The sequence below is a fragment of the Phyllostomus discolor genome, chromosome 13, assembly GCF_004126475.2.
Source record: "Phyllostomus discolor isolate MPI-MPIP mPhyDis1 chromosome 13, mPhyDis1.pri.v3, whole genome shotgun sequence".
In the NCBI taxonomy this organism is placed as follows: Eukaryota; Metazoa; Chordata; class Mammalia; order Chiroptera; family Phyllostomidae; genus Phyllostomus; species Phyllostomus discolor.
The window spans coordinates 7,913,412-7,983,716 of NC_040915.2; the positions used below are offsets into that span (position 1 = coordinate 7,913,412).

Consider the following 70,305-nt stretch of genomic DNA (forward strand, 5'->3'; position numbering starts at 1 on the left):
ACATACAAGTCCAGGAAGCACAGAGAGTCCCAAACAAGGTGGACCCAAAGAGGACCATACCAAGACACATCATAATTAAAATGCCAAAGGTTAAATATAAAGAGAGAATCTTAAAGCAGCAAGAGAAAAGGAGACAATTACCTACAAAAGAGCTCCCATAAGCCTGTCGGTTGATTTCTCAAAAGAGACCCTGCAGGCAATAAGGGCCTGGAAAGAAGTATTTCAAGTCATGAAAAACAAGAACCTACATCCAAGATTACTCTATCCAGCAAAGCTATCATTTAGAATGGAAGGGCAGATAAAGTGCTTCCCAGATAAGGTAAAGTTAAAGGAGTTCATCATCACAAAGCCCTTATCATATGAAATGTTAAAGGGACTTATCTAAGATCAAAACTACTAACAGTAAAATGACAACCAACTCACAACTATCAACAACTGGATCAAAAAAAAACAAAAACAAACTGAACAACTAGAACAGGAACAGAATCACAGAAATGGAGATCACATGAAGGGTTACCAGCAGGGAGGGTGAACGAGGAAGATGGGGAAAAGGTACAGGTAGTAAGAAGCATAAACGGTAGGTACAAAATAGACAGGGTGAGGGTAAGAATAGTATTGGAAATGGAGAAGCCAACGAACTTACATGCATGGTCCATGACTTTATGAGCTAAGCACGGGTTGGGGGAGAGACTGCTGGAGGGAAGGGGAGTACCAGGTGAAGGAGGGCAAAGGGTAAAAAAATTGGGACAACTGTAATGACATAATCAATAAAATATACTTTTTTTAAAAAAAAAAAAGGAAACCGAGGAGCAGGGTACCTGGGTCCAGCTAAAGCGCCGGTCTGCTCCCCGCAACGGAGCGCACTGTGTGAGAAGCGGTGGAGAGAAGCCTGAGCTGCTGGGACCCACTCCCTGTGAAATCACGGCAGGATAAGTGTGTGGGGGCGGGGGGGGCTCTGGAATGATAAAATTCTTTTTTAATTCTGTATGAGATCAAATTCATTTAAAAATTATAAACATACATGTCTGGATGTTTAATCAATGCACGAACTGGTTTTTCAACGTCAGAAGCTACTCGATTTCAGCACTGGGCCTGGAGCGGCAGGGACGGTGCCTCAGGAAGAACCCGAGAGCCCTGGATGCACCGTGGGGGATGACCCCAGGACCGGGAGGCTTTGGCAGGCAGACAGCAGGGGCCGGGATGCTAGAGAGCACGCACTGATTTAGCTGCTGTACTTTTCTTTGCAATCCTACTTTGCACCAGTTTCCAACCTCAGCACTTAGCGGTAAACTGAACCTGAAGGAGGATGTAGAAACTAAGTGGAATTCGTAGAGGCAGGGTCCTACGGCTAAAAGGGACAGAAGCAAGCTAGTCAGCTCAGCATCCCCCCAACATGGCACTAACCCTGTGACCACCCAGATAAAGGACCCCATGCCATCATTAAAATAAAACATTCTCATGAAATCATGGATTGATATATGTTTGCCATTTATTTTTTGAAATCTTATTCAAAATATTAAATAATACAATTTCAGATATAAAAAAAATGACTGCAATAAAACAGTGCAGGCGTATTTCCGCTGTGCTCCCCTTTCGTGTTAGGACAGTAAGCTGTCCACAGCGAGAAAGGACAGACCGCCCCGCCGCCCCCACCTCTGCGCGGAGCACGTGCCTCCTCGCTCGCCGGGCTTCGTGAGTGGGTGTTTGACGCACATCAGGGGTTACGTTTTCCAAAGGCTATAGTGACACTTGTACGTCGACCACGGATCAAATCACGTATTTACACACTGATCAATTCTTTATGATAGACAGGCCAAACTAAAATGCAGTAAGTGATTTCCCATCGCGGTTTAAATAAAAAGGGAGACAAGTACAGCGGGAGAAGACGTCGGTGTGCACATACAGTCTCTACGCACACACCTCCGTTCAGGCTCAATTCTAATTTGAAAGCCCTAAACATAATATTACTTAAGTAACAATGGCCCCCAAAATTTATTCAAAATTACTAAAAAAAATAAACAAAGTGAAAAATTCTGATATAATTCTAAACTCTGCCCCCTGCCTGAAAGCTTGGAGGAACCCGTGCTATAATCAATTGCTAACTAAAAGCAATTGTACATGTATTAATATTTTACCACAATTTCTATCTCTAAATTTAATTCAGTAATTCAAACCAAAAAATAATATCTCTATAACATTTTACCCATGTCCACTGCAAACTGCAGTCTCTAGTGCCAGAATTTCTAGAAACGTTTATTAATTGACCTAAAATTGTGATCAGATTGAATATTATCATTATCTAAAATTATGTTTATCTTAAATTATGTTTAAATTATCCAAAAATATCCAAAGCAATTTTTCTGGAGAACAAAAATGTTACTTATATGCAAAATATTATTACATACATCCTTGTAGTAACAGTTTGGGAGAAAAAAGTGTCCTTAAAAACAGGATTTGGATGGCAGGAAAAAAATCTGAGTCAGCAGTACCAGGTATGCTAGAATTTAGTCACAAGTTTGGGATCTCTTAAAAGTAGCGTTACTAATACTTCCAGAAGTAAAATAAAGACATCTAAAACAATGAAAACTAACAGGAAATGCTTAGCTCCACACTTTGGACACCTGATTGAATTCACCTCTGAAAGTGTGCAGAAAAAATTATACACTCCTTGTTTGTGACATTTAATTTCCAAAGCACCAAGGCAAAATAAAGAGAGACCCACCTCTCATTTAATACCAATTGCCTATGGCATACCTCTGCACAGTATATTATAAAAAGTCAAGCAAATAAAATTACATAAGCAAACTCAAATCACACAGCTTTAAAAAATATAATCATTGGTAATCTTCAGAGAAGGCATTGCCTCGTTAACGTTCTGGTCTAGGCGATGATACTCCACTGTTTTGGAACAAAGGCCATCACGCCATTTCCTGCTCTGAACCAGGAGGAAAATCTGGAATGAAACAAAATAAATCAGATATGCACAAGAAAACGGAAGAGACGCTAAAAGTCTTTATAACAACTGAAATAGCCCCCTTCTCTCTTCAAACACAAAAAGTAAAAGACCACCAACAACAAAAGGGCTATTTTTTTTCCCATCTTGTAAACAAGCCGAGACGGTGTTTCTCAAGTTCTAGTGGACATGGACTGCTTGTTAGAGACTGATTCCCGGGCAGTGTCTTCAGAGGTGAGTCAGTCAGGAGTCTGTGCTGGAGTCCAGAAACCTACTGTCTGACCAGCCCCTGAGGTGTTCAGAGACGGCCCAACACTAAACACTGGGAAGAACATCCCTGGCACTCCAAACTGTGTCCACCTACAAATTTACAAAGCTAGTGACAGGCACTAAGCCACAAGTGACCAACAGGACTTCAGAATCACTGATTCTCAAAGCTGGAAGGCCCTTTGAAATTACTTGGTCAATTCTGTCATCTCTTATATGAGAAAACCCAGGCCCCTAAGGCAAAGGTGGCTTTCCAGGGATCACAAAGCAAGTAAGAATACAATCAAAAACAGAGATTTCCTAGTCAGGACATATTACAAAGGACGTTCTGTGTTTGATTTTCCCTTTCAGTATCTGAAAAGCTGAACCCTTCGGCTGGCTGCCAAGATGCCCCCTCACACTGAATTACCCATCCAGTCCTCCATAAGCCTCCTTTGCCTCATGGAATCCAACAAACCAATTCTAGTACAGAAATGTTCATCACAACATCATTTCTGAACCAAAAACTGAAAATCTTCTAAATATTCAACTAGAAAACAGCTAAATAAACCATGTAGCTGTTAAATCATGTTTTTAAAGAATATTAATGTAAAATGCTCATGATTTGTTAGGTAAAAAGATACAAAACTCTACATGAGATTAAATGCATTTAAAAATCATCACATGCATATATATGTCTGAATTATATACATATTTGCAGACCAGAAATATGCCAAACATTAATAATGCTCAGCTTTGGGTGGTAGCCTACATTTTCATTTCTATACTTTTCTATGTTTTCTGAATTCCCTAAAATAAGCATGTAATACTTTTACAACCAGGAAAAAAGTTATTAAAATATCACTAAGTTCAATGGTTAATTAAAAGTACTAAATTAATGATCTTTCTCCACAAGTATTCCCACTGAAATAGCAGTGCAAAATTAAGATATAAAAACTTTTTTTTTAAAAAATCACTGGGTTTGGAGTTTTCTCATTAAAAAATAATTTTATTTCCTTTCTTAGAAGCACATGTAGTAAACCATTCTGTCCATAATTTGTTAAAATACACTAGATTTATGAACTGAATAGGCATCTCAATGTTTTACCATTTTAAACTTCACTAAAGAAAAAACCCTGGTGTGGCTCAGTGGATTGAGTGCCAGCCTGCAAACCGAAAGGTCACTGGTCAGTTCCCAGTCAGGGCACATGCCCGGACTGCTGGCCATGTTCCCAGCTGGGGGCTGTGTGAGATGCAACCTATCGACACATCTCTCGTTCATCAATGTTTCTCTCCCTCTCTTTCTCCCTCCCTTCCCCTCTAAAAATAAAGTAAATAAAATCTTAAAAGACAAAAGAAATATGACTGAGATATTAAAGGGCAAATGAGGGGCTAAAAATCCCCAAACTTACCTTCCTTTTGTTGTGATATGTAATATAAATAATAGCAATGCAAAAAGCAAAAATAAGAAGATGAAAAAAGAAATGGCTGTCTTCCTCCTCTATATCTGAGGATGGGGTCTTGAAAGACCTCACAGACTGTTCAATCTCCACGTAGCCCCTGTTTTCCGCCAACGCCTCACTGGGCTCGTCGTCCCTGGGGCTGGTGGTCCAGTCGTAGTCTGTCTCTCCGTAATCCCCGTTGTCCAGAGTGTCTCTGGCGGTGGATGGAGAGCTATTCAGCGCGAGAAGATCCTCCTCTTCTATGCTAGGGTCTTCATTGCGATCAGCTTCCTCTTGGGACAGGGAAGTGGTTGGTGAGGGATGAGGGGAGACAGATGCCCCCCCACTCTTCTCCGGACTGGTGGTGGGAGGGAGAGTGGTGCTGATCTGGGGAAGAGGAGGTTCGGTTTGTTTTTCAGGTGTTAAAACTGCACTCGCATTTGCAGTGGAAATGTCTTCCTTGAATTCAGTCTGGCTTGATGACTGAATCGGCACCACAGCTAAAAAAAAGTGAATAAAGAACATTAAGCTGAAATCTCTAATTTTATATCCATTAAGCTAGGAGCTCGTTTACCTAAATTTTCCACTAAGCATTTCTCTTTGCTGAATTCACATACCTTGCTCTTGAGAATTAGTTAATGAGTCTCAATAGGCAGCAGTTATTGTCTTAAGTTGATTATCCACCAGATAACAGCTACCCTACCAAGCAGCAACAGCCTAAGCAGCAGGGAAGACCCAGCCAGCACCGAAAGAGAAAGAGAAAAAAACAAAGAGGGTCTGACTGTAGGTCCCAGGGCCACGCCCACACAGCATGCTCCTGCACCCCGAGGTTTTCATTTCACAGGGGTGGGCTTCAGCAATCCTCCCCCCGCCAGGCTCCAGCCCTCGCCCGGAATGGAAAGACCGTGGCTGACGCTTACAAGCAGGCCACACACTAGATATGAAATTTGAACTTAAGTACTTTCAACACAATACAACAAATTCACGAATAGCTAATGTACACAGCATTTCTAAATGACACCAGAACTGAAAGACGCCCCCCACATCTTCCAAATTTTTTTTTAAAAAAGCATTCTTACAAAGAAGAAAGGAAAAACTCCTAAAGGGAAAGAATTGGAAACGAGCTTAAAACCAAAACACTGGGGAAGGCAACCTAGGTGTGGGACACCAAACACGCACAAGCTCTCTCCCTGTGCCGCACCCACTCAGCGCAGTGTCCAAAGTAAGAGTTAAATCAGCTACCGCAGCCCCCGCTGGGGTGCTCAGTGGACTGGGCGCCGGCCTGCAAACGAAGTCTGTGGTTTGATTCCCAGGCAGGACACAAGCCTGGGTTGCAGGCCAGATCCCTAGTGGGGGGCTTGCAAGAGGCAACTGATTGATGTACCTCTCGCACTGATGTTTCTCTGCCTTCTCTTTCTCCCTACCCTTCCCCTCTCTCCAAAAATAAATAAATAAAATCTTTTTTAAAAAGTAAAATTAAAAAAATAAATAAATTAGTTTCAGCAGTAACTCTATATACCTGAAGTTCAGAGGCATGTCAGCTGAAATTTAAGTGTTTCTCATTTACAATCTAATGTAGCATCTGTTGGACAGCTTCAAGAATAGCCAGTATACTTAAAAAACTGTCATGTGAGATTTAAAAATACTCGGATAATATTTTTAAATCTACCACAGTAAAAGAAAACACTTATAGGGCCAAGATTAAACCAAATCATTCCTGGGCTTTCAAAAACGTGCGTGCGGGCACACAAATGAACAGTCTCACAGTCTCAGACAACTCTTTCTCCGCGAATCCTCTCTGGTGTGCTCGTCCCAGCTGGCATCTATTTCATACAGAAGAAATAAACAGCTAGTCTCGACTGGACTGAATAGAACCTCAGAACAAATATTTTAGTAAATTAGTAAAAAGTTTAGTAATTTAGTAGAATTCTCTTAAAACAGCTGTAACAGTTGGTTCCTTGAAATTTTTCACTAGAAGAAAAAAAATAAGCAGGGCTACAACTGAGTACATTATTCAGAAAACTATTAACAGGAATTTCCTTTTTTATTTCATTTATTATTTTTTAGAGAGAGGGGAAGGGAGGGAAAAAGAAAAGGACAGAAACATTGATGTGCAAGAGACATATTGATCAGTGGCCTCTCACACACCCCCAGCTGGGGACCTGGCCAGCAACCCAGGCATGTGCCCTGACTGGGAATCGAACTAGTGACCTTTCAGTTCAGAGGCCGGTTCTCAATCCACTCACTGAGCCACACCAGCCAGGACTAACAGGAATTTCTCACAAGAATTTTTACACATTTATCACTTCAATTTAATTATGATTCAGGCAAGCATTCACAAATTGCTATTTCTCTGATATTTTTTTATGATTATTTCTAATCATAATTTCTCTTTGTCAGAGAAATTATGATTAATTTCTCTGTTAATTATGATTAATTTCGTGTTAGGAAATACGTTTTAAAGTAAAATTTTAAAGTTGGGAGCCAACAAGCAAACTTTGACTTTTTAAAAAATTATTTTTCTAGACTTGACTTTTAGAATAGTCATGTATATTTCAAGAGCACAAGCTGACAGGGATGGGAATGATCATGATTTGTCCCCAACTCCCATCGCTCCCCACACCCACAAACCCCTCCCTCCAGTGCACTCCAGAATTCAGTCACTCACCAGCAGACCCCTTCTTTCATCCTTCACTTTCTTGTTATAACTGAAACCTGAAACCCCCTTAAAGACACTTCCCCTGCAGCCCTTTCAATGAATAGCTTTTTCCTCCCACATCCTTGTAGCCCAATGGAGTGTGGAGAAGGGGGAACTGTTCTACTACAGAAGGGGTAGAGCCTCTTCCACACTGCCCCCTTGCCCCCAGCCTTACTCTCCTGTCATCAGCTTTCACCCACTAACCTTTGTCCTTGAACTCCCTGTCTGGGTCCCTAACTTTCCACCAGTGTAGCTTCTGGCTAGAGCTCACTCTACCCAAGGGCTCTGTCCTGATTTCAACATCCTTGACCCCCTGTATCTATTCTGATGAGCCAGCCCTCCCCTTCACCTTAACTTCTCACTCCCATGGTCATTACCACTACAGGACTTCCAGAACCTCAATTTCATGTGTCCCACTCACTGACCTGCCTTCCGGTCCTTCAAGTTCATTCCCTGGTATTCTGAATCCATCAAAACTGTGATTCCCCGATCACTCCACCTATTCAGTCCCTCAGGGATACCACCCCACCCTCACCCAATACACTCTCGTCCCTCTTGACCCAGATTCCATTCTGTGTTCACCAGTGTCCCTCTCTTGCATTCAATTCCCTTCACTCTTGCTCACTCTGTCCCAGACACTCAGTGAGGCTGCATCCCGAGCTAAAGCAAACTCTGACTCCGTCTGCACCACACAGCTGAGCATGGCTGAAAATATACAACCATGCCACTGCTTTTATTTCATTTTAAATGCAATGCCAAAATGCTGTTGGCAATTATACTGTATTTTCCTAGTCCGTCCACCCTACTGCTCTCTTAGGAGACCATTCATATTTTCCCCTGTCCTCAAACTTCCATACCACCTCTGTTGTCCTCACTTTCAACTGCTGACTCCACTCCCTAACTTCTCTGGGAAAATGGAACGATCAGAAGAGAACTCCCCTAACTACCCAAACTCTACAGGCTCATAAACCCAACTGCCTACTTGGAATCTCCTCTTACATGGTGGACATCCAAATTAACATGTCCAAAATAAATTCTGCTTCTGGCCACCAGGAAAATGGAGTAAACATACATTTTCCTATTCTTCCCACCAAACACAATTAAAGTCCTCCATGACACATCCTGGGTTGGCCAAAAAGTCCATTACATTTTTTCTGTAAAATAAAAGACACATTTTTTCATTTTCACCAATAACTTTATTGATTTGGATATTTTGACTGTGTCGGCTATCTCCTGCTATTGGCTGTAGTGGGCAGAGGCCAGGGGTGCTGCTAAACATCTTCCAGTGCATAGGACAGCCCCACAGCAAAGGGTTATTTGGCCAAAATGTCAACAGTACCAAGAAAGTTCGCAAATCACTTTTGACACGTTCGATCAGTCACAGCACCTTCCCCATACACTGCACTAATCTGTTTTGCATTTCTGTTGCATTTTAACCTTTCCTGAAATAATAAAACATAATATGCCAAAAATGTTGTGTATCTTCTTCCATCATCAATATTAAAATGGCTGCACAAAAATTTACCGATTTTGATAAGGTCTTTTTTTTAATGCAAGCTGATATGAGAGCTGCCACAATACAGTCTAACAAAATTGTTTCAAATGAAGTTAAAGACAAGGAAGCACTACTAGAGCCATTATGGGAAAGAAACAAATGAACTTTTTGGCCAACCCAGTGCAGCATACCACATGCAGACTCTGGAAGGTGGAGACTAACTCAGCAGAGCGGCTATAGACCTTTGGACCTGAGAAATGACCAATGGTGGACTTCCTAGATTTTCTTTTTGCCTCAGGTACTGGATACCTGGAGCTGAACAAGGCAGCGACCTGGAAACACTGAGGGGTACAGACAGAAAGCGCCCCACCAGAAGCCTGCTCTCTCTAGCCCGATCAGGAGCGAGACATCTTGGCAAGAAAGAAAACGTTCACACAATGACTGCTGCGCCCATCCCCACCAGGGGAGGCCAAGTGGGTGCCTAGATCCCCACCCCCCAGACTGTGACAAGGCGTCCCTCCCCTTCACAAGGGGGTGGGGCCAAGAGGCCCAGTAAAGAGTCAAGACTGGCCCATCGCCCAGCAGCAAGGCCACCCCCCCATTACGTGGACGGAGACCATGAGGGGGACCCAAACTCCCACCCTCGCCCAGAGGTAACATGCAAATGGGGATTCCTACCTCCCTCTGTCAGTGCTGTGCGGCAACCCCTCCTTCTCTCCCCTCCCCTGCCAGAGCAACGTCATAAAAAGCCAAGTAGAAGAAAAAGTTTAAATAAAACCAAAGTCTGAAAACACAAACTACCACAGCTCACCCAATATGAAATACATTATTTAAGTAGTCCTATAACTACTAAGGAAATTAAATTCTTAATTTTAAAACTCCCCCCAAAGAAAGCTCTTGACCCAAATGGTTCACTAGAGAATTGTTTAAAGAAGAATTAACACCAATTCTATATAATCTCCTCCAGGCAACAGAAAAAGAGGGAACACTCCTCAACTCATTTTATGAACCTAACATTAGCATCTTGATACCAAAACTAAAGGTACTGCAGAAAAAGAAAACTAAAGACTGATACCTTTTATAGCATGGATATAAACATTAACAAAATACTAGCATACAGAAATCAGCAATATATAGAAAGAATGATGTTCTATGAACAGTAAGGTTTATTCCAGGGATACAAGACTGGTTCAGCCCTGGCTGGCGTAGCTCAGTGGATTGAGAGTGGGCCTACAAACCAAAGTGTCGCAGATTCGATTCCCAGTCAGGGTACATGCCTGGGTTGCAGGCCATGACCCCCAGCAACCGCACATTGATGTTTCTGTTTCTGTTTCTCTCTCTCTCTATCTATCTCTCTCTCTCTCTCTATCTCCCTCCCTTCCCTCTCTAAAAATAAATAAATAAATAAAATCTTTTAAACAATAGACTGGTTCAATACTCAAAATTAATCAATGTAATCAATCATATCAACAAGCTAAGTGAACCTTGACCTAAGTTCTCATAATTATATAAAAATAAAAAATGGGTCACAAACTTAAATGTAAAAGGGAAAACTACAAAGTTTTTAGAAAAAGACAGGGGAAAATCTTTGGAATCCAGCACTAGGGAACTAGGGAAGTTCTTAGACCTGACACCAAAGACAAAATACATAAGAGGAAAAATTCATAACTGGGTTTCATCAAAATTAAAAACTTTTGCTCCATGAAGGACCTTCCCGTAAGGATGAAAAGACAAGCTACAGAGTGGGAGAAATATTATTAAGCCCCATATCCAACAAAGGACTAGTACCTAATATACATAAATAACTCTGAAACTCAAAAGGGAAGAAAACCACCCAATTAGAACACAGGCAAAAGTCTCAAAGAGACATTTCACCTAAGAGAATACACTAACTCCTCATCCCCACTCATCAGTTACCAATAGGTTTTGCAACCTTAAGTGAAACAAAGTGTAACTAAACCAAATTCACCACAGGCTGTATGATATAAACAAGAGTTAAGTTCCTACAACATTACAATGATAAACAAAACCTTATTCCAGGACCTGCTGTGTACAGATGGCAAATAAGCACATGAAAAGGCATGAGCCATTAGGGAAATGCAAAATAAAACCACAATGAGATATCACTGCTCAGCTATCAGAATGACTAAAATAAAAAATAATGACAATACCAAATGCTGGTGAGGATGCAAAGAAACTAGATCACTCATATATTACTAGTGGTAATGTAAAATAGGAAAGCCATGCCAGAAAAGTTTGGTGATTTCTCAAAAAACTAAATATGCAACTACCATATGACCCAGCAATTGCTCTCCCGGGCATTTATCCCAGAGAACTCAAAACCTGTGTTCACACAAAAATCTGAATGTTTACAGCAGCTTTATGCATAATAGCCAGAAACTGGAAACAACACAGATGTCCCTCAACAGATGAATGGTTAAACCCAGTGTAGTGCCCATCCATCCCATGGAATGTTATTCAGCAATAAAATGAAACAAACTATTGACACGTGAAACAACTTGGATGACTCTCCGGAGAATTACACTAGGTGAAAAAAGCAATCCCAACAAGTTATATACCATCTGATTCCATTTATATCACATTCTCAAAATGACAAAATTATGAACCTAAAAAACAGAGTAGTGGCTCCCAGGCTTTCAGGAGGGGTGTGACTAGGAGGGAAGTGGGGGTGACCAAAAAGGGCAACTAGAGGTCCTCAGGGTGATGGCAATGCTCTCTCTCCACCAGACCGACATCGGCATGCGGACTGTGATACTTCCCTGCAGCTTTGCAAGATGCTGGGGAAAACTGGGTAGAGGATACACAGTACCTCTTTATTATTTCTGGCAACTACAAGTGAATCTACAATTAAAATAAAAAGTTTCATTTTATTTTTTAAAAGATTTTTTATTTATTTATTTTTAGAGAAAGTGGAAGGGAGCGAGAAAGAGAGGAAGAGAAACATTAATGTGTGGTTGCCTCTCACATGCCCCCATACTAGGGACCTGGCCTGCAACCCAGGCATGCACCCTGACTGGGAATCAAACTAGCGACCCTTTGGTTTGCAGGCCCATGCTCAATCCACTGAGCCACACGAGCCAGGGCAAAAGTTTCATTTGAAAATGCATTTTTAGCCCTGGCTGGCGTAGCTCAGTGGATGGAGCGCGGGCTGGGAACCAAAGTGTCCCAGGTTCGATTCCCAGCCAGGGTACATTCCTGGGTTGCAGGCCATAACCTCCAGCAACCGCACACTGATCTCTCTCTCTCTCTCTCTCCCTCCCTTCCCTCTCTAAAAATAAATAAATAAAATATTTAAAAAAAAAAAAAAAAGAAACTCCATTTTTCTAACTACTCAAGCCAAAAACCTTGTAATCATCCTTTTCTTAATACCCCACATCCAATCCGTGACTCTACCTTGGAAATGCATGCAGAATTTGAAGGCTTTCCACCCTCCACCGCCACTGCCTCGCCCCAGCCATCATCATCATACCCGCATATCACAGGAGCCTTCTCAACGATCCATCCGCCTGCTCCCACCCTAAGCCCCACTGTCCACTCTCCACAACAGCCAGAGTCCAGCCAGAGTCGTCATGTAAAAACTAAGTTAGACGACGTTCCTCCTCTGCTTAAACCCCCTGGGAGCTCTCGGAGTACGGCAGAGGGCAGTCAACAACAGTGTGGTAATCAGGCAGGGCACTGCGTGGGCGCTGGAACTATCAGGGGGACGCTCTGTAAAGTATAGGACTGTCCTACCACTGTGCTGTACACCTGACACGAACACAAAGTAATACGGAATGTCAACTGTATTTGAACAACATTAAACCCTCCAGGAGTTCCCCATTTCTCTCAGAAACGAAATGCCAAGTCCTCGTAACAGCCCACAAGACCCTGCCTGGCCCAACCTACGTGACTTCAGTCCCGTCACCTCTTACTCGCCTCCGACACTCTGCCCCACCGCCAACTCAATGCACAGCAGGCATTCACTGTGCAGTGCCCCTGTTCCTGACCCACTCCCGCTGCACCAGTGCCCGAGCTGCAGAGCTGCACTGTCGCACCTACTGCGCCCTCTGAAAAGCCCATCCCAAAGCTCTCCACCCGACAAAACCCCACTCCTTCTCCTAAGACATCCCATTGTCACTCTGTGTGTTGTGGCAACTCCAATAGGTAGCACCAAGTAGGAGGAGAACTAGTTAGTACTGTCCAAAAACTGAAACCTGGAAGTAATACACAGGAAGACAAACTAAGAATTCATCTAAAACATTTGATGCAAATTAGATCAACCTCCTGGACCCCCACCCCTTCAAAACAGAGAAGTGGACCCAGTCAGATAAGAACAAAGTGATAACTCTAACTTGATAGATTTAATTGCTGAGCTTCTAAAAAATATATTACTTTACACTTTTAAATGTTCCATTTCTACCCTTTCTTAGTTGGTATTACCTTTCTACTTAAACTTTAACATTTAAAAAATAAAACTTCCCAATTTTAATTATCTTCTATTAGTCTCTTTAAAAAAAAAAAAAAAAAAAAAGCACTGCCTTAAACCCTGGCTGGTGTGGCTCAGTGGACTGAGTGCCAGACTGCAAATCAAAGGGTCGCAGATTCCATCCCATCTGTGGTGCATGCCTGAGTTGCGGGCCAGGTCCCCAGTAGGGGGCGCACAAAAAACAAACACACATGGGTGTTTCCCTCTCTAAAAATAAATAAAATCTTTTTCTTTTAAAAAAAAAAAATAAATAAACACTGCCTTAACATAACTACATCATAGCTACATCTCTAACAAGAATGCAGAGGACCCTAAGAATTCACTCACACACTGGACTGGAAAGCATTACCTTAGGAAATTAAACACATTACACATTAAATTAGGTGACCGCTTTGGAGCAAATATGAGGGCAAATGTGAAAAAGCAGACACCTTTGACATGACATGGCAAGATTTGGTCATAAGGTGATCATCCAGTGATACAAAATAATGCTTATATTAATTTTTTTAGACCTTATAAAAACAAAAACATAAAACTTAAAAATTCTTACAGATTGCCAAGAATATACCCAAGCACTGAAATTTTAAGAAACCTAATAAGGAATAAGTTTAAATAAATCTGAGGGGGTAACTTTCTAACTTCCTGTGCTTACTGAAGTTTGGAACTCAGTACAGTCTATCTAGACTTTAATTTTCTGATTACAGGAGTGATACTCTGAGACCCTAAGGCGTGCTTATAAAAACATTAATATTAGCCAATGCTTTATAAATGCTACACTATATTGCAATTAAGTTGTTTCCCTATTAAAAGTATATATTTAGTTTTAAGTTCTTTTCAGTAGGGAATGATATGAATTTTATATATATATATGATAAAAAAAGAAAAAGAATCCCTGAGATGCCCCACTCTAGTTGAGCAATATTTCTGGGGTTCTAATAAATAAAAAGCTACATAAGAGGACACCTTAACACTCCACACTCCCTCTCACTTACCCACCCCCAATCAAAAGATTTTCAACCATCTCTTAGGGGGAAGTTACTTCTGAAACTACAGTTACTAGACATATATCCCCCAAACTATATATCTTACACATTCCAGCAAGAAATGTGAATGTATAAATGTCAGTTTTGTCTTGAATGATTAAATGACCAAAACAATCATGCCACTTAAGTGCTTTAGGAACACGACTAGCTGCATCAGCCGGGGAAATCCTCCTTATATTTTATTAATGAGGAAAGGGCCTTGGGAAAATGGACCACAGTCCTTCCCCACAGACTTGCAAACACTTCCAGAGTAGGGTGGGGGGAGGGCAGTTGCCCCACCCTCAGCAACCACAGCACTTTCATAGGAGAATGTCCGTCTAGACAGCCCACTGGCAATAAGAGAACACTACCCCTTTCACACTGTTTTTCACCTGAAAACTCAAAAAAGGGGGAAAAGCAGGACTGTGTCTTGGCCTGAAGGAAAAAAGGGACTACTATGCCCTGGCTGGCATAGCTCAGTGGATTGAGCGTGGGCTGCGAACCCACGAATCACAGGTTCAATTCCCAGTCAGGGCACATGCCTGGGTTGCAGGCCAGGTCCCCAGTGAGGGCCACATGAGAAGCAACCACACATTGATGTTTCTCTCTCTCTCTTTCTCCCTCCCTTCCCAACTCTAAAAATAAATAAATAAAATCTTTTTAAAAAAGGGACTACTAAATAAAATACTGCTTAATCATTGTATGTTCTTATTAGTAGATTTGTTTCCCCTAAGCCTCAGACCCTGGTTTATAGATTTCCTCATTTCTCAATGAAGGCTTCAATGTCTTGATTCACAATGTAACATTTCTAAGCAAAGTGAAACTTAACCATGCAGCATTGTTTACAATACTCAAGATATGGAAATGACCCAAGTGCCCATCAATGGACGAATGACTAAGGAAGATGTTACATATATATACATGTGGAACATTACTCAGCCATAAAAAAAAAAAGAATGGAATCTGGCCATTTGGGACAACGTGGATGGACTCTGAGGGCATTATGCAGAGCAAGATAAATACCATTCACTTATATGTGCAATCTTAAAAAACAAACAAATCAATACAAGACAAACAAAAAAGGCCAAGCTCATAGATACAGAGAACAGAGTGGTGGTTTGTGAATGGGGTGGAGAGGAGTATTGGTAAAGAGAGTCAGAAAGTACAAACGTTCCGTTATAAAATAAGTCGGGGGGTGGGGAGTGTAAGGTGCCGCATGGTGACTACAGTTAATAATGGTGTATTGCATCTTTGAAAGCTATGTGAGAAAATCTTAAAAGTTCTCATTACGAGAAAATACCTGTAACTACATATGAGAATATATGGTAAGTAGACTTACTCCGGTGATCAGTCTGCCGTGTGTACAAATATCGTATCATTATGTTGTACACCTGAAACTAATATAAAGTTCTATGTCAATGATGCCCCAATTAAAAAATTATAAATATTTTAAAGAGGAAATACTTAAATCCTATACAGCCATTAAAATGAAGCAGGATTGCCCCCAGCGGGGTGGCTCTGTTGGTTAGACCATCATCCCCATACACCAAGGCTATTGGTTCGATCCCAGGTCAGGGCACATACAAGAAACAACCAATACAACTATAAATAAGTAAAACAACAACTCTCTCTACCCGCCCCCCCAAAAAATCAATAAATAAAAATTTTAAAGAAGGAAATGGAGCAGGACCGTCCGGTTCACCCGGGACACAGAGAAGGGGGACCACGTCCACAAGGAACCTCCCTCATCCTGGAACTCCTCTCCTCCCCCGAGCCCCTGAAGTCTGGCTCTTCCCCGAACACCAGATCCAGAGCTCAGCGATGCCAGGACCCGAAGAAAGCTTTTTCCCTTCACTTCTGCTTTCCAAAGTACTCCAGGGCTCAGCCTGGCCACCGCTCCTGCCCACCGAGGTCCTGCCGGGCCCGAGTGCGCTCCCTTTGGGACCCTCTGCCGACACCACGACCTCTAACCTCGGCCCGCGCCTCAGCACCTGCCTCCTGCGCCTCCCCTTCTACACCGTCCACACTACCGCCTCCAAGAGCTCTGGAGACGCCCCCTAGCACCTCTCCCCGCCGCTGCCCACCCAGGAGCCCAAACCACACCCCCCGCCCGCCTCCCCGCCCCTCTGCACGCCGCGCTCACCGCTCCCAGCGTCCCTGCCCCTCTCGGCCCCTCTCCTCCGGCCTCTCAGAGTCTCATGTCCTCAGACCCGTTCAGACAGCCTCCTCTCCCTCCCCGGGCAGGCAGCGACCCGGCCCCGCCTAGACGACGCGGTCCGCTCGGGACACTCGGAGGCGCCCCTTCCCCGGCTCTGCGCGTCTCCGGGTCCGCGCCCCGGTCCTCGAGGCTCCCCGTAGCCGCCCCGCCGCCGCAGCCCCTTTACCGCTGGACACGGTGGCGGACGCGAGCAGGAGCGCCAGGACCAGCGGCCGCTCCAAGCCCCCGGGGACCTGGGTGCCTGGCCTGGGCGGCAGCTTCGCTCGCACGGCCCCACTCATCCTCCTCACAGCGACAGCGGCCATAACGGACTCTGCCCGGAACCTGCGCTGTTGCTAGGCTCTACGTCGTGACGTCAGGCACTGCGTAAGGCTTCTCGTCCCTTACGTTTGGGCGTGATGACGTTGACCCTGGAGCGGGGCTCCCGGAAGGGAAATACGGAGGAAGGATGCGGGGGTGGGGTCGAGGGGGGCTGCGCAGGTCTGCTGCGGGTTAAGGATGTACCGTGCTCGGTGTGAAGAGGGTCAGAGCGAGGCCCTCCCTGCCTCCCGCACGATGGGGTACCTCGCAGCCTACAAAAGTGCCCTCAAACGTCTTTGAACGGAAGAGCTGACTATTTAATACCCCGATCCCTAAGGGACCCCTTCCCTGTGTCCTCGGGGAAACGAATGTTAACAGTGGCGATGGCCAGGTGGTGGGGTTATAAGCAAATGTTTTATTTATTTTTTATCTTTACCCATACTCTTCAGCAAATATTTAGCACCTCTCCATGTTTCGGTGTACAGCAGTGAACGAAAGGAACCCCTACTTGTGTGGAGTTTACTTTCCTGGGAGGGACTCGATCGTGTGAAATGAACACTATATACAGTAGAAAGCGTGTTGAGGAAGAAAAGCCGGGAAGCTGGCTAGGAAATAGAGGTGCAGAGCTTCCGCGTTTTCTGCAATTTCTATTACTTTTTAAATTATGTAACTTTTAAAAGTCCCCGAATATGAAAATTCAAATTTAGAAACGTTCAGGGAGTTCCCCCTATTAAGGCCCCGGCACAGAGCTTTGGTCTGTATGTTCTGTAAATGTTTCCTTAATAAACATCTGTAGGCTTCAAATAATAAAAGTTCCATTGGATCAATTTGCAGGAAAATGAGCACGTTCACAAAGTAAAACGTTTTCTGCGCCAACAGCTTCACCACTCTGGGCTCCCGAGCCCCTCGAAAGATTGCTGCCATCCCCCCAGACACAGCTGAGCAGCCTCTGAAGAGGCCTGTGTTCTCCTGAATTTGGTTTCCCTTAACATTCGTCTGGCCCAGGTGACAGCTCTGAAACACACAAATTCCACGTTGTTAAGAAAACTGAGAAGCCATTCATCTGTTCATTCCCCTCAGCCCACCACAAGCCTAGACAGGCTGAATGGTGCCCTTATTGCAAAGTTGCCAGGGTAGCCAGGGCACCACGGGTCCCTTCTGTGAGCACAGAAACCACCACTCAGCTTAATGAATTGGCTTCTCAATTCTAGCTTCTGCTCCTTGGGAGACTCAGGTTTAAACAGACCTTTTTCTGTAATAAACACACCTTCAATCCTCTCCTTGGTCCCCAGATTGTTTCAGTTCTCTTTCGGTGAGCTATCGTGAACTCAAGGCATTTTACACGATATTCTGGCATGCTGTGTGCAACAAGCAGGTATTTGTACCTGGCATGTGACTGGAAGCGCCCAGTACCCAGCGTGTGCCAAAATCTCAAGACCAATTCAACAAAGTTCACTTCGAAATAGCTGCACATCATTCATTATGAACCTGATAAAGACAGTATGACAAATACTGAGGCCAGCAGATCTAGGGTGATCAGTTACACAAAATACTAGACATAAATCTGATACCTGTTTGGAATTGTCACTTCCAGATATCCATAAAAAGGAGTGCTGCCTAAAAATGTATCATTGAATAGAAAAAAAAGGTTCATATTTGCTGAAACTGGGTAATGTAGATGCAGATACTATTCTACCTTGTGAATGTTTGAAATTTAATCTTTACCCAAGGACATGTTTATTGATTTTGAGAAGGGAGAAACATTGATTGGTTGTTTCCCATATGCTCCAACCTGGGATCCAACCAACAACCTAGGTATGTACCCTGAGAACCAAACCCACAACCTTTTGATGTATGAGATACTCCGACCAAGCCACCCCGCCAGGCTTCACCATGTTATTTTTTAGTTATAAATATATGGCAGAATTCTAAAACCCCCAATGATCCATGCCTTCATAGGACCTCCTGCTCTTGAGTGTGGGAGGGACGTGTAAATACATCACTCCTGTGATTAGGCTGCTATATGGCACAGGTGACTTTGAGAGATCATCTTCAGTGGGCCTCACCTAATCAGGTGAGTCCTTGAAAGGGTTGGGGCAAGTTATAGGGGTGTAATATACAACATGGTAACTATAATTAATGAGGCTGTGTCGTATATTTGAAAATTGCTGAGAATAGATCTTAAAAGTTCTTATAAGAAAAAATTGTAACTGTATATGGTGATAGATGTTAACTAGACTCTTACTGTGATTATTTTGCAATATATACAAACATTGAGTCATTATGCTGTATACCTAAAACTAAGGTAATGTGAATTACATATCAATAAAAATAAATAACCTTTACAAGGGGGTGGGGCTATTCCTGAAGATTTTAAGTGTGAGAGGGATTTGACCGTGAGTTTTTCTGTTGTAGCTTTGAGGATCGGGGGGACCGTGTGGCAAGTGTGCAGGCAGCCTCCTTTGATGAGAGAGGCCCCTTGCTGATGGCCAGCAAGGAAACAGGGGCCACTATTCTACAACCAACAGGAGCCGAATTCTGCCATGACCTTGGGAACCTGGAAGAAGACCCCAAGCTCCAGATGAGAACACAGCCTGGCTGACATCCTAATTTCCACATTGTGACAAACTTAACAGAGAGCCCAGCCACACCGGGCTTGGATTTCTGACCTGTGGACCTGTGAGATGAGTGTTGTTTGTAAGCCACTAAATCGGTGGTAATTTCTTATGCAACAATAGAAACTAAAAATATCACACACACAGAGAACAAAGGGTCAAAGAAAAAGACCAAATGCCTGTTTACTTACACTTTTATTAATAAAGACAACAGAAGAAGGATGAGGTTTCAATATTTTATTCAAGTTTTATTTTAAGTGATGTTAATTACAGCATTTGAAAGGGGTGATCTAATTCCACACAATGGAAGACTCTACCATGTACCCATTAAACTGCTAAAAAATAAACTGAGTGGTGAGGATCCAACAGAAGTCTAATTTAGGTTCCGAGTGTTTTTACCATGTGATTACAGTCATAGAGACTCTTCCCAGCTCGCAGCTGGAGCTCTTAGAAGCTATTTCATACTCTGGTGCACGGGCAAAAAAAAACCACAATGGGAGAGGGAGTAAGTCCTGAATTATTGGCTTCATCACATCCACCTTCTCCGCCCCAAAATGGCACAAAAGAAACAACTACCACACCCTGCAGACTACTTTTGGTGTAAAAGAGGTGACGGACCAGGGTGGAAACAGGTCATGAAGATCTAAGAAAGTCCCTTCGGATGAGTTTGTACACACCACCGAACAGGGAGCCTCTCTCACTTGGGGCAGGAAATCAAGGTCAATTCTCTGGAAGTCACAAGTTCATTCACTGAAGCAATACAAATTTACAAAGTGCTAACGAACCATCGGCTTCCACTTGCAGCCACTTCTAGATGAAAAAGAAACCTGACATCTCTAGAGGGGCTGCCAAGTCCCCCCAAGTCTACAGCTGAAAGGACCTTTTTTGGAATTGGGTTTCTTCTGTACCTCTGAAAGGGTAACACCTTAAAGCTGAATCATCTGCAAACCTGGAGGTCTAACATGATACTTAGCAATACTTGCAATCCCAGACATACAACATTAAAAGGTACACTAAATTCTGAAGGTAGCTATGCTGCAAAATAGTTTAAAATTAAACGATTGTACAGTCTTCATTTATGCTTGAAATTCCAGTCCTAGACCAAGCTTGTGGCCACCTGCGTTGACATTCTTGCCATCCAGCAGCGCTGACAGCGTCAGTTTGATACCTGCAGGGAGAGAAATGGGGGAGAGGAAAGGGGGAGGTATGAAGAAAAGAGAAGAGAAGTTAACACACAGAGGAACGCTGGAGCACACTGACAAAACCACGCCGAATCCAAAACCGGCTCCAGCCGTGTGACCAGGGGCAAAACCACAGGGCCCTTCACGCCCTGCTACTCACTGCTGTCTGACTACTTCATAGGAAGCCTAGACTGAGTTTACACAACAATCGGCGTTACTCCACCACCCACCCAAACCCACTCCAGGGACTCCGCATTCCTTTTCCCTTTCGTCGTCTGCTGCTACCACTAATCTCTCCACCAGAGGCAGCTCGCAGTGAGCTTCTTCAGCAATAGCCCCTTGAAATGAAACCCCAGTCATGAATGAGACACCGACGTCTTACATTCACATTCGCAGCGCACACATGCACCCACACGCCGCTGATATTCTCCCTAGAATCACTTGAATCTGACATCGTGTACTCTTAGATTTCCAGGTTCAAAGGCCCAGCTTATCCGAAGTAACCCCAAGGTGGCATCAGCTCCTGTGGCTCTAACACACCAAGGACTGGCCTGGCCAACTGTGCAGGGGAAACCTACAAACCAGTTTCACCACAAGGGTGACTCACCCGGCTGGTTTTAAGAACCTGCTGGACATTAGTTACAAGCATTATGCACACTGGGGGAAAGAAAAGAACCAAAAATGTAACAGGTTAGCTTTGCTCTTCTTCTTTCCTACTTACTGCTTCTCCTACTCTCTGAATGTTTTATAATGACTGCACACCTTTATAGACACTTCATTATAAAACTTAATAGACATTTATGATGTACTACATAGGCATTTTTTAAGCAGTAACATAAAGCAGCAAACAAGAACTACAATTTTTTTTTAAGACAAAGAACTAGCCCTGACTGGTGTAGCTCAGTGGATTGAGTGCCGGCCTGAGAACCAAAGGGTCACTAGTTCAATTCCCAACCAGGGCACATGCCTGGGTTGCGGGCCAGGTCCCCAGTAAGGGGATGTACAAGAGGCAACCACACATTGATGTTTCTCTCCCTCCCTCCCTTTCTGTCTAAAAATAAATAAATAAAATCTTTAAAAATAAAAAAAGACAAAGAACTAATTTCACACACAGCCAACGCATACCTGGCTTTAGTGTCTGAGTGTATCCAAGCCCGATCAGGCTGGAGTTGTTCACTTTAGCCTGGACAAGGGAAACAGACAGAATGAAAATGCTTAGAACTTCACGCTTCCATCTCCAAAATAAGTAAGAGCTTTTAAATCAACCACCATTGAACTTCAGAATCAAACTCTCTTTTTTCATGACTACTTTGTTTATGGGATTCATTAAATTAACTATGAAACATATCAAATTTTGGAGACTGGTCTCTGAAGGGAAACTCAACACAATTTTCAATTAAAACAAAGTTATCATTTACATTTGATTCCTGAAGGTATGAATGCCCAGTTTCATTTATACTGAGTAGGTCTGTACTCAAGTTGTAACGGGGGGACGCTTTCATTTATGAGCAGAGAGAAAACGCTTTCTTGTATGGAAGATTTCTTCAGGATTTATTTATTGGGATCAGGGAAAACAGAGCAAAAGTTAGACAGGGTTTTGAGGCTTTTTTTTTTAAAGGCAGAGAAAACGATTAGAATTCTCTCTTCATGAAAAAAAGCCAAAATCACATTGACATGACAGTTCAGCACTGACAGGCCTGACATTAACATGGACGTGGGAGCGAGAGAACGACCTAGCCAGTCGCTTCCACTCCAGCACTTAGTGAATGAATTAAATTCAGGAAAGCAGCTGAGTCTGGAATAATTTTGTCCTTACTCCTCTGCCTGAGTTGTAGGGACATCTGGGCCTCTCCCTGGCCCCTTTCTGGTGAAATGAGGCGGGACCAGGACCAGAGGACACTCAGGCCACAAAGACACCACGCCCCAGTGCAAGTGGGGCTGCCAAGATGCGTGTTTTCCGGCTCACAAGCTCTTTTCAGACATGACCACTGCCCTCAGCCAGAGCAGAGCAGGGGAAGGAAGGCCGGCGGTCAGTGCCCTGTCTAGCTGTTCCCTATTGCTCACGACATCCAAATAGCAAGGCCCCTTTCCCTTCAGTTTTTAAAAAGGGAGCCAAATGCAGTTTCTCTTTCAGGAGACTTCAAATGGGCTGTCTGTAAATTACACAAACCAGCCCTGAACCCATCTTGCAACATGAGATTTCCTCATTCCACCCCAAAAGGGGTGCAGCCAGCAGTTCCCTGTGACGAGAGACTGAGCCTTACAGAACTTAATGCAAAAACTGTGCAGCCACCCAAGGGCCGGTGAGCAACGCGACAGGGGCTGCAAGGTAAGGGGCCAGCTGCCCGGTCCCCAGGGCCTGTGTTCTTGACGTGCGGCATGGGGGCTGGGCAAGAGACTGATAAAGGAGAGGGATCAACACTTAGCACCTTAGCCTTCAAGGGAACCCCCTTTCAGTCTGCAGTGGGAAGAGCAACTGCTGAGAGGCACCTCGCTGAGCGGGGTCGGGGGGGGGGGGGGGGGGGGGGGGACACATGACACATCCAGGCCCCAGCGCTGACCCAATGTCTGCCCCTTGGCAAGTTACTCAACTTCTCTAAGCTTCCAGTTCCTCATTTCTGATAACAGGGATGGGATGATTTGAAAAAGGAAAAAAAAGGCACCTGCTTCAAATGGGCTGTGTAAGAAATACAGTAATCCACGAATAATGGACTCCACACAGTGCCTGGCTCCCACAGAAAGTACTATTACTCCTAACGGTTTCCTTATTTCAACCTCTGTTCACAGTGAGAAAATCTCTAGCCAAAGCACGGAACCCCAGCAATCCCGACTGATTCCAACCCCGGTCGTGGGGCCCGGGCGACGCCCGACTCCGCAGGTACCCACCGAGAAGCAGGCATCGGGGTCGATCTGATACTTGGCTGCTATTCCGAAGCGAGTGTTACTGTTTCCTGCTGTCCAGGCGAGATTGACGGCCGTCTCCAACTTCTTGTTCACCTTCTGATAAATGGAGCCACCAAACTCTGTCCCGTCGTTTCTGCAAACAAGCACAGCACAGATGCCCAGCCGTCCAGGAAGGCAGGCGGGGGCAGGGCAGAGCTGCCCAAGTCCGAGAGAGGGCAGGGAGGCTGTAAAAGGGTGGGCCTGATCACAAAACAGGCACCAAATTGCAGAAAGCCTGGCAGGAATGGAACAGACACCAGAGCTGGGGTGGTTTGGAGGCCGGGAAGACCCAAAGGCAGCTCAGTCAACTACTCAGGCTGCACTGAACTTGCAGTTTGCTTCCAAAATATTCTTTAAAGATAGATGCAGCAACAAGGCCACTGGGATTCTGGATTCGGGGTGATTTCTTTCTCCTGCTGCTAATGTTATTACTTTTACAAATGCTCCTATCGTAAAAATGGTAAGAGGGGGCAGCAAATGAGACAAGAACACAGCCAGAACCAGCAAGCGAGGCTGGGATGGCGATCCTCAGACAGCATGGCGCAGCCGTTAGCACCACCAGCTACAGCCACAGGGGCGCCAGCCCCCTGCAGGAGAGGCAACAACCGAAGAGCTTCACCTGTGATCCAGACTGGCCCACCCGTGCACACTGCTGGTCCACACAGCAGCATCTACGGTCCGGGTAGGGTTTGAAAAGGAGCTACTTGCTACTTACAAAATGTTTCTGGTCTTTCCAAACGGAATGAAACCCAGCTGGCCAGACTGCTTCCTCTCTTCCAAACACACCACATCGACTCCAGCCTCAGGAATAGGCCGTTCCCCTCCCTGACATTCTCAACATAAACAGTCAAAGTTCTGCCTCATCATTTTGGTGGTTTCTAGTGGAAATAGCACTGGGAACCATTAAGGCAGAGCCCACATGCTTTGGAATCTAGAACTCAGAACTCATTAACCCAAGAACCCAAGAACGAATGCACTGCAAAGTCTGCCTCTCACCCATACAACCTCCGTAAGGTAGGCGCTCATGAACACATTCTAAATTCCCACACTTTGCCCTGAAATGCAGCTGGACAGACATTGCACTTCCAGAAACTACAAGCACCACCTGGCTCACAGGCAACCCTGGCTTCTCCAGGAAGTCCAAACAGGCCACTCAACAGCCGTTTGTCAAGCACAGTAGATATGAGGCCTGAGCAGTGTGGCTCAGACTGGTGGGGCGTCGCCTCACAAAGTGAAAGGTCGCCAGTTCGATTCCCAGTCAGGGCACAAGCCTGGGTTGTGGGTTCAAGTCCCCAGTTAGGGCACCTGTGAGAAGCAACCAATCGATGTTTCTCTCCCTCTCTTTCTCCCTACCCTTCCCCTCTCTCTAAAAATAAATAAATAAAATCTTTTGAAAAGAGAAAAAGAAAAAATAACAGATTTGATTGGCTTTGGTATAACTCAAATGGGGATGTTTTCTCAGGCTTAAATGTGTTTTTAAAAAAACAGATTTTTCTATGTATTCTAAAAGCAGCAACACAGCCTTCCTGTACTGAGCTCTGAAAACCGCAGACAGGGGCCTCATTCAAATTCCTCCCCGTGGAGCACAAAGAGCAGCTGTTAGGCATCCGGGCAGTCTAGGGGCAGCCAGGTTAGCTGTGTCAGCTGATCCCACCCCAGATAAGCCACGCCCACTTCTCAAAACCCAGGAAGCTCAGGTACAACGAGGAAAACAGCAACCAGCCATCGTTCTCCCTAAACCGGCGCCAACTCCCGGCTCCAGACCAAGAAGCATTGTCCATCGCAGTCACGACTCTAAATTAAAAAGCACGTCCACGCTTGTGGTAGTTCCCCACGACTTCGTATGTTACCTTTTCTGAACTGACATAACCTTTCTGCCCCCTTCGGGTGTCCATTTCTATGAGTTCTAGCGCAGTGCAGGTGCGAGTGCCTCCCAGCACAATGAGGACGCAGGGCAGTCCCATCCCCCAAGCTGCCCCAGCCGCTCCTTTGTGGTCACAACCTCCCCCACCCCCCACAAACCTCTGCAGTGTCCATCTCTACAGTCTTCCTGCAACTTTTTTGTCTTAAAAGACTCAAAATTTAGACCCTGACCAGTGTGGTTCAGTTGGTAGGGCATCATCCCGCAAATCAGAAGGTCCAATTCCTGGTGAGAGCACATGCCTGGGTTGTAGGTTCAATCCCCCGTCAGGGCACATATTGGAGGCAACCAATAGATGTTTCTGTCTCACATCAATGATTCTCTCCCTCTCTCCCTCCCTTCCCCTTGCTCTCAAAATAGATAAATAAAACCTTAAAAACAAAAGACTCAACATTTTTAACATTTATTTATTATACTATGTTAATTATAGAAATTTCCTCCAAAAATTGCACTAGTGGAAATGTGATTCATTTAGACACTAATACCATTTACTTGTCTTTACGTTTCAGGAGTCACTTCTTTAGTGCCCTCTAGTGGACAGAAAGAAGTTTGGTAAAGTTGTACCCCACCTGTGCCACAGGTTAGTTCCTGGTGCCTACCGGGATTTTATGGATGAATTTCTTGTTTCCCTTAATCTAAATCAGCACTCCAACTCTCCAGTTTGATTCCAAGGGGCTCCCTCTAACCTAACCTATAAGTGTCTTCCCTTCACTACACTGTCCCGGAATTAACGTTTAAGTGCTCCGCCATCCAGCGAGGACACTACTACGCTGAGAAAATCGGCTCCTAATTTGTGTCCCATGCCTGGGTTCCGGCAAGCTGACCCTCGTAGGCAGCACGCAGGGAGAGAGAGTGAGCTGCACCTCCGCCTCCCATTCTGTTAACTAAAACCAAAAGGACCTCCATGTCCACATCGCTGCAGGGAGGGGACGCTCCTCCGGACTGACACCACACCCTGGCTGTCACTGGACAGTCACCCTGTGTGTGCCAGGGACAGCATTTACTGTGCACAGAGTAGAAGGAACCTGAGTCGCGGCAGGAGACTGTTAGGTGGGGCACAGGAAACAGAAGCCCTCCGTTTGCTCACCTGATGCCAGCAAACTCACTTCACAGCGACTGAACCTTGGGCTTAGAAAACACCACGAAGAACAGCCCCCTGCTGCACACGCTCGCACGCCCACACTCACACACACTTACACATTAGTGTGCAGCTGGAATTCATCAGTCTTGTAGCCAACCGCAAAGTTGCTCTGGGTCACTCGAGACTTTGCGGTCTCAAAATTCATCTGGTAGCCGGCCAGCCAGCCCTCGTAGCCCAGCACCAGGGCGCCGCGGACCGAGGGCCCCGCGATGTCGAAGTCCACGTCGCAGCCCAGGTTGATGTGCTCCCGCTTGTACCCTGTCTTGATCTTAGCATTCTTTTTCCTGAAGGAAAAGAAATCGTGTCGTAATCAGAAGCTAACTCACCTGGAGACAACCATGCCAAGAAAGGCAAATTTTAAATGAGAATTCCAGTTTCAGTAGGGAGGTGGGAGTCCCAGGTCTCCCTTAGGCAGCTGCTGAGTCACAATGGGAAGAACTCGGCCAAATCCAGTCTGCAGAAATGCCACAAGATGAAGTGAGAACACAAGCTTCAAAAATAAGCACTAAGTGACTTTCTCTTACTTTCCTCTCCCTGTTTCATGTAGTGGCCTACACAGGCATTTGTTAGGTAGAGCGCCACCATGTAATTATGAAACAGATGCCTCTTCAAGATTCTCCAAGACTGTGGTAAAGATACATCTGTCTGCCCTGGCTGGTGTGGCTCAGTGGATTGAGTGCTGGCCTCCAAACCAAAGGGTCACCGGTTCGATGCCTAGCCAGGGCACATGCCTGAGTTGCAGGCCAGGTCCTCAGTGGGGGCACATGAAAGGCAATCACACATTGATGTTTCTCTCCTTCTCTTTCTCCCTCCCTTCCACTCTCTCTAGAAATATATAAGTAAAATCTTCAAAAAAAAAAGATACATTCCTCATGGAGGCACTTAAGGAAACAGTCGATCATTTTCTTACTTTGTAGCTCACTTAAGTAAAAAAGAAGCAAATACTAGACCCTGTCTAAGTAAAGTTGGACAGCTATTAATTCCGTATTCCTGAGATGCCAGGCCAGGAAGACCCCAGATCTCGTCCGCTGACCCCGGGTTTGTGTGTCTGACCAGATCGATGCCTCCCTCCCTGCCTGAGACTCAGGAAGCAGCATCCCAGCATCCCTCGGGAAGGGCAGGGGGTTGTGTCGCCCGCAGACACATCACCACCGTGCCTTGCACCGCAGGTCAACACTGGAGACAAGATCACAGCTATCACGTGACGCTCAGACCGTCTGCACCTGAGTGTTTCTGTCCCTCGGCTGCACAGTGGGCGCCTCCCGCTTGGCACTCAGCAGGCTGCGTTCTCAGCAGAGCTCACAGGAAAACCCTGCACAGCCCTGTCTGGCCCAGCTCCATTCGAAGTGAGACGGAGGCTTCCCAGCACCCAGCCGGCGGATCCTAAATTCCATTCCCTCCTAAAAGAAACACGTGCTCCTCAGAGAAACAGCTGGTTCCAGGTTGGGGCAGGAAAGGTGCGAGGCGAGCTTGAGGCACCTGCCAGAGCTGCGAGGCCTACGTATGGGGCTGGGGCAGGAGGGCTGGGGAGCTCACCGGGAGAGTCTTCCAGGGGCTCCAGACATGGGGTCATGTGAGTATTCTTAAAAATAGCCCTGGCACCCTGGCTGTATATGTTGTTTACTTCAAAATAATCTGCAGGTGGGAGGGATTCATTATGATCGTATAAGTAAAACATGATCCACCACAGGTTGACAATTATTAAAGCTGGGTTACAGGAATATGATGAGGGTTTAATATGCTTTTCTGCATTCTTCTGTATGTTTCAAACTTTCCACAATAAAAAACGTCCAGGTTAAACATCCCAGGTCCTCAGAGAGTCAAGAATTTCAGGTCACAGCTGGAGATAAAGCCAAGACCCTTCCCAAGCGACAGCGACACTTGCAACTTTTGTTCAAGTTGCTTCTGCACATTTTCACAAGCTTTGGCGGAAAAAGCCCAACGACCAAACCAATTCTCTCTCAATAAGACAAACTCAAACCTGTTGGTTTGGGGGCAGCAGCCTGGATTTTGGCCAAGCATCTGCCTGGCACCCGGCTGGGCGGGGTGATTGATGAAAAGACAGCTGCTCAGAGCTGACGCCGAGGAAGCGAGGGAGACCGAGAAATGTACCCACCAGCCGTGGTGTGCCAACTGGCCCGTGCGCACGGCACCTCCACACGGCGGCCCACTGGGTTCTGGCCAAGGACACGAGGTCCCGGCGAATGGGCAGTGACTCCAGTTTCCCTCCAGGTTTCTGATCTGACGGAGCATTCCACTGGCCGCTGCTTCAGCGGTGGTGCTAATGTGACAAGCACTTGAGAGAGGCACCAACTGGTTTGTGGTTAACAAGGTGGCTTTATTACCCATGCTGGGTGCTCAGCGTGGGCGCCGGTCCCTAGAAGAGATCTGCAGCCCACCCAGAGGTGGTCTCCGCTCCGCTCTGCTCCTCAGGGAAGCCGGGGGGCCTTCCCCGGCACCACCCCCCGGCCGCCCTGGAAACCCAGCTTTCATTTCCAGTCTCCACCCAGTAGAATGCCTGCACCTTGGTTTCAAAGCACCATTCTTCAAGAAGAGGAACCTAGGCTTTTTGGAGAACTGTCTGACAGCAGGACTATGGAAAGGAGAGAAGATGAGCCTGGAACAGCCTCTGAAGAAGGCCCCCCCAGCAAAAAAGATAGGAGCTTGTCAAAAATACACACAATGTCAGCTTGCCGTGCTCCCAGTGGCCGTGTCCAGGGGCAATATGAGTAAGAGAATAAATATCCAGGAACCCATACTGATATATCAATAAGTAAGTGGCAAGATAAATAAATGGAAAAGAAAGAAAAGCTCTTCCTCACAGCAGAACCCCAATTAATAAATGTGGAAGGAATGACCGACCGGAGCAGGAAACCACCATTTGCCAAACATGTAAACGCCACCAACAGATACTTTGTGAGTCAAAGTATAAGAAACAGAATATTTACAAAGTCTCGAAGTATCTCCCCACAAGATAATAAGTAAACAATAAGTATCTCCCCACTTACTACTTACAAAGAGGAAAACAGCAGATGCATGGAGAAAGCTGGCAAGCACCGCTTTAAGCAAGTGGTGGAAGTTAACGTCACCACTGGTGAGGCACATTGACCTATATAGCTCCTGATACTATGAAGCCCCACAGTGGACACAACACAACCTCACTCCTATGGCTGAAAAACTCATAGCATAATCTGCCCTGGCTGGTGTGGCTCAGTGGATGGAGTGCCAGCCTGCGAATGGAAGGGTTGCCAGTTCAATTCCCAGTCAGGGCACATGTCTGGGTTGCAGGCCAGGACCACAGTGGGGGGGGGGGGGGGGGTGCAAGAGGCGATCACACACAAGTGTTTCTCCCCCTCTCTCTCCTTCCCTTCCCCTCTCTCTAAAAATAAATAAAATCTTTTTTTAAAAAATGCATAACCCAAGTTTAAGCATGAGGAAACATCAGACAAATGCAAGCGGAAGAATTCTAGGAAAGAACTGGCCAGCCCTCTTTCAATATGTCAAGGTCACGCCCTGACTGATGTGGCCCAGTTGTTCGTGCGTCATCCCACCGAGCAAACGGTCACCGGTTTGATCCCTCCCAGGGCTCATGCCTGGGTTGCAGGTTTGGTCCTGGGTGGGGGCGCATACAAGAAGCAACCGATAGACATTCTCCTCACACAGATATTTCTCTCCCTCTTTCACACTCTCTTCCCCTCTCTCTAAAGAGAAATAAAATCTTTTAAAAATCATACAAGTGTCCAGGTCATGAAAGACAAAGAAAGACCATTCCAGGTTACAGGAGACAAGGGGACATGACAATAAGTGCCTGCAGCCCCCTAACCAGATCGCAGACTGGAGAGAGACACCAGTGCGACACGGGTCAGTCGGCAGCGTCAGGGCAGCAGAACTTCCCGGTCCCAACAGTCACAGAAGATGTTCACATTAGGAGGAGCTGGGTGAAGGAGGTAAGAAAACTCTACACACCATTTGTGCCACATTCTTGCATAAGTTAAATACAAAATATTTCAAAATAAAAACCTAAATTAAACAAAGGCCTTTCCTCTTATGCGTATAATTGCAGAACCCAGGAACTCCTCTGCCACCTCCCAAAGGGAGTGCAGAACCCCTTACAAGTCCCAAAGGTGCCACCCAGGGCAGCGGCAAAATCCCAGCAGCACAGTCAAGCATGTGGGCATGCGTGCCAGCCCCGCGTCCTATCACAGGCTCTCTGGATAACTTCTCCCATCACGCCAGGTGCTGGGCAGGGAGGAGACGAGCAGGAAGGCAGCTCTGCTGCAGGAGAAACACCAGCAGACATGAGAACAAGAACAATTCAGCTCCTGGCCACGGGCTTCAGATCATCCCTACCTGAGTTACAAAGAGACTATATAACCTGCAGAAGTGGGAGCCCCGTCTGCCCAGCCCCTTCTAGTTGCCCCACGCCTAGTACAGGGTCTGAGCTCGGGAGATCCTCCCTCTAAAAAACACCTGTCAGGTGGGTGGGGGGAATAAAGGGTAAAGGAAGCCAAATATACGGTGACAGAAGATCTGACTTGGGGTGGTAGGCACACAACACCATACACAGGTCATGTTACAGAAATGTGCACTGGAAACCTGCATCATCTTAACCAATGTTACCCAATAGATTTAATTTAACACACACACACATGCACACACGTACACCCTGGCTGAGGGGTTCAGGTGGCCGGAGCATCACCCCAACATGCCAAGGCTGCACGTTCAGCCCTGGCCAGGGCACGTGCAAGAAGCAACCAGTGATGCATGAACAGGTGGAACAACACATCCACACATCTCTCTCTCTCTCTCTTTCCAAATCAATAAGTAAAAACAAATTCTCAAAGGCACTTGTCAGAAGGGAAAAAAGAAAGGAGAAAATACTACAGAATGGCCAAAAATGCATTCCATAATGCCACTGAATTGTACACTTAAAGATGGAGCAGACAGTCGACTTCATGGGTGTACCTGACCACAATGTTAGGAAACTAAACTGTGAAATTAAGTACACGCCCTTGAGCCTGCATTCAGTGTGCAAAACAGCCCTCCCCAGGTTTGGGAGACTGCTGCTCTGCACAGAAAACAGCAAAAGTGGGCTCTTCTCTTCTAGAGAGCACTCGCTCCTGAAAGCACCTGGCAGGTGAGACAGACGGACATGCCACCCTGCCTCTCTGGAGGTGCCCAGCAACCATCAGGCCTAACTGGTTTGTGGCTGGGGAGCCTGGGGCAAAAGGTGGGGCCTCCCTCAGGAGCCACCTCACAGTGAAGCCCACACACTCAGTGTCCCTAGGAAGCTGGGCACAGGGCCCTTTGCACCTGAAATATGGGGCTGGCACCAGAGACCAGCTAGCCCCTGCTTCCCAACGTCCCCAGCGGCCCTACAGCCCCTGCCCCTCACCGGGCCCGGCAGCCTCACTCACGCGTGAGGGAACGTAACAGGACCTGAAATGGAGCCGCCCCCATGGCTGAGGCCGGGACAACACACGCAGACAGCGCAGGGAAAACAGACACGACTCTTACCCAGTGTTCGGTGAGAAGGATGAATCAAAGGTCAGCTTCAGTCCACGCGCGAGCTGAACAAAAAGAAAGCGGCCAGGAGGGTGAGTCACGGGGCAGGCCAGCAGGCCTCAGCGGGAACACCGCCCTCCCGCGGGGGCGCCTACCTGGTCCTCCACGGTGATCTCCGTGCCCAGCGTGTTGTCCGTGTTCCACTTCTCCGTGAACGTCAGCCCGTACTCCGTCCACCTGTACTTGGTTTCCAGGCTGCCCGTCACTTTGGTGGTCTCGGTGTTGGCAGAGCCCGAGCTTGTGAATTCCTGGAAAGGAGGGAGGCGGTCACGGCCTGCACACCCATCACCCCACCCTGCACTTTCCTTTATGCAACACGAGGCGCCCGAACAGGTGGGGCAAAAGCTAATTCTACAACGCATTCAAGTATTTCAACAGAGGGCGCTAAAGGAACCTGCAACTTCAAAGAGCCTCCTGGGGAACCCTTCCTCGGGAGAGAGCCTCCTTCCTCCCCTGCAACTCTTCAGTCCCCACAGGAGGGCGCTGGTCCCTCCCTCCCGCCTGCAGCCTCCAACGCAGAAAAAGTACGAGCTGAAGCTGACATTGCAGTAATCCAACCCCAAACCTCCTGCCTTCCAACAATTACCATCTGCACCATCTCAAAGGGACTAAAATTTTTAAGGGACTAAATTTTCAAAGGGACTAAAATTATGTGGAACTGAATACAGATCAACTGTGAAATTAAGAAACACAAGAAACCCTGACCAGTATGGCTCAGTTGGTGGGAGTGTCATCCCACAAACAGAAAGGTTGCGAGTTCAATTCCTGGTCAGGATTCATACCTAGATTGTGGGTTTGATCCATGTTTCTCTCTTGCATCAATGTTTGTCTCCCTCTCTCTCTCCCTCCCTTCTCTCTCTAAAATCTATAATTATGTGCTGGGATGGGATGGGAAGGGAAGGGAAGGGGAAACACAAGGCAAAATAAAACTGACTCCTGCCCCATATACTTGAGAGCATTCAGGGCTGCTGAATTGAGGACCTATTAGTGTGGTTCCCCTGGGCCACCCATCCCGCAGAGGATGAAATAAATGTGACAACTACGAGCTGCCACAATCATGAAGGTCCCTTCGTTTGACTCTGCCACCCGGACACCGCAGCTTTTTACCAGTCTGTAACACACACCCGTGCCCCACGAGGATCAGACGACTTACCAGCCCATTCTCAGATTTTGTTTTCAACTCAAGTTTTATTAAGCCGAATCCTACGGAAAGAAGGTGGTAACAGTTAATAGGTGAACTGAGGAACTCCAGAGCAGCCCCTCTGCCTCCGTACGCACTTTCAGATGCCACCGGGCTCAGAGCGCCGCTGCCAGGGCTCCGTGGCAGCCACAACAGGCACCCGCCCTGCCTGGCCCCCACCTGAACCCCCCTGGCCCCACCTGTGCCGCCAGCGGGTCTGAGGAACAGGTGCGGGGCGGCGGGGTGCGCACGTGCCCGCGGACCGGCTACCTGCTGCGGTGTCCACAGAGCCGCCGCCGCCGCGGAGGGCGAACAGGGATGCCCGCCGGCTGCAGCCCCTCGGAGCCCGCCCCCACTGGGTGCACAACCGCGGCTGCTCTCCCGGCCACGGGAAGCTTAGCTTTTGTCCCTGATGTGAGAGCTCTCAGGGATGACCGACCCCAACCTATGCTGGGCAAAAGCGCAAACACGCCGGTGCGGCCGGGAGCCGAAAGGCCGCCGCCGCCGCCACACTCACCGTAGCCCTTGGTGAAGACGTCCCTGGCCGGTTTGCCGAGGTCGATGTAGGTGGGCGGCACAGCCATCTTCTGCTGCGACGGAAGAACCAGAGTGAGTGCGTCGGTAACTGCGGAAAGCAGCTCCCCACCCGTAAAGATTATCGGTGCGGTGAGCGATGAAGCCCTCAGCACCGAGCCCCGGGCACTGTCCTCTCGGGCGCGGGCAGGGCGGCCGTGCTGCCCCCGCCTCCCTGGGCGCCAGAGCCTGAGACGCCGCAAGGTTCCATCGGCAGCAGGTCAGCCCGGCTTCGGCCCGCGCCTCCCTCTGAGCCGAGGCCAGCATGTGGCAGGAGTCAGTAAATATTTGCTGAATGAATGAATTGTCAGACGCGTTCCCGTGAGCCAGCTACTTGACTGAACTGCAGGGCGCTTGCCAGTGAGAGATATCGTCTTACAGAGTTTTGACGGCTAGGGCATTAAACGCTCCGACTAGAGATGAGAGTTTTTCACGGAGACCTATTTTCCCCACAGGTCTGATTTCATTAATTCAACAAATATTTACGGTGTACCTCCTATGTGCCAGAATGGACCCAACTTTTTTTTTAAGATTTTATTTATTTACTTTTACAGAGAGGGGAAGGGAATAAGAAAGAAAGGGAGAGAAACATCAATGTGTGGTTGCTCTCTCACACCCCCAACTGGGGACCTGGCCTGCAACCCAGGCATGTGCCCTGACTGGGAATTGAACCAGTGACCTTTTGGTTTGCAGGCCAGCGCTCAATCCACTGAGCCACACCAGCCAGGACCCAGAATGGACCCAACTTTTCACTAAACTTTTGCATCTTAGGGGAACCCACTTTTGCAGTATCATATTCCTCATGGGAATATACTAAAAGCTGATTAGGCAACTCTTCACATGAAAAGCAATGTAAGCACATCCTCCCCCCCAAAAAAATTTAATTCAAACATTTGAGCTCCAATGTGACTTTTTCCTTTAAAGCCAGCTATCGGAGTACTACTTGGGACTGTTGCATACCACTAAGTCAGTGAACAAGCATTTATTAAGCGCTCAGTACTCAAGGAAGGCGAGCAATTCACACAGTCCTTGCCTTGGAGACCGCACCGCGCCCCTTGGAGGCTCTGCTCGGACACACGGTCACCCGGAATTAAAAGCCCAAAGCCAGACAGCGTCATCCTCTGCACCTTTGCCATCTCCAGAGTCATCAGCCCGCAATTCAATTAACCAGAGGATGGCTCCATCAATTCGTGAAGTGCAGCACATCTAAAGGGCCGGACTGACACTGCACACGCCACACCCGAAGCCACAGCTACTCACAGGAACAAACACCTGCGTGGCACGCTCCTGGCGGGGGAACCCACTGAGAAGTGGGCCCCGGGGGGACACCACCACAACCAGAAGCCCCACTCCTGACCCAGACCAACTTCAGACACCTTTCGGGGGGCCCACAAAACCAGTGAGCGCTTTGGAAAAGAAACGCCGATAGACTTCCACAGTCTTACATGGTACACTGTGGTCCAGGTCCTATCTCACTTTTTCACGGGTTTCGCTGACTCTGCCCCGACCCACTTGTGTGGCAGAGCAGAGGAGCAGCGCGAGCCGCTCGAGCTGTCCTAGTTTCGTTGCTGCTATTTCTCACACATGGTCAGTCCGGAGGCATGGGCAGCTCCGCCCACATGAGGGTCAGAGCACAAAGAACATGGGGGAAGATCCATTTTTAAGCTGCCTGCCACTGGCTCTATCGAGTCTAGAGACTCCCCCTCCACCCCAAACCAACCCTATGGGCACGCCCACCCCTGGGACAGACCAGGAAACTATCCGCCCTTCTCCCATTAAATGCCCCCAGCCTCAGGCAGATGCCCCGGCATGGCCCCTCCCAGCAGAAGCAACCAAACAACCCTAGATAGAAGGCTGAGGGACTGCAGCCCCAAGAAAACTTGCAGAGCATCTCCGCAAGCCTCCCAGAACATTCTCCACCCATGCCAGCACCAACAGGTATCTGGACTTCAGCACGGCCGCCTCCCCAGCTGGGCCCCAGAGGCAGCCCAGGGGTGAGGGGAGAGCAGTCCCGTGGTATTATCTCTGAGTCAGCCAAGACCTCCCTGCACCCCAGGGGCCAGGGCCTTCCCAGCACCCTCCCTGGCTCCGGACCAGCCTCGCCAGACAGAGCGGTTGGTGCATCTGGACAGGCCCGTCCCCCAGGGAAAAGGCGGAACACTCACCCTTTACCGATCCCCAGACGCCCTCTCTCATCACTAATCTCCAGCACTGAACAGGCAGAGCCACCTGCCAAAACCCACTCCATGCTCAGCAAACATCACCCTGAGTACAGGTTGCCAAGGAGATTACCATCCAAGGACAAGGGAGGTGGGGTAGCAGAGGGCTCCCAGGCCCTGAGAGACTCTCCTCAGGGCTCCGGGTCAGCCCCGAACCCACCCCTGGCCCAGAGGGAGCACCCACCAAGGGGGCAGGAGGATGACCCCTTCACTAAGCACCCCCAGCTCTCCAAGGGAAAGCCTGAGGCCGCTCTGCCTCTCTGAGCTCAGCTTTTTACAACTGCAAACATCAGCCAGAAAATGCCCATTGTACACAGTTCTCAGCACCACTTGAGAAGAGTTCTATTGTAGAAGTAACAATTCCATTCATGTTTTTCAGGCCAGTACTGGAGGGGAGGGAATTCCACATTCTGCCTTCTCACTGAATTCCCCGCCTGCACTGACTGGGAGGTGGAACCCTGGCCCTGGGCCCTCCCTCTGCCCCCATCAGCTCACCACCTGTCCCTACAGGGTCCACCCCACGTGTCTGCAGAAAAAGCCCGGCCTCCAGAGGCTGAGCATGAAGCAGGGCACTCTGGCATGGGCAGAGCCACCAGCCCTAGACAGAGAGAAATCAGACGGCTGCAGAGGGGGAGGCGGGAGCCCAGGTCTAGGCCTTGGGGATGGAGCACACACCCCAAGGAAAAGTGAGGGATGGGCAGGGCCAGCGGAGCAGACCTGCCTACAGTCACCAAGGACTTTGAAAAGGACCAGTAAACCACACCAGGAGACAGGAGCCCCTGGCTCCCCTCCACTGCCTGCCAGCCTACCTACCCAACCTTTCCCTGGCTGACCTTGAACAATTATGCAAGCTCCTCTCCGGCTCAGGAATGAAAATCCAGTCCACACTGGAAGCTCAGAGGGGAGAGATAGTATATCACCCGGCATGGACTGCGTCACACTTACATAACCTCTGTCTGGGGGGACATACCCTCCTCAGCTGGGCGGCTGCACGTCAGTGACAGCTGCTCTGCTCCCAGCCCCGCCTCTGCCCCCACAAATGCACACCCACTCCCAAATCACACCTCGCACTCAAAGCATCCCAGAGTCTGTCGTGCATAAATTTATCCAAAACATGGAAAAAGCTATGTGTGCAAAGATGCCAAGGCCTAGCACGTAGTAGGCATTCAATATAAATGTCTGTTTCATGCGTAAATGGGCCATGAGCATCAAAGTGCTTTTATAAGTAGAGGGGAAAAGAAAGAAACTAAGTATCTGACAACAGGGACTAAATCAATGACAATGTAACCAGGAAGCAGGAGCTCCACCCAGCGGCACCACCAGAGATAGAGGACAGGGAGACCTACGACCAGCGCCCCTCCCCCACTCGGGCGGGAGGAGAGCTGAACTTGGGCTGAGGAGAGGCAGTGCCCTCAGAGGCAGCACTGCCACTGACCCCAGAACCACACGTGGGCTCGTGGGCCATGAGGAGCCACTTTAGGGGGACCGACACACCTGTGTTTGGGAAACTCATTCCACCAACAGATCAGCAAAAATGCAAGTGGCAATACTGACTATCGGGGTAGAAAGTGGTCACTCCCAGTCACGCCAGGTGGAAGAACTGGGTACAGTAAAGCCCTTTTCCAGCCAGCTGCTGGCAGTGCCCAAGTGGGTATGCACGAACCCCGAGGACAATTCTACAGCTGGGGGCTCACCCACCATAGCCCCCAAGGGGTTCGTGAGGAGGCTCGCAGGAGTGTTATTTATAACACAAAACCCAAAAGCAACCTAAATGTCGATCAACAGGCAAATGAATAAAACTTAAGGTACCAGTACTTGCAAATGAAGAAGCACCATGTGGTAAGCCAAAGAGTGATGTGAATTTATACATGGTGGCATAGAAAGCTATCTGTGATAGAGTTAAATGCAAAAAGCAAGTCACAGGAAATCTGCAGTCCCGTGGACTTAGGGGAAAGCCTCTTCATGCTCACGCACTTGCGAATGAATGGAAAAGGGGGGAAGGGCGCGGGCCAATCTGCACACGGGGCTGCCCAGGGGCTGCTCCCACAGAGCAAATGGCGTGTAGGGAAGGGGCAGAGTTAAAACAGGATTTTCATTTCTTATCCTACTTCACTATTTGTATGTATTGATTTTTTTTAAGGACAGAAAATTTAAACATCCAACCAGTGAGTCCAAAACGATCTGTGTTGCCTTTCCCACACCACAAGTCACATCCTAATCAGCCGCTGCAGCAGGAGCACCAAACGGAAAGCTCCCTGGAAGGCATCCACACGGGTTCTGAGCCACAGTTCAAACCACACTGCGAGGGCAGGGCTAACAGGGAAGGCCAGTAGTGGGCACGCTCTGCTCCCAGGTGACCACCTGTGGCTTTGGCCGCCCAGCCCGGTGGGCAGGGGCAGGACAGGGCTCCCCGGGGTTGCTCAGCCCGGGAATCGCCTGCGGCACTTGTTTCAACAGCCTCCTTCCCGCCTTCTCAGCCTTTTGCTGTCCAACTGGCGGGGCCGCCTGCAGGCGCCACTGAGAAGGGCGGGCTCTCCCCTGCACGGAGCACCCCCAGATCCCCCACTTGAAGCCTGCGTGATCGTCTCTCTGCGGAGGATGCAGGCAGCAGAGCCGTGTGGCCTTCACAGAGCCAGCCACCAAAGTTGCGGCTGACGCAGGGAGCAGGGTGGCCATGGTCTCCAAGCTGTCGGGAACGGCTGGGAGGAACAGTGTGGACCCAGGGAACACCCAGTGGGGTAAAGACCACATCTGCACGAGCAAGGGTGTCCCAGGGCTGGGGCCAAACACCAGGAGGCCCCGGCCACAGCACTCCCCAGCCCACCAGGGTGCTCAGCCGCAGGCCAGCGACTGCTGGGAGAGGTGGGCGCCAGCAGCGGGCCCAATGAGCACCAGCCTTCCCAAGCTGTGTCACATCGGACAAGCCACTTAACACCTCCTATCCCCAGGGTCTCATTTTGCTCATCTGTAAAATGGGCCTAACAATAGTGCCTTTTTATCAGAGCAGCCGCAAGGACTGGGCTAACAGGCAGAGCACAAGGACCGTGGGGCACTGTGGGCCCCCAACAAGCAGGGGTGGTAACCACACCCCTTACTCCGGGCAGTCTGTTTGCCCCTCCACATCCGCTTTCCTCCTCCAGCCCGCTCTGCACCTCCAGCCCCCATCGCTACAGACTGCTGCCAGTGGGCTACACTGGGTTTGGCCAACAGGCGGCATCTGCAGAAGATGGGCGTGAGGCTGGAGCACACACTCCCAGGCTCCCTCCCTGCTGGACCTTGGATGGGAAGTGGCTACTTTCTATTGCCCAAGCCCACAGCTCCTGCCAAGGGGCTCCGCCCAGTTCCGAAGAATTCCTGGGGCCCCACCCTCTACCCACACCTTTGCAAATGACCCTTTCATTATGCTTTTTAACTTTTTATTGCCCCATGTGAGTATGTACCCAATTCCTGCGAGGTCCTTGACCAACAAGGCAATCCTCACCATCACCACCAGCACCCCAGGCTCCCTGGCAAGGGACAGCTTTGGGGAAGCTCTCGGTTCTGCTGTTTCTCTAACTCGCGGATCCCAGGTGGTTGGTTCATCAGGGCAGAACTGGGCCAGCCTGTAGGAGGAACACCAGACCAACCGGGGACTGATGCGCAAGCACCTTCCCCCAGTTCTGGGCGCCAGGAAAAGCAGCTTCCCTAGCAGAAGGCCAGCCAGGCTGTGAGGGCCAATCAGCACCCTCAGGAGCCTCCCCACACACTCCACCCCACACCTCTTCGCCAGGAAGAGGCAGCCCAGGAGAACAGCCCCGGGAAGCTGGCAAAGCCCGTGTCCCATGTTCTGGTAGCAGGTCTGTGTTCCCAGCGCAGCTGTCTTCCCCTCCCCCTCCCACATCAGACTCAGGCAGGGTGGACCTGCAGGCGGTGCTTCTATTTTAATATGTGCTGGGAGCCGGGCCACCACCTGCACCGCCTTCCACAAGCCTCGAGAGAATGTAGCTGACTTGGGGGCAGCCTGCCCACCCACCCACCAAGAAGAGGAGACCTGGGCTGGCAGGAAACATGCCAAGGGCTGGGTCCCAGGAGCACCCAGGGCTCCTTCATGGCCTCCGGCCCCTCACGTTCCCTGGAGCCTCACACCTGGCCCGACACACCAGGTTAAAGGGGACAGTGCCGGGGCGGTGGGCTCGGGAGCCCAGCAGCCCTGAGTTCCTATCCCACTCTACCACCCTCCAGACGGGGGACTGGGTGCAAGTCACAACCTACCCACACCTTGATTTTCCCTTGGCTCTGACACGGGGAAAGGACACCCAACTTCATTCACATCCTTGTGAGGAATGGATTGGATCAATGCAAAGCACTTAGTACAATGGCTGGTACCTGATAGGTGTGCAACAAGCACAGGTATTTTACTTCAGGCTTTCATTTTATATGCTTCTCACCATAATTAGGACTGCTGTGCAAGCTGCCAAAAGGTCACCCTGAACCACAAGGTCCAGAGTCCTCCCCGACCATAATGAGGTATTGTTTAGCTGAATACTGTCCAGCCAGGTCCTGCAAGAATGCCTCCCACCTCATTCCAGAAGAGCACACCCCCCGGACAGACACCCAGCACCAGTGACCTGGCACCGAACACGAGTGACCCTGCTGACCGCTGTCCACACTTGGCCCACACACAAGGATGGGCATGCTCACTCCCTTCAGCGTAAAGGAACAACTTTCCCAGAACAGCAAAAGGTGGTCACCTCTATCATCCCCTCCCAAAGGCCCCCTGGAGGGTCCACCGCAGTGTGACAGCCTCAGCACTGGGCAGCCTGACGTGGAGCTGGGTGGCTCTGGCTGGCTACCTCGCCGCTCTGGGCTCCAGCCTCCTGACCTGGGAGACGGCAGTGACAGGCCCTCTCTGCCAGGGCCTGTAACACGGTCCCAGTGCAGCACGGTCCCCCCAGGGGGGGAGGGGGAGCGGGCAGGGAGACCCACAACCAGCACCCCTACCCCCACCCTGGCCCGAGGAGTCACACAGCATCAGTCAAGCCCCCAGGGCGGTGCTGGGCAGACCCTCCGTAACCAGTGACTGTGAGAAACTGAGGAACAGGAAGAGCGACTTGGCCTGAACTGGACCCTGTGACTCACGGCAGAGCTAAGCTGTGCTCGCAGTCTGCTCTCCAGGACTCTGCAGCACAGCTCTGGTCAAAGGGCCGAGATTCCCCTTCCCCCCCGAGAGCAGGCAGGAAATCAGAGCGCTGGGCTCAGGCCCAGCTGAACCTTCACTGCTCACCTGTCTTTGGTGGCCACCAGAGCAGGCTGGGGTGGGGCTGGGGGGCCCAAGACCACAGACCTCTGAGCACCAAGGCACGGCCTTCAGGCTTGGCTGGCTCTCAGCCACACACATGCCTCCTTGTCACTACCCCCAAAGATGTCACGCTGTGAGAAATGTCATCAAGGGCAAAGTGGACTTCGGTGCCTCAGGTGCATTTTACTGGAAAAGGCTGGAGTGAATGTAGCCCATGACCACCAGCTTGGAGGTCGCTGTCCACCCCTGCCTAGTGTCCAGCAGGACCAGAGGCCCACAGGCAACTCCTTACTGTAAGTCCCCACAGCCCCTGTGTTTGCGCCTACGAACAGCCCCTGCCAGCAGCCTAGATAAAGCCGAGTGATCAACCGACAGCAGCGCCCCTCCCCAGGGTCAAGCTCTTCATTCAGGTCAGCCGCAGGAGCCACGCGGAAGCCATCAGAGCGGGAAAGGCACAGGCCCAAGGCCTTTAGGAGAATTCCCGCTCGCTCTGCCCTGCCAGCCCAGAAACACCAGTTCCACAAGTTTCCCACCGGACTTGGGAAGTCACAGAACGAAGACAACGCGTTTAAAAGCAGCAGCTTTTCAAATAAGAAAGTGCTGCCTCACTCACTGCTCTAGGGCTGCACAAGCTGTGGCCGCTCTTCATGTGTGTGTGGCTCCCAGCTGGGCCAGGCTACTTTCTGGGGGGGAGGGAGATGCGCGTGTCCCTCGAAAAGGATCTCCAGGACCGTGGGACTCTGGTCTGGGCCTGCAGCCACTGCATGGCCATTCAGTGAGTCCACAAATGCCTAATGAGCACCTACTATGGGCCACATGCCAGAAGGGTAAAAACTATCCTATCAACAGGGTGAGTCAACTCTTAGATAAAAAGCCAGTGTATTCACCCCACAGCACCTTCTCAAGTACCTACTGTGTGCCAGGTGCCACCACCCTGGGCACGGAAAACAAAGCCTCAAGGACTGAAGCCTGCGGGTGTGGGCACCCAGTCCAGGGCTGGGGTGGAGAGCAGGCGACAGCCCCGGGCAGCGTGCCCTGGCCCTGCCAACTGCGTAGTAAGCGAAGGGACCCACCTCCCTGCCTTCTCTGGAGAGGCAGGTGGAGGGGCCAGGACGGGCCTCAGGGGGAACAGGCCCAGGCTCAGCCCAGGTCTGCACCCACACCCGACTTCCTGCTCCAGCCTGACCCCGTCTGTCCATAAACTTAGAGGATTGTTCACTAATATCCTGAAAAGTACTCGACATCTGGCACACAAATGCTTAATAACTCCTAATGTTTAAATTATTAGGGGCTGCGTTTCTTGGCCCCTTTCCAGAACACCACATGGAGCACACAGGTCTACTGGGCACAGGCCAGACGCCCAAAACCCGCCTCAAGGGTCAGCGTCAGGTCAACTTCTCCAGGGGCCTCCTCCTCGCCAGACACCCTTCCAAAGACTTCACATTCACCAATTCATGTTACACTTCCCAAAAACCCAAGGAAGGAGAGCTGTAATCGTTCCCATTCTATGGATGGGAACACTGAGCCACGGTGTCCTTCCCACTGCGTGACCTTGGACGAGTCACTAGGCCCTCGGGCCTCCGATCCAAAGGGCTCTGAATCAGTTTCCTGAATGCCACGTTTGGCTCATGAACGAGCGACACACACAGGAGTCCTTGCTAAGGACAGAGAGGCCACGTTGCTCTTGCGGGGCCTCCTTATCCGGAGCCTAACCTCCTGCCCTGGCCCTGGCCCCGGCCCCGGCCCCGGCCCCTGTGGCCTAAAATCCACTCCGGGCCTCCAGTTCCGCCCTGATGGCGCTAGCACGCGCGTGTCCAGTGCTGGTCGCCAGCTTCTCCGGGTGTGGATCCGACAGGGCGTGAGGGGCTGGGGGCGCCGGACCACGGTGGGCCCGTGAACTCACCCCCTCGGGGACCGCACGGCCCGAACCCGGCCAGGGTCTCTGCCTGGGGAGCGTGGGTGGCGGACGGGTCCTTCCCAACCTGTGCTGGCGAGATCCAGGGCCAGAGGGCGCCGCCGGGGAAGGTCACCTAGACCTGCTGCCGGCCGGGCCTCCACGCGACAGCCTGCGGCCTTCCACCAGCGAGACCCCAACGCTCTGGCCCCCGGCGCCTCCGGGTGCCCGGCCTCCAGCTCCCCGACACGGGCCCGCTCGCCGCCCGCCCGTGCGGCCTGCTCTGCCTGCCGCTGACCCGGCAGGCCCACGCCCGCCGCTCCCGCTCCCTCCTAGGCCTTCGCCAGTCCTTCCCCTCCCCTCCCCCCCAGCTCCCGGGACCCGCGCACGGCCCGGAGCGAAGGCAGAGCCCCGGCCTGTCTCCGCTGCGCCTACCTCAGAGGCGGTGGCAGCGGGCTCAGCAGCGGCTACGGCGGGGACTGCGGCGCAAGGAACCCAGCGAGCGGCAGGCCGAGGGAGGAGCACGGGACGGCGGCGGCGCGGACCCGCCCCGACCCTGCGCGCCGGGACCGAGAGCTCCGCCCCAGGGCCCGCCCCGGACACCGCCTAGTCGCCGCCCGGGTCCCGGTTCCGCTTTGCCGCGTGTGCCGGGGCACGGGTGGCGGAGCCGAAGCGAGCTCGTGGTGTGCGTGCGCAGGGACACGCGTGCGGACCGCCCGCGCCAGACGGTCTGCCGGAAATCCCGTGAGACCGAAGCATCCAGGGCGCGGGGCGGCGGAGTGTTCGGGTTGGCTCCCCGGTGGCCAGGGGATGCCCTGTGGTGATGCGGGCGGCTGGGGCCAGTGCACTTGCTGCACCCCGCGACTGATGACAGCCCCCACTCGGTCCCCGGAGTTGATGTGGCAGGCGGCTCTGAACCGGGGAGACCTAGCTTGGGCGGCTGAGGTGACCCCCGAGTACCCCTGGCAAAGCCCGCGCGGGGCATTAAATCGGACACCCAGATGGGCTGGGGGATCCGGGTCCAGGAGGCGCGGGTACGGAGGAGTGGCCACCGCCCGCTGTTCCTGCGCCCTCAACACCTGCGGCCGGCGTGGCCGACCCCAAGGAGCCGCTCACAGCTCGCACAGCTCGCACAGCCCCGCGGTGGCCCGGGCGAAGCGCCCAGCCAACTCCCCGGTGCGACGAGCCTGCGCTCCGGGGGAGTGGTTTTCCCGGCGGCGAAGCTGCGAGCAGCCATTTCTGCAGCGTTGAGAAGTGGAAAAAGCACAGTGCGTTTTGCAAGAACGTCTCCCGGGTCTTGCTGCGCACCGAGGCACCGCAGGTTCCGGCCAGCGAGGGGCCGCTCGGGCCCTGCCCTCCCCACGCGGAGCCCGGTTAAACGGCCTGGGGTGTCCCCGCTCGGCCAAGGCAGGTGGTCCCGATCACCAGAGAGTATCAGTGGCATCCCACGCGACCCCCAAGCGGACTTTTCCAAGCCGACTTCAAGGACTGATGAATTCTTGGCTGGATAAAGATTCTGCAAGGCTTGGGGCGTCTACAGCCCGGTAGAGGAGGCTCCGGGCTATAGAGAAAGGACGAGAGCTCACAAGCAGCTGTGGCACAAATCAAAGGAGTCGGCAGCTAGGACGCGCAAAGATGCCGTCAGGGCAGGCTGCTGGGAAGAGGCGGCAGCTTCAATAGCAAAGTAGCAACTGGTGTTCCAGTAGGGGATGGGACGTTGAAGAAGAAGGTAGCTAGCTTGGGGGCGGGATGCAGGCAGGGTTCCCTGTGCGGGGCTCCGGTGTGGTTGGAAATGTGAGGAGGAGCCCCTAAACCCCTGACGTCCTCCGGAGTGAAGGACCCATGCTAGAACTCCCCCCAGGCTCCTGGGCCGCTCTGTGGGGGACTCTGGGCTTCCCAACCTGGCCATCCCCAGGGGGCGCACAAAGGCCCCCTCCTGGAGAGGATCAGGCAGGGAAGGCTACGGAGTCGTCACACGTTCGGGAGGGCAGGACCTCGAGGAGGCAGGACCGGACCCGGTGGCCCTGAGGGACCATGGAGCTCCAGACACCTCACCTGAGCTTAGGAGCAGATGCGCACCCTGGCTCAGTGGAGCCCAGGTGTGCGCTTGAACCCAAGGTTCCCGTCCGGTACCTCCCCACCAACCCCCCCTTTCAGGACCCCAGCGTGGGGAGAGTTCCCCCTGCCCACCCTTCCTTGGTCCCTTTGGAGGCTCCCCTAGGTTTCGCTTCCAGATTAGGAGCCCCTGAGCACCTTCTGTGTCCCTTAATGGCTGCGAGAATCTGGGCCACAGGCCTCGGCTCCAGCTTCGGAGGGTGGCTGTGAGTTTACGGCGGCTCACACGGGAAGCGGGTGCTCAGGAAATGGCGAAGAAGAAACCGCTGGGACGTGGAAGCCCTTGGGCCCACTGTTGACCTCTCCCCGCCTCGACCCTGTGGGAGGAGCGGAGCCCAGGCCAGAGTCCTGGCAGGCTCTCCGGCCCCACCCCCACACCAGCGCCACTCCTCTGCCACAGCCGACTGGGCTGGGCGCGAGCTCCTGACCTGAGAGCAGCCATCGGGTCCTCTCTTCTAAGGCTGAACTAAGAAGACCAGGCGGGGTCTGACAGTCTTTCTCTGAGGGAATGACCCTTCTCTCTCTGCACAAACTCTGATGGAGCTGACTCCATCCTTGACGCTCTCAGGGTGGCCTGGTGGCTCAGCCTGACCGGTTGGGAGCACTGCTCTCCCCTGGCCCTAGAGATGGACCAGTGAAACCTGATTGGACTACCTCGGCTTTTAAAATAAGGATGCTCAAAATGACCCCAACCCACAAAAGAGAGACAGACACCTGGTCTGGGGACATCATCTGGATCAAGCCATGCCTCTGCCTTCCAGCTGCCTGAGCAGAAAATTTTCCTTTTGGCCTCTTCCAGTCCTGATTAGGTTTCCTTCCAGATCCTAACTCAGTTCCGCCCTTCCTTCAAGCAGAACAATAATATACAACATCCAGAGATGATGAGATTTTTCTATTATTTTTAATGCAGGCATGGCTGAACAGTGTAAGAATGTTTCATTTTAAGGAAGTCTTTTTTTATATCTAGCTTGCAGCCATGGGCCTGCCACTCGAGACAGTTACTAACATGGAAAGCAGCCAATCACCTTTCTAAGAAGCCGCATTGACACACTTCCCTCCCTTTTCAGGACCAGATGTACCGCAACATGATTTTTCAACGTTGTCTTTGCCAAATAGCCAGAGCTTGAAGATAACATCTATGAAAGTAGAAAAGGAAGATGTAATGCATATAAATTAATTTTAAAAGAGAAAAATACCCTGCTTGGAATGAGCATTAGTGAATTGGAGTATAAAGCTGAATCGTCATACAAGCCAACCTTTTTAACCATCTCCCAGCCTACAGTCTAGGGAGGAGAAGTCAAAACTGAGAGTCTGTGGTCAAGAATCACAAACCGGCCTGGCCAGGCAGCTCGGCGGTTAGAGTGCCATCCCCATACGCCAGGGCTGCGGGTGTGCTCTTTGGTGAGAGGACAGAGAAGGATCAACCAGTGAACGAATAAACAACAGGAACAACAAATTGATGTCTCTCTCTCTCTCTCAAATCAATAAAATAAAAACAAAAATTCTCAGGCCATACTTTCCACTTCGTTCCCTGACAGTCAGTCACCATCCAGGGAAGGACCTGGCCAGGCCCCCAGACTCTGAGTGACAGGGCAAATCAGAATCAACCAGGAAACAGGATAAGCTGACAAAAATTTTCTCCTGCATACCCTGAAATATGCAGTATCTTAGATCTGAAACAGTGCCATGAAATTCCAGCATCAGATCCATACTTTTTAAATTATAGATACATAAACACAGGTAGAAATACTGGAAAGTAATGTTAGTGAAAAAGTATTGATGAATGTATGGGACTATACATGATTTTTTCTTATCTTTCTATGTCCCAAATATTCTTTTTTTTTAAAGATTTTACTTATTTATTTTTAGAGAGAGAAAGGGAGGGAGAAAGACAGGGAGAGAAACATCAGTGTGTGGTTGCCTCTCACACACCCCCTACTGGGGACCTGGCCCGCAACCCAGACACATGCTCTGACTGGGAACTGAATCGGCGACCCTTTGGTTCATAGACCAGCGCTCAGTCCACTGAGTCACACCAGCCAGGGTTCTATGTCCCAAATATTCTTTAATGAGGATATAATATCTTTATTATAAAAGAGAACTTTTTTATATATTTTTAAGAAAGCCAAGTGAGGTTGACCAGGAGAAATGTAAACTAGACAATCCTGGAAATCAGTTGGGCAGTACGTAGTAAGAATCAGAAAGCTTCGTCCTGTGACATGTTCCTGGAGCCTAAAACTAGACGGCCACGCCTCCACCACGCCCCCGTGGCAGGCGGCAGATTCGGGAAGAGGTCTAGCAGCCCAGAGTGGAATGCAGCCTGGTTTGCAACTTGAGCGAATGGAAGCACATTCCCTCTGTGGATTCATAGCCTTGAGCAAAGGTTACGAAGACTTCCTGTGGGGTAATTTCTGTAACAATGCTAATCGAGGGCAATCATATATTCATATTAACACTTGCACAACAAACTATGGGAGAGAGAGTAATGGCCTCCCATCGGTGTCTACGTCCTTATCACCCCAACCTGTAAATATGCGCCACCTCCTCACATGTCCAAAGCAGCTTAACAGATGGGGTTAGGTTGAGGGTCCTCAGATGGAGAGATTAACTGGGCTGTCCGAGTGGGCCCAATGGAATTACAAGGGTCTTTTTTTTAAGACTTTATTTATTTACTTTTAGGGGAAGGAAGGAAAGAAGAGAGGGATAGAAACATCAATGTGTGAAAAATATATTGATCAGTTGCCTCTCTCACGCCCACAACTAGAGACCTCACCCACAACCCAGGCATGTGCCCTGCCTAGGAACTGAACCAGTGACCCTTTGGTCCACAGGCTGGCACTCAATCCACGGAGCCACACCAGGCAGGGCTAACTATGAGGGTCTTTACAAGAGAAAGAGAGTCAGAGTGATGGGAGGGGGGGCAGGAATGAGGGGGAGAGAGAAAGAGAGAGAGATTGGAAGGTGCTACCCCGCTGGCTTTGACGGAGGAGGAGGCTGCAGACCCCGCCATGCAGGCAGAGTCTAGAAAGTGCAACAGGGTTCTCCCCTCAGAACCTCTCAAAGGCACCGGCCCCCGTGTTAGCCCAGGAAGGCTGACTTTGCGCTTCCGACCTCCAGAACAGTAAATCATAAATTTAAGTTGGCTCAAGCCGCTGCGTCTGGGCAGTTTGTTACAACAGCAGCAGGAAACTAACGCCTGGGGAAGACACGCTGTAAACGCCTTGTCCGAGTGGCGCCCTCGCTCAGGCTGCGGCCCCAGGACACCGTGGGCGATGGGCTTGAACAGCAGACGTTGGTTTGCTTCTCACGGTTCTGGTGGCAGGAAGGCTGAGACCAGGGTCGGGTTCTCGGCGGGAACCCTCTTCCCGGCTGGGTCTTCATGCAGAACGAGTCGTGCGGGCAGAGACGCAGCCCTGGTGTGGGCTGGGCTGTTCGGTCTGCCCATGTCACAAAACATGTCACTGCACCCAAAGCCGGGTCTGGCCTCTGCCCTCGGCTTCTGAAACGTAATCTCTAAGCCCTTGCAACGTCACGTCAGGTGGGAGTATCTTTGTTTAAGGTGAGGGTGGCCACACAGGATGACCTAACAATGCACTTTGGGGTGGGGTTCGAGTCACTGGAGCAGCTGGGCTCCGGAGGGACCGGAGGCTGCTGATGTCAGTTACAGGGAAGGACGACCACAGAGCCCAGCACGTCCCTGCACACCGAGGCTGGGGGGTCTCCCGGGGCCGGCACTGCTCCAGGGGCGCTGCCGTGCACGTTGCCAGAGTCCACACCACTTGTGACTCCACTGGGGGAGGACAGCCTCCTGTCCTGGGCACCCCGCCTCTCTTCTCCAGGCTGGTCTGAACCCGTAACCCTTCCTTGCGGTCGACAGCAGCAGTGACTACACTGGCCACGCTGAGCTCCTCGAATCCTAATATAATTAAGGGTGGGTGTGGAGACTCCCAAACTTGCAGTTCCTGTCAGCAGGGGAGCGGCCTGGTGGAGTGCACACCCTCTAGTGTGGCACCACCCCAAAGCCGCACCCACGTGCGCACACACAGACACGCACACGCACATGCACACACGCGCACACAGTCTTGTACAAGGAGGACTGTCTTCTCCTGATTCCTCCGGGCTGACCGAGGCCGGCTGGCAGACTGGGAGGCAGCTGTCCTGGCTGAGACCACCCTGCCCTCTAGATCTTACTCCCCAAAGGCCCCTTCCAGGAGCTAGAGTGCAGCTGCTTCCTCATTGCACCCGCCCCGTGCCGCCGCCTCCTCCTCCTGGCGGGTGCAGGGAGGACTTTCTTTCTGACCGGGCAGGGACAGGTAGACAGACAACCAATCAGCCGCCGAGCTGGCTGCAGAGCCTAAGAGGCCCTGTCATTGTCCCCCCCACAAACGCCCTACCTCCCCACGACCTACTCTGATCTTCTCTGATCCTCGAAGGAGGAGAGACTGAGGCAGGAAGAGCTGACCCCCAGGGTTTTCCCTGGGAAAGGCCTAGCTGCCCTAAAACTTGTGAGGCCCCTCCTTCCCCTAACGCCTTCCACATCCCCCAGCCACCCAGGACAGGCCTGTGGAGTCACAGACACAGCCCTCCCTCCCTCCAGGGGCAGAGCAGCCCAAGGCAGCAGCGGCCTCAGATGCCTCTCCAAGCCCAGGAGTTTCAGGTTAAAATCTAAACTTAGCAGCCCTGTGGCCTGGGGTTACAAAACAAGTTCTTCCATGACTCTTATGTAAGAGATTAGTCCCTTTGCCCCTCCCTCCCCCTCCCCAGTTCCTCCTCACCCCAGGGTGGGGGCAGGGCAAAATGCAGGTTCTCTTGAACTGTGCTGAAGCACCCCCCACATCAGAGATCCCACCCACCTCTTCTCTCCCTAAGCCCAAGCCCGAGCCTCGCAATCCACACACAATAGGTCTGCAGGAGGACAGAGCCCAGCTTTGCCTCTCCCAGCCTAGTGCCGAAGCAGATCCTGCTCCACCACAGGGGGTTGCACCATTTGACCTCTCCCTGACCTTGAACATCAGGCTTCCCAAAAAATAAGAAAATACACCTTATCCTGCAGGGATCTTGGAACAGGCTGGCTGTTTTCAAAGGCTGCTGGGGGAAGTAAATAATTAGAGCTACCCAGATCTTCAGAGACACGTGGTCCAACGGGAAACCAGCCCAAGAAAACTAGACGTAGACAAGAGAAAGGACGGACGATGTTCCTCAGAACAGGGCGCACTGGGGAATGCGTGGGGGGCTGGAGGGCCTTGTGGTGGTGGGTCTTGCTATTCGAGGTTCCCCATTCACATTTCTGGGGTGAGGCCAGCACCTGCGATGTTCACGAGCTGCCGGCTCGGCTGGGAAGAATGCTGTGACCTTACAGAACCTCGCAGAAGAAACACAGGGTGTGGCTGCTCTGAACACCAGCTCCCTGGGGCGGGGGTGGGAGCAGGACACCAATTCAGGACATCTGTATTCACACCCCTCCGCTCTCCTCCGAGATCCTGCATCTGTTGCTGTGAAGAGAAAGGCTCTACAGGAAGGTGTGGCGACCTGCCCTCCATCCTCTCCCTCCCACTCGGAGTCCGTTCACTTGACGGTATTTGCTGCAGGTCTATGCTGTCCGGCCGCTGCACTTAGAGGTGAGGATGCAGCCCTGGCCGGTGTGGCCCAGCTGGCCGGAGGATCGTCCTGCAGACTCAAGGGTCGTGGAATCAGTTCCCAGTTGGGGCACACACCTAGGTTGCTGGTTATATCCCAGGTGGGGGCACAGACAGGAGGCTGTTTCACAGAATCATCAATGTTTCTCTCCCCCCCACCCACCCCTCTCTCTGGAATCACGGACACGTCCTCAAGTGAGGTTTGGAAAGTGGAGCAGAAGTAGAAGTGGGGCTGCAGTGCAGCGGTGGGTGGAAACGGATGCTGTCCCTCCCCGTGGGCAGGCAGACTTTGCTCAAAGCATCGTACAAATAAACATGTAATGATGACCTTTGACAGATGTTACGGAAATAACTTTCATAGAAACATTCACTCATTCAACACGTATGTACTGACCTCCCACCACGGGCCAGACACCCTCCTAGGTGTCGGGGACTCAGCGGTGGACTGAGAAGGTGGTCCCTTCCCTCTCATCGCTCGCTGCATCCCGGGCAGGACTGTCAGTCAACACGTAAACGTGGACGGCAATGCCAAGTGCTGGCGGGTGCCCTGCAGAAAATTAAGGCAGGGTAGAGGTAGAGACGAATAGGACAGTCAGAGAAGGCAACCCAAGGAGGTGACTTTTGAACAGAAACAAATGATGTGGATGAAGTGAGTGAGTGGATTTTTAAAAGACTTTTCTTTTTTCTTTTTTTTTTAAGAGAGATGAAGGCAACGAGAGAGAAAAACACTGATCTGGGCCCTGACCAGGACCAAACCCACAACCTAAGTATGTGCCCTGACTGGGAATGGAACTGGCAACCTTTCAACACAAAGGACAACACTCCAGCAGACTGAGCCACACCAGCCACGGCTGTGAGTGAATGTTTAGTGGAAGGCCTGACCTGAGGGAGGTGGGCGTGTGGGGGTTGTCTTGGGGGCCAGGATCTCTCAAGCACTCCTTGCATCCAGAGGTGCTTACTCCCCTCCTGTCAGAACTGGGCTGGCCTGGGGCTCGCTCTGATGACAGAACGTGGTGGGAGGGGCCCTGGGCCAGGTCAGGCCTACACCTTAGAGGCCGGGCTGCCTCCCCGCCCTCCCCCAGCCCCCAGCCAGCTGAGGTACTGCATGTGTGAGTGTAGCCATCTAGAACATTCCAGGCCAGGCTCCCAGCTAAATGTGGCCACAAGTGTGAGCCCCACAGCGCCACAAGGGAGAGAAGAACCCTGTGGCGAGTGGCTGCACTGGCCCTGGCCCGGGAGGTGGTGGCCTGGACGAGGGTGCGAGCGGCCGTGAGGGTGGAGAGAGTGGACTGAGTGAGGGGGTGCAGCCTGCGGGACTCGGTGGCGGGGGTGGTGTTTCTGGCTGCGTGACTAGGGCTGGCTCCAGTCCCTCCTGAGCGGGGAGCACTGAGGAGGGAAAGGTGTCAAGAAAGACAGTGACTTGGGTTTGGCCATTGGACCTTCTGCCTCTGCCCCCCAAGCCATCTGGGGGAGGGGTTGCTTCTGGAAGCACCACCGGTGTAGCCAAGGGGAGCAGCTGAGGAGCCAGGACCTGGGCATTCCTGCAGCTCTCAGGGTCCCTGTCCTGACGCCAAGCCCCACATCAGAGGGGTCTGAAGAAGAGGGAGTGTGGTGTCCTCTTAGGGAAAGGGAAGAGAGAGATAAACAAAGTTGGCCTTTTTTTTTAACAAGTATGTCATTAAACATTTGACCAAAATGAGAGGAAAATGTCCCATTTCCACAAACTCTCCTGGTTTCTACACACACTGGCTGGCCTCATCTGGGGCTTCCTTGGCCCAGCCTTGGGAAGAGGGCCTCACCTCCAGCCCACCTGCAGCTCACAGGCCAAGCAAGTCGCTTCACTATGGCCCTGGGTTGGCTGGACCGTGGGTGTGCTCCCACCTTTTTACCAACAGGTGGCAGCACACCGCGCCCGTCGCCTAGGGGCTCTAATAAATTCTCCAGCGCGCGTTTCCAGAGCGTGAGGCGGGCGTGAGTCTGGTCGTTTACACTCAGCTCACGTTCACGCAGAGCTCTCAGGCCCGCTAAGGCCTGGCTATCTGATCCAGCTCCAAGAGCAGCACCCGCGGGGCATTTGGCAACATCTGAAGATGTTTTTGTCACAACAGAGGGGGATATACTTCTGGCAAGTACTGGATAGAGGCCAGTGACGCTGCTCCACTTCTGGCACAGGACCGCCCCCACGACCCAGGATGATCCAGCCCCGAAGGCCGACCGTGCTGAGGCTGGGAAACACCGATTCCATCAGGCTCTGTGAGGTGGTAGGTGCCCTCGGGTCAGGGGCCACGGGACTGGCCTCCCCTCCCCCACCAGGCGTGAGTGGCTCCCACTGTCCCCCTCACCTGCGGCACGCCCTCCTCCACCACAGACCCCACCTCGTGCAGGCCTCAGTGCGCAGTTCCTGAGCAGCAGTCGTGTCCAAGGCCCTGTGCTCGCCCGGAGAGACCACGGGGACAAACACAGACACAGTCCCTCCTTTCTTCACGGAGCCCACAGGCTGCAGGGAAAGACGACCTATTTGCCTATGTGACAAATACTAAGTGTGGACGAACCAGGCGTTAGAATACCAAATAATAGCCCTGGCTGGCGTAGCTCAGTGGATTGAGTGCGGGCTGCGAACCAAGGTGTCGCAGGTTTGATTCCCAGTCAGGGTACTTGCCTGGGTTGCAGGCCATGACCCCCAGCAACCGCACATTGATGTTTCTCTCTGTCTCTCTCTCCCTCACTTCCCTCTCTAAAAATAAATAAATAAATAAAATCTTTAAAAAAAAGAATACTAAATAATACAGAGGGAACCAACTTTAACCAAGAACATTGGGAAGCCCTGGCCAGGTAGCTCAGTTTGTTAGAGTGTTGTCCTGATACACCAGGGTTGTGGGTTCAATCCCCGGTCAGGGCTCATACAAGAAGCAGCCACTGAATGTATAAATAAGTGGAACATCAAATTTATGTTTCTCTCTCTTTCAAATCAATAAATAAAAATAACAATACTAAAACAATTAAATAAAAAATATAGAAATCTAATGGAGCTCCCGGAATCATGCTCAGCTCGCCATTTTTCCATACTGGAGCTGCCTTGCCCTGTTCCCTGCTGTGAGTGTCCACCGAGCCAGGTAAAGAGGGCCCCTGAGGGCCAAGCGACCTTGTGAGGGGCAAACTGACTGCATCTCAGGGGTCATCAGGGGGCCCTGATGAAGTATGATTTCTGGAGGCCAGTCAGGATATCAGGTGCAGGCGAGTGTGGGGGGTTTGAAATACATCCACTAATTCTTTCCCAATCCTCCCTTCGAACGGTGGACCCCAGTTCCCCTCTCTGGGTCCATGCAGCAGAGGATTCTGTGACTTGCTTCTGATGGAGACGGGCAGCAGAGGTGATGCCACGTGACCTCCAGGCAGGTCAGGGAAGGCGGGGAGCCCTGCTCAGGCCAGCCGGTCACAAGGTGCTCCCACAGGCCTGGAAGGGGCCCCGCCTGGGGGGAACTGTGTGCCCCTGCCCATGACTGTTCCCTTTGTCCGGGGCAGTCCCCACTCTCACAGTGGAAGTCCACATTCCAGGAAACCTTGGTCCTGGGCTAATGGAGACACGCGGCTGCCCTCACAGGCAGCACTGTTTCTGGCCGTGGAAACGAGCCCCTGGCCAGCCGCCTGCCCGCCAGCACCAGCCAAGCCTTCAGTGCCCCCAACCCTGGGCACATCTCACCTCGAAGAGGCTCTGAGCCCAGAGACATGCTGGTCACCCCTGAACTCCTGACCTGCAGAAAGGATGGGAGACCATAAGGATTGATTGTTTGAAGCCACTACACTCGGGGATAAGTGATCGTGCAGCGACAGATAAGTAATATACTCAGAAACCTGTGTTTGTCGCACTCCTGTGTGACTCAGTCTACGCATCAGCACCTGCAAACCGTGGATCTGATCTCACTCCCCAAAGCAGCACTTTGCAGTGGAACCTTCTGCAGCGAGGGAGCGGCCACATAGCTGTGCCGCCCAATGTGATGGTCCCCAGCCAAGCGCGGCCGCTGAGCATCGGAAATGCGGCTGGTGTTACTGAGGAGCTGAATGTATTTGATTTAACTCATGAATTAAACTTCAAATTTAAATAGTGCACGTGTGTGACTCCATCTATATAGCATTCTCAAAAGGGCAAAGTTATAAGGGTGGAAAAGAGATTGGTGGTTACTAGGGGTTGGGGTAGTAGGAGAAAGAGTGGTGGGTGGGGCAATAACAGGGCAGCGTGAGAGGTCTTCGGGGTGATGGAACGGTCCTGTATCCTGACTGTGGTGGCAGTCACACACATCTGCACACGTAAGAAAATGGCACGGCGCTTCCTGGTTTTGCCACTGAGCTATTAACGACATAGAATGTCATCGCTGGGGGACACTAGGTAAAAGGTCCATGAAACTTCTGTACTATTTTTTAAAAATGCTTATTGGTGAGAGAGAGAGAGAGAGAGAGAGAAGCATTGATTGGTTGCCTCCTATATGTGCCCCCCCCACCCCAGGGACTGAACGCACAACCTGGGCTTGTGCCCTGACTGGGAATCGAACTGCCAACCTTTTGTTGTATGGGGCAACGTTCCAACCAACTGAGCCACACAGACAAGGGCTCTGTACTATTTTTGTAACTTCCTGTGAATCTACCATCATGTCAGATTAAAAGTTTATTCAATAGGAAATAAGCACAAAGCACCAAAGAGCACAGGGGGCGTGCTGTCCACGGTGGGCAGCGGGGCCCTGGGGAATGTGCAGACCCCCCTGCTACTTACTAATCCTGGTCGTTCAGCACCCGGGCAGAACTCCTCGGGACGGGGCGCTCACCAGCTCACAGAGAGTGCTAACAATAGGAAAGCTCGGACAAGCGGCTTCTGGGGTAGAAAAGTTCTACCTGAAGTTCTGCATTTGTGTTAGAATCATGAAGTAGGCCCAGATTTGTGGGAACAAATCCTCTTCCCTAAGGACCTCAACAGGAAAAGAGCTTCAGCCACCACTCCTATTACTGTCGCTTGTCGTCCGTGGGACAGACTACGAGGACCTCGCACTTCGACCTGAGGCAGCCCCCAGAGGACCCCCTTGTGGGGGGATCAAGGCAGCTTTAGAAGCGGGCGCCACGTGCTGGCCACTCCAGCTGGTGGAGACAGAAGCTCACCCAGGCATAGGATTCAAGACACTGAGGCATCTTAAAGGCCTCCTGGTTTTATCCTTGCCTCCTACAGCTGGGAAAATAAAGAGCAGAACAAATCTATAGGGGTTTAATTAATTGGTTTTTAAAGCATGCATTGCCTGCACTAACTAAATAAGTCACCCCCAGCCCAGACATCCAGGTCCTAATCCTTCGACTCTTGAATGTGACCTCACATGGCCAAAGGGACTGTGCAGATTAAATTAAGGATCCTGAGATTATCCAGGTGGGTCCTTAATGTAATGTAATCATAAGTGGGGTTTTTTTTTTAAAGGTTTTATTTATTTATTTTTAGAGAGAGGGGAAGGAAGGAAGAAAGACAGGGAAAGAAACCTCCATTTGTGATTGCCTCTTGCATACGCCCCACTGGGGACCCAGGCCACAATCCAGGCATGTGCCTTGACCAGGAATCAAACCTGCAACCCTTTGGTTCACATGCCCACACTCATCCCACTGAGCTACACCAGCCAGGGCATAAGGGTTCTTATAAAGAGGGAGGCAGAGGGCAACTCTATACACAAGGAGACGTGCGTGACAACCGAAGGGGGAGAGGACATTGCTGATTCGTGAAGGATCAGCTCCTGAACCAAAGACTGTATGTCTAGATGTTGCCGGAGTCCAGGAAACAGAATTTCTCCCAGTGCCCTAGGGAGAGCGTGGTCTGACAGGACCATTCCAGGCTTCTGGCCTGAGGAAGGGAAGACATAAATCTGTGCTCACACTGGCTCCTTTAAGCCACTCATCTTGCGGTCATTTGTTACTGCAGCATGAGTGAGTCAGTACGCTACCTGACAGAGCTGCATCTGCGCTTTTGGCCCAGCACCCCACTTGTAGGAATTCACTCTGAGGATCCACCTCCGACAACACCAAATACACACACACAAAGTCATTCACTGCAGAACTGTTCTGTCATTGCCCAGCACCGGACGTCCCCAGCATCCTCGTGGAGGAGAGTGCTCGAACAGACTATGGCATGACCGTGGAGCAGCATGCAGCTGTACATAAAAATGAGGGGACCACCCTAACCACTGTAGTGAGCTACAGTGGGCTCATTGGTTGGGTGTCCTCCCACAGAGCAAAAGGTTGCCAGTTCGATTCCCAGTCAGGGCACATGCCTGGGTTGCAGACACAGCTCACAGTTGGGGTGCATATGAGAAGGAACCAATCAATATTTCTCTCTCACATCAATATTTCTCTCCCTCTCTGTTTCCCTCCCTCCCCTCTCTCTAAAAATAAATACATAAATTATTTTTAAAAAATTAAAATGAGGAAACCGATACAAATAGATTCCCAAGAGATATTAAGTGGAAAAAAACTACAAAATATTGTCTACTTTTCATGTAAAAAGAAGGGAATTTAAGAAAATACATATGTGGGCCCTAGCTGGTATGTCTCAGTGGATTAAGCACCAGCCTGCGAACCAAAGGGTCGCTGGTTCAATTCCCAGTCAGGGCACATGCCTGGGTTGCGGGCCAGGTCCCCAGTAGGGGGTACATGAGAGGCAACCACACATTGCTGTTCTCTCCCTCTCTTCCCTCCTTCCCCTCTGTCTCAAAACAACTCAATAAAATCTTGATGGGGGAAAAAGAAAATACACATGTATCTGCTCACTGTGCAAAAAGAAATTGCAGAAGGAGGAGCTATTCATCAATGAGCTGGGTTATCTAAAGGTGGTGTGGGGAACAGATAGTAAGGAGAGGGAAGGGGAACAGGTGGGAGTAATGATGGGGGTGCCTCTTCTCTGTATAGTTCTGAGTCTTAAGACCATGGTGATATTTTACATACTTAAAAAAATTAAATTAAACTCAACTCAGATGTGAGGGAGCCCAAAATGGAATAAACATTATATAAGTGAATTTAACTGTATTAAAAAAAAAAAGAGCCAGCTACACTGAAGAAGTGGGGAAGAAAAGAACTAATCTAAGTAACTTTGAAAAGCATTATTTTGATATACATGGTAAGACTAAAGAAAAACAAAAAACTCTACACATATATTTTAGTAAGTAAATCTGTTCTTCAGAGGAGGATGGGTTAGCAATTTGAAAACTACTTTATGTGTGGAGTGGATCGAATAGTGTCCCCCAAAAAGATACGTCCAGGTCCTAACCCCCAGTCCCTACAAAGGTGCCCTTGTTTGGAGACAAGGTCTTTTCAGGTGCAATGAATTAAAGATCTCGAGATGAGAGTGGGCCCTAAATCCAATGACTGGTGTCCTCAGAAGAAAAAGGCGAGGTCTGGCACACAGGGACCCGCAGGGAGGAGGAAGAGGCAGTGGGTGGAGTCACCCAGGTACCAGCTGCGGACTGACCACCAAGGGTCGCCCGGCAACCGCCAGGGGCCCGGGGAGAGGCCGGGAAACAGATTCCGCCTCAGAGCCTCCAGAAGGGACCAGCCCTGCTGTCGCCTCGATTTTGAACTACTGGTCTCCAGAACTGTGAAAACATAAAATGCCCTTGTTTTAAGCCACCTGGTTTGTGGTAACTTGTTACAGTAACCTTAAGAAATAATACAATGTATACATTGGGATTGAGCAAGTAAGTAAATGTTTGTGGATAATGGGCAGATTCTGTTACTTTTGAAGAAAGAAATTACAAGTAAGGAAAAGGGGAAAGTTAAAAATAAATACTGTAGCATTGACTTGGGACCAGAGGTACCAGTATACTGGTAAATTTATGATTTTTTTTGAGAGAGGAAGAATTGCCATCTATATCTACATGTATGTCCCAGCTCTGCCCACTAGAGGGCACACAAGCAGTGAGGCTGCAGTAACAATGAGCCTGTCTAGTATCCAGACCTTGATTTCTTAAGCACCATGCTCCAGTAGAAAGAACCACAGCTCCTTGGAGAAACGGCTGGCCCCAGGGCAGAGGCAGGGAAAATACAGATGAGCCTGGCTCCAGAAATCACAGATTTTTCTGGGAGGTCAGTAGGAAGACAGGTGCCCACAGGAGCCAACCTGCAGGAGCTCTCAGTTACCAAGCATGGGACAATTTGAGCAGCAAAATAAATCATGATAATAGGTTATAAGTCAGAATAAAATAATGTCCATGCATCCAAACCAATATGAATAACCTATTGAATAAATACATGGGGGAGAAGGGACAACTCCTCCTTTCAATAGAGTCGCAATGAGTACATGCAGAGAGGGAAAAGTACCGTTTGCCAAGCACACAGGAACCATCACAGGGCAAGAATCATCGGCGGCTTCTAAGATGAGTGAGCCAGAATGCAACGAGTAATAGAATATCTGCACAGTCTCAATGTGTTTCCTCCCAAGATTGTTTTTATTACAAAGAGAAAAAAATCGTAGCCCCCCCGCCCCTCGCCAGTAGAGAAAGCTGGCAGACGGCACCTTTACCCAGTGGCCGAAGTGAACGGCCCTGTGATGAGACTTGTAGACACACGTGCCGCCTGCCGTCCCAGCCGAGGAGAGCCCGGCATCGCCGCGGTGGTGTTCCTGCCCGACTACATGATCTCAGTCTCATCGTGAAAAAATACCAAACACACACGAAGCGGGGGCCATTCACAAGATAACTGGCCAAGACTCTTCAAGAGTGTCAAGGTCATGGAAGACTGGGGAACGGTCCCAGATCAGAAGGAACTACAGAGATGTGACAACCCAAAGGATGGAGTCCCTGGATGGGAACTTTGACCAGAAAAAAGGCATTGACAGGTCTGTTGAAGTTCTGTTAAGATCTATAGATCAGTCATTTGTATTGTGTCCGTGTTAACATTTTTGGATCCTTTTACTATGGTTATCAATGACAGTGACATTCGAACAAGCAGAGTGGACATGTAGTTGTATTCTTGGTAGTGATTTTTACAATTAAAATTATTTCAAAGTGAAAGAGTTTTTAAAGGGTGTGTATTAAGGCACATCTCCATGCCAGGGCCTGTGCCAGAGAATGAAGACACTGTAGCCAATGCTAGACATGCCTCCACCTTCAAAGAGTTACCAGGGGTGGGGCTCACAAACAATTAGCCGGAAGACAAATGCTTCAGTGATACATCTGAAATAGCGAAAAGTGCACTAGAGAACACAAAACAGAAAAAACAATTAGCCCTGACTGGTGTGGTTCAGTGGATTGAGCGCCGGCCTGCAACCCAGAGGGTTGCCTGTTCAATTTCCGGTTGGGACACATGCCTGGGTTGCAGGCCAGGTCAGGCCCCCAATGGGGGGTGTGCAGGAGGCAACTACACATCGATGTTTCTCTCCCTCTCTTCCTCCCTTCTATTCTGTCTAAAATAAATAAATAAAATAAATGTTTTTAAAGGAATTAAGTAAGGGTCCTAGTTCAAGTAGGCTGGTCAGGAAAGGCCTCTCTGAGGTCTCAAAGAACTCAGAGAGCAAACCATGTAAACATCTGGGGCAAGAGTAGTCCAGGCAGAGCAAACAGCAAGTGCAAAGGCCCTGTGGTGGGAACAAGTTTGACATGTTTGAGAGGCAGCAGAAAGCCCAGTGTGGCTGGAACAAAGCTGGTGGGGGCAGGGTGGTGAGAGGGGAGAGTGGGAGGAAGGCAGGAGCCAAGGGTTTGCCTGCCATGGTCAGGAATGGAGGCTTGCTTGTTGTCCCAGTGGTGACGACCCCTCACCCCCCCACCCCCGCCCCCGCCCCGCGCCACTCACAGTGCGAATGTGTGCGGGACAGCATGCAGGCAGATGCTGGGAGTTCAAAATAACTGCAGCGCTGTTTTGCAAACATGAAAAGATTTTTGAAAAGATGACTCAATTCTCCCAAGCCCTTTGTTAAACTGCTATAAAACCTTCGCTTGTAAGATGTTCTGGAATGTTCTTTGAGCTTTTGCCTGGTTCAGACACATTCTTCACCAATTAAGGCCTTTCACCCTTCGCTAATTAGCCCATGACAGTGAAAGTAGTTCTGCCCACGTCTAAGCCACAAAGCCACCTCGGGCACCAAAACCGGGGGAGACAGCCCTCCCGAGGTAAGGAAGGTGTGTCTACGTCGACTTCTGATTCTTGTCACTGAGATAAGACACGAATGGGCAAATGCCTGGAGAAACCCCGTGGGCCCCGATGAAATGTTCACAGACACTGAAGAAAGGCCCAAACGGACACAGTTCTGTATCTACAGCGTTCTCCATGGCCATGGTCAGGGCCACGATGCGCTGATCTGCGTGCCTCTGTGTTTTCAGCGCGGTGCCGCGGCGCGCACAAGGGAAGTGAAGCCTGTTCTTCAAAGAGCGCCTGGAATGTTTCCTCCTCATCCTGCTCCGGCCCGCCCTTTCCTTGCTGGTTGGCAGAAGACCAGGGAGTAGCCTATTGGTGTTACAGTGATTCTCAACTTTGGAGACCTCTAAAAACATTGATACTGCCTCCCTTCCCCCGCAGAGATAGTGATTTAATTAGTCAGAGATAATCCCCAGACGTCTATTTTGAAAAGCTCCGGCATGAATCTACTAGTGCAGCTAGGGCTGAGAACCCTCTGCAACCACGCGGAGACCCGCGTGCTATTAGAGACTCAGTCACCAGGTGGCGCTACAAACTGCCTAAAGATGTGCAACGGGCTGCCTGCGCCACCAGCTCCCAAACCCCTCTGAGTCTCCAGGGAGGAGGTGGAGTCCTTGCATTTGGGCAGCAGTGACCAGCCTCTGGCCACTCCGGGTTTTGCTCACCCTAAGAGTGTGGGGTGTCGTGCGTACCAGAGGCATGTCCCCCAGATTTCCAGGCTGGTCCTGGTTGGAGCCTTGGTGAGCCTCAGCAGGCTGCAGGGGGTCCCAGAAGCGGCACCCACTCCACTCCGAACCCCCACAACACACACAGCACAAACCCCCATACACCTGCGCCCTGGCCAACTCAGAAAACCAAAGGGCTGCCGGCACCCCCTCACCATGTGGGGAGCCCCAGGAACATCGAAAGAGGCTCCCCCCGGGGCCCAGGGGTGGGGACCTCAGGTCCCTGGGCCCACAAGAAAGTTACCTCCCCTTTTGGCAACCAGGGGAGAGACCGCTAAGCAGACAGCACTCACACCTTAAATAAGAAGCTACCAGGTCCACATTTCCCCAAAATGCCCTTGGGAGAAAAAGCCAGTTACCAGATGACACCTACTCCCCAAAGAGACAGACCCCGCTGGGAAGTCCCGTCTCTCCGAAGCACCTTGACCTCTCCAGGGTTTGACCTGGAGGGCTATGGACCACTCTCACCTGGTGCGAAATTCCGTGTGTGCATTCTCTCCCCCCCAAGAGAGTCTGTAGTTTTCACTAGAAAGACTTAAAAATACACATGATTAAGAACTGTCAAAACAGATGGACTTTAATAAAGAAATTTAAAATTTGGGGGATCCAGTTACTACTCATGCCTCTGCCACAGCCCTCTTGAGGGGAAGACACTGCCAGACCCCCACCCTCGGTGGCTGGAGGACTTGGCTGGCCCGGGACCTCCCCACAAACATCTCTGGACACCTGCCGGCTCTGGGTGCGATGGAGCTCACCTTGCTTGGGAGGCACCTTTTCTTGAAAGGAATCAAAAAAGAGATTGGCCCTGGCTGGCGTAGCTCAGGGGATTGAGCGTGGGCTGTGAACCAAGGGGTCGCAGGTTAGATTCCCAGTCAGGGCACATGCCTGGGTTGGGATCCAGGTCCCCAGTGGGGGGCTACATGAGAGGCAACCACACACTGATGTTTCTCTCTCTCTCTTTCTAGCCCTAATCCTTCCCCTCTCTAAAATAAATAAATAAAATCTTTTAAAAATCAAAAAAAGAGATACTGCTTCAGATACCTTCATGCCCTAGGGGAGGGGGTCACAGGCCCCCTGGGGGGCACACCCATGGATCGTGGACCCCAGGCACTGTGGGGCCACTACCTGACAAGAGGGAAGATGAAGGAGGGAAGCTGGGGCTTAGGGAGACCAGGCCTGATGGTCAAAGCCCCTGTGAGGTGCTTTTCTGGTGGACCCAGCACTGGCTGCTTGCGGGGGGCAGGGGGGGGGCCTGAATTCAGTGGTGCCTCCCCAGCCCTCTGCCAGCAGGAGAGGCAGAGACAGGGTAGGACAGAGCCCACTGCCTCGTTTTACCAGGGAGGAAACCGAAGCTCAGAGAGGGGCAGGCCGTGCCCAACATCACACGGCAAGAGGCCACAGAGCCCTGCCTTGGACCCAGGCCTCCTGCCTTCCATGCAGGGCCGTCCCCCGGCCCAGGAGGTGTCCCCAGGTCCAAGCGTCCCTGCTGCCGATGGAGGAGCTCCATGGGAACAGGGCCCACCCAGGGTGGGCTGCGGGCCTGACCTCCGAGGGAGGGAGGGAGGCGCCGCCCTGGCCGCCCACCACCCCTCCGCAGACACCCGCACGCCCCCTGACCGGCACGGCCACCCTCGAAGCTCCTGAGCTGACCTGCTCCCCTCACTTTCCTCTCAGCTTCAAAACAAACCAGAATGCAGACCAACATCCTTTGTTTGTTTTGGGGGATCAGAGAAAGGGGAAAGCAGCTCTGTGGGTTTGCTCTTAAAAACAAAACTGCTCCGAGCTGCCCGAGCAGAAACCAAACCAAAGGTGAATTCGGAGGCCAGAAACCCTCGTGGCAACGCTGTCTCAGAATGAGTCAGGGGAGGGTGTGGTGCGCTCGGAAACGGGGCGGCCCGCTGGCCCGGCGCTGCTGGCCTGGGGTCAGGCGGCCGCCCCGTGGCTCAGGCCACGACCACCTGAACTCGCCCCCGCAGTGTGGGCTTGACAGAAGGCCTCCTCCCTTAGCATGGGGGTGGGGGCAGGTGGGGTGCAGCAATGGAAACAAGCCCAGCAACTCTGGACCACACTGCCCCACCTATCCTCTGCCTTCACACCCCTTAGCCCCTAGGCCCTGGCTGGGCGCCCAGGGCAAGGGAATAGACCTGGGCCCTGCCCCTGGGAGCTCCTGGCCCTCGCTCGGGTAAGACATGGGGACCCACCTAGCACTGGGTGCTTCGTGAGCGTTGCCCGGGCTCTGCCTTGCCTGCCTGTTGGACTAATGCTCCACAACGGAACTGGGCTCCCCTGCCTCCCCCTCTGGGAAGGGCGCACAGTAGGGCAGAAACCAGGATGCTCCAGGTATCCACGGGATCCCCTCTCACCAGCCAGGCTATGTGAGCCGTAGGAGACATGCCAGGTGGGGCCCCTGTGAGACTTTTCCCAAGTCTGGGTGAGGGAGCACCTGAAGGCTGACCACAGGGCCCAGCTGGTGCTGTGGGATCCGGCCAACGGCCTCAGCAGACACCTATGAGCCAGGTGTGACAGATGGCAGGACAGTGGTCAGAGCCTCCGGGATGCCTGCAGCACAACACCATGGACAGCAAACGTGCAGAGGCGGCCGGAGATGCTGCCGCATAAGAGAGGACCCCCTCCCTGCTCCCAGCAGTTCAGATTCTGCACAGTCTCACGGGGGCCTCACAACCCTCCAGGCTGGAGAACTCGAGGCAGCTGGGGTTTAGGTGGGCAAAAGATTTCTCATGTTTGCACAGCCAGCCAGCGCCAGGTCATCAGGGCCAGACCCCTCCCAGGAATCAGCCCTCCCAGGGCTGCTCCTTGGAAGTCACTGTGCAGTTCTGGCAACACAGAAGAAGATTCTAGACTGTGGGACCGACGGGTGGGAGGTGGCTGGACAGGGCTCCCCACCTCCCCCCTGGCTATTCTGGCCTAGGACGGGTTGGTAGACTTGGGACTGAATGCTCCCAGTTTCTTAGGCTGCCTTTTTTAAATTTTTTATTTTTGTCTATTTATTTGTCAATGAGCTGAGCACTCCCCTCTGATTCTCTCATCCAATCCTCCCTGCTGCCCTGACAAGTGGATGCCTTCCTCAGCCCATTTCAGAGATGGGGCTGGCACCAGGGAACCAGCCCAGGGTCACACAGCTGGCGAGAGGCAGACTGGGACTCAGCCCAAGTTCCCTGCACCCCCCTCCATCTCTGTGCCCGCAGCACCTTTAGCTAGCACGTGCTCACTTCCAGGATGACGGCCGCCAAGTCGGGCCTCCCCATGAACCAGGTTGGGTTGCAGTTCATGGCCTAGATGTCAGGGGCTCGTCCCCCCTTATGGGGGGCGGACTCAGACATCTGTGCCAGCTCCTGTCACACGCAGGTGTGCGTGCCCACCAACGGCAGCGGCATCTGGCGACCACCGCCTATCAGCAGGAGATCTGCTCCATCCTTCCTGCTGGGCCCTCCCAGCACAGGGCCCCCCAGGGAAGCCCCTGCTGCTCGTGGGCTCACAACCTCTTCCCAGCCCCTGCGACGCCAGCTGGCATCTCAGCTCTCTTGATGGAACAGCAGGGTCCTCTCTTCCTCCAGAACAGGGGCCCAACAGCTCTGTGTGTGCGTGTGTGTGTTTGTGTGTGGTGTGTGCAGGAACCTATCGAGGTGTGTGTCTAGGCACAGAAGTGTGTGATGTGCTCAGGGTGTGTCTGTGAGTGTCATTCATTCATTCAACACACACTGCTTGAGTGCCCACTTGGGGGAAGCCACCAGCCAGTGCAGGGAACACAGATGAGGGTCCGGAGTCCTCAAGGGCCCACCGCCGTGCGAGGCATCCTCGCACCTGGTCATTCTGGGAAGGGGGGCCTGGACAGAGGCTGAAATTCTGCACGGGGGCCACAGGCAGCTGCGGCCTTCTAGGGGCTTGGTCCCAAGACAAGACCCAGCACAGGGGTCCAGCTGCCCCCAGCACGGCCCACCTTGCAAAGCTGCTCTCTGTTCCTCCAAGCCCCTCACGGGCTAACCCCCCAGGGCCACAGGAGACAAGCTGCAGTTCCTCCCATGGAGCAGGAAGAACAGTCAGGGTTCAATTCTGCAAAGAGGCCCTGGCCAGGCAGCTCAGCTGGTGAGAGCATCATCATTCGACACGCCAAGATTGTGGGTTCAGTCCCCAGTCAGGGCACATGCAAGGAGCAACCAATACATGCATAAATAAGTGGAACAACAAATGCATCTCTCTCTCTTCCTTCTTCTCCCTCTTTAAACATCGATAACTTTTTTATTATTAAAAAAAAAGATTCCCAAAGAAAGTCCCCCAAACCAGTCAAAGCGCGCCCACGCCCTGCTGGCTGGGCGGCAGCACCAGCTGAGACCACACAGGGTGCAGGCCCGGGGGCGCCGCCCACGTGTTGACGGCGGGACAGCTGCAGCCCAGCACGGTTGCTTCCTGTTGCTGCTGCCGCAAGTGACCACAGTTTTGGTGACAAAACAGCACAGGTTCATTACCTTACAATCCCCAAGATCGGAAGCCCTACAGCAAGGTGCCAGCTGGGCCGCACTTCTGCAGGCTCAAGGGAGAATCATTTCCTTGTCTCTTCCAGCTTCTAGAAGCTGCTGGCATCCCTTGGCTCATGACCTCACCCTCCCTCTGCAACGCCAGCAGGGCAGCACCTTCGAGTCTCCCTCGGACCTCTGCCGTGGTCGTCCCAGCTCTCCTACCCAATCCCTGCCTCCCCTTCTGCCCCACCTGGCGGGCCAGGCACCCACCCTTCGCCCAGGGCTAACCTATCTCACCTGGGAGGCTCCGGCCACTCAGGGAGCATGTGGGCAGGCTCTAAGAGCAGGGTGAGGTCAGTTCTGGAGGAGGAATATTTTTCTGCCTAATGCACCAGAAATGGAAGGACCAACCTGAGGTCTAAAGGGATTCAGTTGCCCCAAGTCCAGGTCCCTTTGGGCAGCACCTCAGAATAGAGGAAAAGGAGGCCTCCCCCAAACTTCAGTTGGTCTAAAACACGCTACACACAGTGTGGCCGCAGCACCTGGTATGCGTTTTAGCCCAGTCACTATCACCTGCTAGTGGGGTGGCCTTGGCTGTGGCTTAGCATTCCTGGGCCTCAGTCTTCCCATCTGTGAAGTGGGGTGATGTGAAGAGCCACCATGTGCCTGGTCTGGGGTCGAAAAGAGTCTGTGTCGTGGCCGCACCCTTAGAGCCATGGCAGTGACCAGAGGCTCCCCCCCAGCCCCCGCCCCTATACCCTGCTCCTTCAGAAATGAGGCAAGTGAGGGCCTGGGGTTGGGGGGAAGGGCTGAATGGTCCCACAGGAGTGCCCCTGACCCTGGGAGACCTTCTCCTGCCCCCGGGGCTGCTCTCCTGGAAACTCCCCAGGGAGTGAAGCCTTTGGCACCTAAGTGGGTCCTAGAAAGGGAATAAAGGGATGATTTTTGCCTGAAAAGCCACCTGCTGGTGCAGGGGAAAAGCCTGGTTAAAAAGGGGGGCAGTGTTGTGTGACTGCGGACACACAGGCAGGGCCTTCATGGGGTATGGGGGGGGTACCCACAGGGAAGAAACAGAGACCCAGGAAGAGCCCCCAGAGCTTGGGGGGAGGACAAACGGCAGAGGTGCTGCCACAGCCTCTCCAAACCAGAGGTCAGGATAGGGCGCAGGCTGAGCCAGCCTCCGAGGACCACTCCTGTAGGGGAGGGAAAAGATGCTCTCTTGTCCCTCTCCAGGCTGTGGGGTCTCCATTCACCCCCATAGGAAGGAACCCTGCCGGGCCCCCACCCCTCACGGAGGCGGCCATCTGCTCACGGTCAGGGGGCTGGGAGGTGCCTCCTCGCTCCCACTGCTGCAGGCCCAGCCATCCGCGGCAGCCCTAGGGTCTCTCCTTGTTTTCCTATCTCCTGTCTGAGTCTGCACGCCTCTCCGTGCGCGTGGACATGGGCGGGGCTCCCCGTCCGCACGTGCCCTGTGCGGGGAGGCGGGCTGAAGGGGAAGGGGAACCCGGGCAGGGGCGTGTCTGAGACTCGCAGCCACACTGCCCCGCTTATCACACACCGCACATGTGGGAGCATAAAAGGCTAATCAACACACACCATCACTTTTCTCCCACTTTTTAGATGTACAGAAGCTCCATGACGACTCGTGAAAGAAATTTGCAGTCATTACAGAAAACTGGGCATAAGGACTGACCACCCCATGGCCTTGCTCTCTATGTTCAGGCAGTCACAGCTGGCAGCTCGGTCTATTTCCTTCCAGTCTTCTTCACCCCGGAGAGCTTCCTGTTGTTATCACTTATTTATTTCTGTGTTTTTACAGCTCTTCACTTTGAACCCATCCATGCTCGGCCTGCACGCGTGCCTTCTGTTTTTTTCACTGAGCACTAACATATGTACTGCTGCAGCTCTGGTAGTCAGAGCGGCGCTTGGCACAAATAGACATCAATAAATACTGATTTATTGCACCGCCCTGGCCGCGTAGCTCAGTTGGTTAGAGCATCACCCCCATGCACCAAGGTTGCAGGTTCGATCTCCAGGCAGGGCACATACAAGAAGCAACAAGCAAGTGCAAGAAGCTAGTATCTCTCCATCTCTCTCTCTCTCCTTCCTTTCTGTCTCTAAAATTCAGTAAATGAAAATTTAAAAAGTACTGCTGTGTTAATGAATGAATGGCATAGATGATTTTCTATAGTACGCAAAGTAATAGCCATCAGAATATACATGTGACGCGAGGGATTTGTGCCGAGTACTTTACACATGATTTCTCATGCAATACGATAACCCTGGGAGATGGGTGCCATTTTCTCCCCGTTTTTGCAGATGTGGAAACTGAGGTTCAGGGAGAGAGTAAGCCCCAAGGCTGTGCAGGTGGCGCTGGGGGTCTGACCCGGGTCTGACCCAGCTGTGGCTGACCACAGGCCTGTACATCACTGCCTCCCAGTGAATGTTTTTTAGAAACCACATTTAAAATGACTTCATAATATTCTTTTAAATGGACTTATCCATTTCTTAAGCACTACAGATTCAGGTTATTTTCTGGGTCTTTTTTCACTGTCATAAATAATTCTGCAATAAACAACTTTATGCATAACTGAACTCCACGGTCAAGGGCATTCATCAGTAAAAACTCCCCAGAAGCTGAATTACCGGTTCAGAGGGTGTGAGTGTTTCTAAAGCTCTTGAGTCATGTCCTCACTCTGTGTTTTACATACGGGAATGGAGGTGGATTATTCCCACCACCTTCTCTTTTATCGTGTTGTCCAAGATTTCCAGCTTCGAAACATCTTCCCTTCGCAGGGGCGTTAACGATTCTGCTTCCCAGCGGTTGTTCAGTCTGCTTTTCAATTGTTCAACCTGTTGGTTCTTCAGCGCACCCCACTGAAGGGGGCCCCCACTTACACTTCCAAGCCCCCCCAGAAACCACCCCTCCCTCTCTCCCGCGCGCAGGGGCAGAGGCACGAGGAAATGTGGAACGGGGAGCGTGTGAAAGACGGGCTGGTGTTCGCCTCCCTTCGGGGCAACCGTTGCCCCTTCTCCTGCCTGGCTCCCTCACGTTCTTCCACTGAGTCTCAGAAGCTTCTAAAACACCCCAGCTGACTTGGCGGTGAGACAGAGCTGTCCTAATGGCTTAAGAAACTCCTTGAAAGATTCAAAGGATGTGAGTACTCTTTAATGGAGAATTAGAAACATGTCAAATCGGGAGTGAGGGTGTTGTCACATATATTGGTTTTTGGTGACTTGGCTTTGGGCATGAGGGTGATGGAGTCGGGCAGGGATAGGGCCACGACTCCAGTGGATAAAGACCTACCACTCCCCAGCAGCCACCGGGGCATCTGGCAGACTGGGGCACCGGCCTCTGGGTGGTTCTCAAAGGCGTGTGTGACCCTGGCTGTGGCCAGAACGGGCTGTGTGGCGTGCAGGAGGAGGCCATGTGGTCAAGGGGGCCAGGGAGGCTGAAGTCTAGCCTCGCCCTCCAGTGGGGAGCGTGGAGCAGCTCCTGGTCTTCTCCGAGGCGCCTGGCGGGCCAGCAGCTGCCTGAGCTGTCTAACAGAGAAGGAATGCTGGACCGGGAGCCAGGGGGTGGGCCCTGACCCCAGCTCTGCCGAGGGTCTCCTCCGCACCGGAACCCAAACCACCCTCCCTGGCCTCAGTGTCCCATCTGTACGATGAGGGAGTAGCTAGCCAGTTATGATGTCCCATGCAGCTCTGATGCCAAGTCTATTCTGAGAATCTACACGCAGCTCTTATACGAAGGCCCCTACTCTGTTCGCATGTATGCAGCACCCACTGTGGGCTCAGCTTAGGCCAGAGAGAAGGCGCCCTGGGTGCTTCCACCAAC

At 51.1% G+C, this 70,305-nt stretch overlaps 2 protein-coding genes and 1 long non-coding RNA gene across 5 annotated transcripts; all 3 read right to left on the reverse strand.

Annotated features, from left to right (window-relative positions):
- Window positions 1-1,471: 1,471 nt before the first annotated feature.
- Window positions 1,472-16,929, reverse strand: C13H5orf15 (chromosome 13 C5orf15 homolog). The gene is made up of 3 exons (XM_028527626.2): window positions 16,727-16,929; window positions 4,612-5,141; window positions 1,472-2,953 (listed from the first exon to the last, which is right to left on the reverse strand). The coding sequence occupies exons 1-3, from the start codon at window positions 16,863-16,865 to the stop codon at window positions 2,822-2,824; spliced, it is 801 nt and encodes a 266-aa protein (XP_028383427.1). The 5' UTR covers window positions 16,866-16,929; the 3' UTR covers window positions 1,472-2,821.
- LOC118497843 lies at window positions 9,659-11,752 on the reverse strand. The gene is made up of 2 exons (XR_004900351.1): window positions 10,262-11,752; window positions 9,659-10,019 (listed from the first exon to the last, which is right to left on the reverse strand). It is a non-coding gene; the product is annotated as an uncharacterized LOC118497843 (long non-coding RNA).
- A 2,768-nt stretch (window positions 16,930-19,697) lies between the features above and the next one.
- On the reverse strand, window positions 19,698-43,948 carry VDAC1 (voltage dependent anion channel 1). Of its 3 annotated transcripts, none has more exons than XM_028527780.2 (9): window positions 43,806-43,948; window positions 33,924-33,993; window positions 33,380-33,429; window positions 32,322-32,474; window positions 32,179-32,231; window positions 26,718-26,945; window positions 23,543-23,693; window positions 21,782-21,839; window positions 19,698-20,643 (listed from the first exon to the last, which is right to left on the reverse strand). In XM_028527780.2, the coding sequence occupies exons 2-9, from the start codon at window positions 33,988-33,990 to the stop codon at window positions 20,552-20,554; spliced, it is 852 nt and encodes a 283-aa protein (XP_028383581.1). In that variant the 5' UTR covers window positions 33,991-33,993; window positions 43,806-43,948; the 3' UTR covers window positions 19,698-20,551. The 3 variants fall into 3 exon arrangements, with proteins under 3 accessions (XP_028383581.1, XP_028383582.1, XP_028383584.1); XM_028527781.2 differs by having other exon boundaries at window positions 33,924-33,996; window positions 43,806-43,904; XM_028527783.1 differs by lacking the exon at window positions 43,806-43,948 and adding an exon at window positions 37,032-37,131.
- Window positions 43,949-70,305: the final 26,357 nt, after the last annotated feature.

What these genes read in the sequence shown, in the direction of transcription:
- C13H5orf15 (XM_028527626.2), bottom strand. Translation starts at nt 16,865, where the DNA reads ATGGCCGCTGTCGCTGTGAGGAGGATGAGTGGGGCCGTGCGAGCGAAG. An exon ending in GTCCGCCACCGTGTCCAGCG is followed by an intron (nt 5,142 to 16,726) that starts GTAAAGGGGCTG and finishes ACTTTTTTTTAG; the next exon opens with CTGTGGTGCCGATTCAGTCA. An exon ending in CATATCACAACAAAAGGAAG is followed by an intron (nt 2,954 to 4,611) that starts GTAAGTTTGGGG and finishes GTTTCATTCCAG; the next exon opens with ATTTTCCTCCTGGTTCAGAG.
- VDAC1 (XM_028527780.2), bottom strand. Translation starts at nt 33,990, where the DNA reads ATGGCTGTGCCGCCCACCTACATCGACCTCGGCAAACCGGCCAGGGAC. An exon ending in CGTCTTCACCAAGGGCTACG is followed by an intron (nt 33,430 to 33,923) that starts GTGAGTGTGGCG and finishes TTCTTTCCGTAG; the next exon opens with GATTCGGCTTAATAAAACTT. An exon ending in TTCCAGCTGCACACTAATGT is followed by an intron (nt 23,694 to 26,717) that starts GTAAGTGTGTGT and finishes GCTTGTTTGCAG; the next exon opens with AAACGACGGGACAGAGTTTG.